Source organism: Hibiscus syriacus, unplaced genomic scaffold (assembly GCF_006381635.1).
Source record: "Hibiscus syriacus cultivar Baekdansim isolate YM2019G1 unplaced genomic scaffold, ASM638163v2 tig00110114_pilon, whole genome shotgun sequence".
Classification (NCBI taxonomy): Eukaryota; Viridiplantae; Streptophyta; class Magnoliopsida; order Malvales; family Malvaceae; genus Hibiscus; species Hibiscus syriacus.
In genome coordinates this window covers 72,636-144,724 of record NW_024062594.1, presented here as the reverse complement: position 1 = coordinate 144,724, position 72,089 = coordinate 72,636, and the positions used below count along the sequence as shown (strand labels likewise).

At 34.8% G+C, this 72,089-nt stretch overlaps 4 protein-coding genes, 1 long non-coding RNA gene, 1 other non-coding gene and 2 pseudogenes across 9 annotated transcripts; 4 read left to right on the top strand and 4 right to left on the bottom strand.

Annotated features, from left to right (window-relative positions):
• The first annotated feature begins 10,989 nt into the window (after positions 1-10,989).
• On the top strand, positions 10,990-12,097 carry LOC120215191 (annotated as a pseudogene).
• Positions 12,098-19,300: 7,203 nt separating this feature from the next.
• LOC120215190 (WD repeat and HMG-box DNA-binding protein 1) lies at positions 19,301-24,157 on the top strand. The gene is made up of 12 exons (XM_039212927.1): positions 19,301-19,616; positions 19,791-20,878; positions 21,047-21,223; positions 21,369-21,482; positions 22,046-22,150; positions 22,435-22,569; positions 22,645-22,700; positions 22,809-22,911; positions 22,991-23,107; positions 23,199-23,325; positions 23,416-23,546; positions 23,635-24,157. Exons 1-12 carry the CDS (start codon positions 19,343-19,345, stop codon positions 24,091-24,093), a joined length of 2,886 nt encoding a protein of 961 aa, XP_039068858.1. The 5' UTR covers positions 19,301-19,342; the 3' UTR covers positions 24,094-24,157.
• Positions 24,158-34,876: 10,719 nt separating this feature from the next.
• On the top strand, positions 34,877-36,447 carry LOC120215189 (E3 ubiquitin-protein ligase CIP8-like). Its single transcript, XM_039212926.1, has one exon. The coding sequence runs from the start codon at positions 35,282-35,284 to the stop codon at positions 36,302-36,304; it is 1,023 nt and encodes a 340-aa protein (XP_039068857.1). The 5' UTR covers positions 34,877-35,281; the 3' UTR covers positions 36,305-36,447.
• Positions 36,448-41,756: 5,309 nt separating this feature from the next.
• LOC120215169 (protein MODIFIER OF SNC1 11-like) lies at positions 41,757-43,139 on the bottom strand. Its single transcript, XM_039212906.1, has 6 exons — positions 43,117-43,139; positions 42,539-42,616; positions 42,323-42,451; positions 42,163-42,196; positions 41,995-42,056; positions 41,757-41,872 (listed from the first exon to the last, which is right to left on the bottom strand). The coding sequence occupies exons 1-5, from the start codon at positions 43,137-43,139 to the stop codon at positions 42,018-42,020; spliced, it is 303 nt and encodes a 100-aa protein (XP_039068837.1). The 3' UTR covers positions 41,757-41,872; positions 41,995-42,017.
• A 2,980-nt stretch (positions 43,140-46,119) lies between these two features.
• Positions 46,120-53,182, bottom strand: LOC120215188 (transmembrane E3 ubiquitin-protein ligase FLY1-like). Of its 4 annotated transcripts, none has more exons than XM_039212923.1 (15): positions 52,543-52,829; positions 51,810-51,882; positions 51,088-51,215; positions 50,618-50,733; positions 50,203-50,263; positions 49,534-49,600; positions 49,378-49,455; positions 48,754-48,911; positions 48,615-48,674; positions 48,385-48,478; positions 47,756-47,923; positions 47,022-47,350; positions 46,805-46,921; positions 46,596-46,722; positions 46,120-46,364 (listed from the first exon to the last, which is right to left on the bottom strand). In XM_039212923.1, the coding sequence occupies exons 1-14, from the start codon at positions 52,723-52,725 to the stop codon at positions 46,621-46,623; spliced, it is 1,734 nt and encodes a 577-aa protein (XP_039068854.1). In that variant the 5' UTR covers positions 52,726-52,829; the 3' UTR covers positions 46,120-46,364; positions 46,596-46,620. The 4 variants fall into 4 exon arrangements, with proteins under 4 accessions (XP_039068854.1, XP_039068856.1, XP_039068853.1 ...); XM_039212925.1 differs by lacking the exon at positions 46,120-46,364 and having other exon boundaries at positions 46,486-46,722; positions 52,543-52,712; positions 52,789-52,849; XM_039212924.1 differs by lacking the exon at positions 46,120-46,364 and adding an exon at positions 52,852-53,182 and having other exon boundaries at positions 46,487-46,722; positions 52,543-52,693.
• A 10,208-nt stretch (positions 53,183-63,390) lies between these two features.
• Positions 63,391-64,050, top strand: LOC120215091 (annotated as a pseudogene).
• Positions 64,051-69,157: 5,107 nt separating this feature from the next.
• On the bottom strand, positions 69,158-69,367 carry LOC120215184. The gene is made up of 2 exons (XR_005524922.1): positions 69,289-69,367; positions 69,158-69,215 (listed from the first exon to the last, which is right to left on the bottom strand). It is a non-coding gene; the product is annotated as an uncharacterized LOC120215184 (long non-coding RNA).
• An 896-nt stretch (positions 69,368-70,263) lies between these two features.
• TRNAF-GAA lies at positions 70,264-70,336 on the bottom strand. The gene has a single exon. It is a non-coding gene; the product is annotated as a tRNA-Phe (tRNA).
• Positions 70,337-72,089: the final 1,753 nt, after the last annotated feature.

Sequence of the window (72,089 nt, the reverse complement as noted above, 5' to 3'; positions counted from 1 at the left end):
CATCCTTAGATTAAGTTGGTAAACCAAATCGGATATAGTAATTAGGATGTCACCTTAGTTTTAATTAGGGAGCAATTCGAGCCAAGTTTATGCATAAGAAGCCCGATTACTCGAGTCGATTGTTCAAACTTTTAATTTGGTAATATTCGACTAATTTTCTAAAACTATTTTAATTTAATCGCTTAATTTCTAATAGGTTAACTTAGATAATTATTAGAATTTTGATTTTTTAATTAGTCCTTAAATTTTAGGAATTATTGATTTAGGCCCTTGAACTTTTAGTTTTTAGAACTGTGTATCTTAGTTCATTAAGCCTTTAGTCCCTAAAATTTCAATTAGACTTTTAGATTAACATAACTAAATAAGTTAAATAGAGCCTCCACTTTTAGATACATTTCAATATAGTCATCTTAATTTAGGCAATAATTCGAGTCGGCCCTTGCATAAATGCTCAAGGGATCATCTCGATTATTCGATTCAATAATTGATTAAAATCAAATAGGGTTAATATTAGAACCTATATTTCTAAGTTTGTGCCTATAGGATCTTTAATTTTCATAACTTGACACTTTAGGATAGAGAAAGTAGGGATGGCAAAAAAACCCGAACCCGACGGGGAAAACCGAAAACCGAATTAAACGGGTCGGGTTCGGGGATGATAAACGGGGACGGGGACGGGGACGGGGAAAACCCATTTATTTTAAACAGGGATGGGGACGGGGACGGGTTTGGTAATCCCCGCCCCGATTACCCGATTACCCGCCCCGATTACCCGCCCCGATACCCAACCCGATAAATATTAAAAATAATTATTTATATATATATATATATATATAATATTAATAAATTTAATTTAAATAAAAAATATATATTTAATTTAAATATATATATATATACCCGGCCCGATTCCCAGCCCAATACCGACCCAATACCCGACCCAATACCTGGCCCAATACCCGTTTAAATAATCGTTTGTGCTAAACGGGGATACCCGTTTCCCCACGGTTTTCCCCGATTACCCGACGGGGATCCCCGTTTAAATCCCCACGGTTTTTTAAACGGGGACGGGTACCGGTTTTTTAAACGGGGACGGGGACGGGGATGGGGGGACCAATACCCGGCCCGAACCCGGCCCGTTGCCATCCCTAAGAGAAAGCCTTAATTTATCCTTAGTCTAATTAGGATTAATAAAAATTTGTTTGATTATATTTTATTTTAAAAATTTAAGGCAATGTTCACTTATTAGGTATTCGATAGTATATATCCCGCAAGTATGCTCATGGGGTGACTATTGGTAATTCCCGAAATAGGTCAACATCCTTTTCAAGACCGCATCATGATTTCTAAAATTAAGGCAACATCCGGTTATTATGCACAATAGTTGATCTCCCGCATTTATGCTAGGGGCGAATGCTATTGGCATTAATAAACAAATACCCTTTTCAACTTTGCACCCGTAATGATTTTAAAATTAGATAAAGTTCGAACTCAAAATTCTTTATTATAAATATAGGGTAATAAACTAGGTACCAAGTTTTGGGCACTTGTGGGGGTGCTAATATTTCCCCACGCATAACTGACTCCCGAACCTGATTTCTGGATTTTCACAGACCCTAAAACTTGGTATTTTGATAAAAAAAATAAATTATTTTATTAAAATCACTCAGTTTTTATAATGTCACAATCGCACATTAAATGATTGGTGGCGACTCCTCATATTTCAATATCTTTTCAAAGAAAAACCCCTAAGTCATACCAAGTTTTTCTCTGCCCATGCGAAAAACGGTGTCTACAGCTTGGCGACTCTGCTGGGGAGATTTTATTTTTAAAACAACTTGAGAGTCAAGCCACGAGTTGGTAACCCTATATTTAGGGTTCAAGAAATTAATAGTTCGATCTTATTTAATTTACAGTTCGTTTTTTTCAAATAAAAAAAAAAAGATTTTCTCTCTGGTTAATGTTTACACTTTTGTGAAATTATTTAGGACTATTGCACATCATAGCTCTAAACCCAACCTAACCTACTAGAGTCATGTAGATAAACTAGGAAAACTATAAAACATGCAGTTAGGATTTTAATTTTATTTGGTGTGTTTTATATTCGATTTCTTTAAATTTTGCTAGCCCGCATTAATTATTCTTTGAATTCTTTGAATTAATCGAATGTTACTGACTCATCTCTTTGTTTCTTGATTGCATGTATCATTTTCATTTTTATTTCATGACATTGCGTAGAAGATATTAATTCTTGAATCATCTGGTTACTGTGAAAATGGCTTAAGGCAACAATGTCTTCCGATAGGATTGAGAATGTAATAAATGTTCAGACGTGATCAGAGTATTAGCAAGCATCGTTTGGGGACAGTAATGTAGCTGATAAAGAATCTGTGTTGCCAAACAATGTTATTTTAGTGTCAAGCAAGCACATTGGTCCTAGTTATAAATAATATGGGATAGTTGGGATGAGACTGAGAATGTGCTATTTAGATAAGCCTACAGGGACATAGTAGAGTTACTGAGGGTACCGATCGATGTAATAGTGGTTCGAGCTTTGGTTGAATGTTGGAATCCTTTTTACTGTTTCTTCACCTTTGGAAAAATAGACATGACCTCTACACATGAAGAATATATTGCTTTACTGAACATATCAAATGTAAAAAGGCATTCACTTTACACTAAGGCGATCCGACCCAAAGGATTCGTAACTAAGATGGTTACTCTGACAGCAAAGACTAAAGAATGGGTCAAAGAATATATTCAGAATGATGAGATCTCATAGGCTTTACTAAAAAGTTTGATTTACGAGCAAGCACCGTCCAAGAGGAGGAGATATCAGTTTACACTCCCATTGTATGGCTTGGTGGTTTTCCCGAGAAAGGAATATCATTTAGACATTACTATAATAGATTTTCTTGAAGTCATTACTAGGAAAACAAATCTTGTGCCGACCATCCTAGCAGAAACATTCATGTCCTTAAACCAGTGTAGGCAATCAGGTAAAGGTCAGTTTACTGGTTGTGTATCGCTATTGCTGGTATGGTGGTGGAGTCATTCCTAGATAGTTAAAAAAGGTTGGGCTCAAAAGTATCAATCAAATTTCTCTTCTCTGGTAGATTTCCTTGACAAGTGCCAAATTCCATAACCTCGCAAAAGAAAAGACTGGGTTGAGGCCTTACGAAATATGAAATACACCGAAGTAGTCTGGAAATCATATTGGTTACTTAAAGAAGATATACTGTAAAGATGTGGTAATGATAACTTTTTTATGTTGCACGGTTATACCCCCTTGATAGTACTTCGATAGTTTAGCGCCTGACAGTTCATACCAGCTACTCATGGATTGAAGGAGACAGAGTTTTCTTTTTCTACCCCAAGTTACCGAGATCGGATATCGAAGATATACACTTCTCGTTAAAAGCCATGTTTTATGAATTTCAAGATGATAGAACCAAATATTCATGCCAGCCTATGAGGTTTGGATGACAAGGGGGATCAACGATAACACCCTTAAACCTAATTTAGAAGATGTGTTGACCATGGAGGAAAGATTAAGAAGACTCACAACTGAAGTCGAGCTATTGAGAGAAAAAATCAGGTTGATGAATCTGGATAGAGAAAATGAGCAAAGAAGATTCTCAGCTGAGAGGATAATATGGGAACTCGATCTAATAAAGCGAGATGGGGTGGTGAAACAGTTAACTAAGGAAAATGAAAAATTCAATAGAATTTTGATGCCCTAGACAGGGATTTCAGAGACTTAGAGAATAACATGAAACACAAAGGTCTGCATCATACTGCTAAGGCTTTGAAGATGAAGCTCAATGGAGTGGAGATAAGCACGAGAAGAAGCCAAGAAGAAAAGAAGCGAGCTACGCAGAATGCCTAGAGATTAATCGAGAGTTAGCGCAGAAGCGAGCACAAATTGAACAACTCAAATCACAACTAATCAGTTTGGAGAAGGCTTTTCAAAACCCTACAATAGTAATGGTATTTTTCTTCAAAGGGAGAATGAGACTTTAAAGAAGATGATAGTTGAGTTGGAAGGAGGTGAGTTGATTTATTCATCCGCTCAAGAAATGGCTAGGCAACAAAATGAAGCTTTGATGATCAAGATTACTGAGCTGGAAGCAACAGTATAAAGATGCCATGAACGAATCCAACAACTCGAAAGAAGCCGACCTTTGACTAATCAAAAGCTGGGAATTGCACTGCATCAAGCTAATGATACCATTCAGATGCAGCATGAAGCGATGGATAAAGTTGTGGATCAAGCCAGCAAGGTTGCTCGACAAGTCTTTTAGTTGTCTGAAGAAGTGGTGACCTTAAGAGTTTTGTGATTCTAGAATCTGAAGAAGAGCGATGCATTATAGAGATGATTATAGAGCTTTAGAAGTTAGGGGATAGGGCTAGATATTATATATAGTTCTCTGTTGATGTACTTTCTTTGCCTAAAGTGCTTAGGCATTGTGTGCTATTGAGAACTTTTTGAATGAACTAGTTTTTTTAGAATCAATATCGTTTGCACTTGCATTCTCATGTTTTTCTAAATGTTTAAGTCTTAATGTATGCATTTTAACATTCATTCATTTAATAAAACGCCTGATAATAAAATATGATTTTCGATCATTTGTAATGATCCTGGCATACGCCTCATACCCCTACGGTACTCGTAAGTCAAATAGGAAAATAGAAGAGAGACCAGCTTGAACCGAGCAATATCACAAGGACACACAAGAAGAAATGAGAGAAAGGCTGAATAAAATTGAAGCATAAATGGCAAGCTCACAGCTCGACTTACTGAAGAAGATTAAGGACATATTTAAAAAGCATTCGATGGCCAGAAAGGCCACCGCTAACCAGCCAACATCGTCTGATCAGGAACCCTCACATCCCCTAGGTTTTGGACATGAATCATCACACATAGTTGGGTATGTATCTGACCCTCAGTGCCTATTGGGTTTTACACCAGATCCCCCGCATCCTCCAGGTTTTACACATGTGCACATTTATGTTTGATCTCCAGCTCAACAAGAGACTTGACCTGGAATCTATGTGACCAACCAACTACACCACATAGAGCCCTCATTCCCAATGTACTACCCACCTGCTGCTAGGTTAAGACGTGTTGAATTAGGAGTAAAAGAGCTGTCGTCTGACTTTAATGAATTAGCAGGAAAAGAGAAAACCAATAGTAAGATAACCCAGCAACTGAAGAGTCTGGAGGAAAAGGTAAGGTCGGTAGAAGTATAGCCATTTTATGGAGTGAATGCAAAGGAGCTAAGCTTAGTCACTGATCTTATACTTCCCTCGAAGTTCAAAGTACCAGACTTCAAAAAGTACGATGGGACAACCTGTCCATATACTCACCTAACTATGTACTGTAGAAAAATGACAGACTACACTGAGAATGAAAAACTATTGATACATTATTTCCAGGATAGTTTGACTAGGTTGACTAGGTTGAGTGTTGATACCGGTTCTCCCAAATCGCAATCCAGTCTCTATGCTTCACCACCCAATTGACCTTTTTTTCCTCGTCTATCTATATTATGCATATTGTCCAAATTCATAGGTGCTCTAGGAATAAATTGTTTGTAGCAAAACTGACAGAGCACATGATCAATCGGATACCACTCAATAATAGCATAACATATAAGAAGCACAACTGACATCCATACATCTAATGGCCCACTCAAGTGAGGTGAGATGAGATGCAAGCCTTTATTTCATCGCTCGTATACGGTATCCATTGAAACTAAAACATAAATATATATTTCTTATCAAAATAATATTATAATTATATAAAGCAAATTAATTATTCAAATTTAAAGACGTACCTCTGACCCAATTTTTTTTATCAATAACTAAACGTGATATCTTCTAGTTCACTAGGGATACCTCTATGATTCTTTCTTGTTACTTACAACCTATTTAATATAATATAAACATTATTTCATTATTTCATTAAAAATATTTAAATCAAAATTTAGTATTGAAATTATCTTAATAATAGTAGGAATACATATGGCTCACTCACGATCGGGCATAAGTAAGGAATGCAGAACCACGCCCATGATTGGAGAAGCATGAGCCAAAACTGTGGAGCCCCAACTGTATGTGCCTACTTTATCAAAATCAATGAGGTGACGCAACCACATACAATGAACTTGGTTGCGAGATTTGTTGGGCATTAATATTCATCCAATTATCCTTAGTATATATGCCCAAGCACATGCCTTTGCTTCATCCTCAAAATCATTTTCATTTAAATATTCAAAATTTCCTTTTAGTCATGATAATGATATCTGACCACCTTTGAACTCTGTCAGAAAAGCTCCAAGATACTCCATGCATAACGAATGCTAATTACCATCGGCTAGACCACACATAATATTTCCATCAACTGGGAGCACCAAATGCATTGACACATCCTCTAGTGTAATGGTGCACTCTCCGAATAGGAGATAGAATGTGTGTGTCTCCGATCTCCACCTCTCAATGAATACGGAAATTAGGGTGTGTTCGAGTTTCCAACCTCCAGCTACTTTCACAATATAACCAAATCCGACAGCATACAGATACCACCAAATACGTCTTGGTATAACCAACTTCGTTTTTTGAATAAATGGTTCCAATATACGATCATTTTCCTAATTAATAAACATTTAACAAATTAACATTTAAAATAATATAAAATAAATTTCAATTAATAAAATATTAACATTTACATAAATATGAATAAAAAATTACCATATCGACAAAATTTCTTGAGATATGATTAATATCCAATCGTAGCAATATTTTTTTCATTATAAATGTAGAAAAAATAATTATCACAAATAATTAATAAAATTAAATATATTATAATTATATAAATAAAATAAATTAAAAATATATTATAATCATATTAAAATAAAATAAAGTATAATAATTAATAAAATATTTTTAATAAAATATAATATTAACTAAAATATAATAAAAAAATTATTAAACACAGTTAATAAAATATAATATTATTTACAATAAAATATTTAATAAAAAAACACTTAAAAATACTTTTTACAATAAAATATACTAATTAATAAAAAATAAATTATCAACTAATAAGAGAGAATTATCTCAAATAAGATATATATTTGAGTTATATTAGAGAGAAATAAGAAATTTTGGTGTGAGGGTGAAGGGGGTGAAAGGGGTTTATATAGGGGGAGGGTGCTTGGGCCGGAAATCAGACAAGAGATCCGGGCGGGAGCGTTGGGCGAGAAGGAAAAGCGCGCCCCGAAAATGCACCTTCCGTCGTGGCATCCTTTCCCCACGAAGGCATGCCCCTGGAACACGCCTTCCCCACCATGGCGCCCAGTCAACAAAAACCCTGCGAAGGCACCCCGAAAACGCGCCTTCGCTCTATCATATCAGAATAAGTGTTAGTTTGGGAAATAATGGTGAATGGGTGTTAGATTGGAGATATTTGTTTTTTTTAAGTAAAATTGTCCTTACAAATTACTAATAAAATATGTTTTTTATTAGTTTAAGATAAGTAAAATGTAGTATCTGTTTAAAGATAACTCTTAACTATTTGACATTGAACGCTCATATCCCTAGCATTCATAGTGCTCAAACCCAAAACTTTAAAGAATAACAACAATTTATTTACCACCAAAGTCGTTTGATTCGTGTAACAAAATATGTTTAAATGCTAATCAAATCGATATCAACAAATTACCAATAAACCCTTACACCCCGTGACCTCTTTGTGAGGTCCAAAACAATCTCTTTCTAACGGTTCCACGAACTTATCAACTTTCTCATCACGAAAAAAACTCAGCAACCACATCTTCCTAAAGACATACTAAACGATATAAGATCTGTAATCAAAGCTGCTAGGTTGAGATGCATATAAAAATAGTCTCATATGTCTAACTCTTATGTGGCTTTATTTACAAGTAGAGACAGACGAATAATTTTATGTTAATAGGACGAATTTTTAAAATTTATAAAGGGGACAAACTTGTATAAACTAAGTTATTTAAGTTGTTAAAGGAATGATTGTTATTCCAAAAGGTATTAGGTTCGAGCATCAAAGATTGCAAGATATTTAAACATTTATTGTCAAATGATTGAGAATTTTTAGAATATATACTACTATTTGTAAGCACCCTAGATTAATCACACAAAAAGTGACGAACTTATAAAATTTCAGGAAAACGAAAACATTTTAAATTTTCAAAAGGCGACTGCCCTACCAACTCCTTCGATCTATCCATATTTACAAGGATGTTGATATCAAGAGTAAATAAGGGGTGCTATGCAAATCCATATTATGGCACCCTTTCGGCATCGTTGTCACATTCAATGTTTAAGTTGAGATGTAACAGCATTACGACTATAAAGATTGTGACCCAAAGTGGGGTGGAAGCAATAAATCATCAACACACTATTATATACCATTTCAATCAAACCTAACTCCATGGTGTCTTGTGATAGTTTGTTTTAAATTAAATTGGTTGTCAATAAGAAAAACAATTAATAAATGTTTATAAATATATAGAAAACTTAATATATATTGTTTGTGTATATATAATTTAATTTTATAGTAATTAATGGGAAAAATTACAAAAAAAAAAGGAAATGAAATATCCATGGTAAACTACAAGAATGATTACTTACCTTTCAATTTTCTACATTTTTACTCGCCAAATTCAAAAATATTAAGTTTTGATCACTTTCGTTATCGTTTTATTAAGATTTGTTCACTGAGGTGTTGTATGTCGTTAAGTTAATGACGTGACACGCTAATAAAAATATTAAAAAAAATTAAATCCCTAAACTTCAAAATAAAATATTAATTATAGGTCTTTATTGTAAATCCAAAATAGTTTAGGGATAAAAATTTAATTTATCCATTTTTAAATATGTTTCCTTTCCAAATCTTAACTTCCCTCCGCACACCCCATTATTGAACATCTTTTCCGTCGCCGGTCACCTGACGGACAAGAAGCTCCTGTGAAAAATTGGTCACCTAAAAAACTAGATCCATACCACGCATGTAAAATCCATTCTTAATGTCATATATACATTAGTTTTCATCTATTTCCCACTCTTCAATACTATGTTAGATTAGCCCAACAATTTCAGTTGATGAAAAAAACCCTAAAACTAAATTCTCATGTTTCTATTGCAATGTAGTTTTGGTATTGAACCCTTAATCATATGTCCAAAGAATAACCAAACTGAAAGGCATTACGATTTTTTGTATGATGACTTTAAGCTTTCTCTCCTCATCGTCATCTACAACTTTCTATCATAATGAACAGATTTTTGTTGGCAACGACGATAGTAAAGTCTACAATGAAAGTCACGTGAAATGACAAGAGTCAATGATGATGGAGAAAAGAGAACTTCGTCCGTCACTATTGTTGCTTGCTCGCACCCATAATAGACCACCCCAAATACCTTGGGTCTTCAAAATGCTTCAACTGCTTCCTTTTGTACCGGTGACCAATTTGTTACTTTTAAAATTTCAGTGAAAAAATGAAAACTTACTCAAAATTAATGACTATTTATGTAATTTACAGTTGTTAATTATATATATATATATTGTGTCACGTCAATAATCTGTTAAAAATCTAACAACAATTAATCTTTAGTAACTACGTCTTAATTAATAAAAATAAAAGTACCTAAATATTATATTTTTTAAATTTAATGAAAAAAATAAACAAAACTTAATTAAAAATGATTTATATTGTAATTTATCTAAATATCTATGGGTGTCAATTTACAAGTAATCTTGTTTTACAATTCATTTCGCAATCTCAGGGAACCTGGAGACTGACGGGAATAGTGGCGAGGATACAGAAAACGTGGTCGCATAATGGTTTTCTTCATGAACAAATGAAACTACGTAACGTGGCTTCGTCTAGACCAGTTGTATAAGCACTAGGATAGTCCCAAGCAGATACTGGGGAGGTGGCCGACAACTCGATACCTTGTTTTGTGGACATCAATGCCCCTCCCTCTTTCTACCCTTCATGCGTCCTCTACCAACGCTCCCGATTTCTTTATCCGTATTCTTGCTCCATTTCCTATTCTCTCCCCTTAGATCCTAAAATCATTTTTGTGTAAACTACACAAATAGTCTCTAGATTATAGGTTGTTATTTTTTTAAGTCCCCTTATTATTAAAAATTATGAAATAATCTCATAATTATAAAGTATTACTTTGTTGAATCTCTCAACTATTAACAGTTATAAAAATAGTCATCATTTATTTATATGTTCTAAATTCATCATTTTTCTATTAAAAAAATTGACGGTCTTCTAAGCTAGACGATAATTTGCTCACTAGGATAAAATTTGATGTCAAAACTGATTGAGTTGTATTTTATGGATCGAATATCTGTTTATATTATGTCATCAAGTCAATGTTTGAAACATTATATAGTCGAGTCAGTATTTGAAATATTATATTGTTGAGCTAGTGTTTGAAAGTAATAAATGTTCCATTTGACATATCACTAGGATAAATTTTGATACCAAAACTGTTTGAATTGTATTTTTATAGATCAAATTTTTGTTTACATTATATCATCGATTTAGTGTTTGAAACATTATATCGTTGAGTCGGTGTTTGAAAGTAATAACAATTCCAGTGGACATAATTAAAATATGATTTTATCATATCATAATAAGTAGGTTAACGTCTAACTTAGAATATTATCAAATTTTTAATAGAAAATAACGAATTTATTATATATAAATAATTGAGTGATAATTTTATAACTTTTAATAGCAAAAGACTTAACAAAATATCACTTTATAATTGAAATATTATTTTATAATTTTTAATAATAAAAAACTTACCAAAATAGTACTCGGTAATTTAGAGATCATCTGTGTACTTCATCCCAATCATTTTCTCAACTCCGTTTTCGTACTTTCACGATCTATACCATAATTTACGTTAAGTCGTTTCCGCATAGGCTAAAATTGATTTGCAAAGGGATATTTGTTACAAATTCAAAACACTCTTCTTTGTTATTCACCGGCTTTTTCTTTTCTTTTCTTCTCCAAAATTGCATTTTTATTTTTGGATTCTTATTCTTGATTTCGGAGCAAATACTGTTGTGAGTAATGCAAGACATCCACTCAATCGGAGGTGGACGAACATTAACCTCCGGCGGTGGAAGAGGAGTAGACAGAAGGTTACGACCGCAGCACCAACAAAACAACCAGGAACTCAACTGCCCGCGTTGCGACTCACCCAACACTAAGTTCTGTTACTACAACAACTACAACCCCTCTCTCAACCACGTCATTTCTGCAAGAGCTGCCGTCGTTACTGGACGAAAGGCGGTGTCCTCCGTAACGTCCCCGTCGGCGGTGGTTGCCGCAAAGTCAAGCGCTCGAAAAACAAACTTTTAGCCGAATCTCCTACAGTTGCCGCGGCGGCCTCTGCACCGTCACAGCAGCAACACCTTGATCAACGTGAAGCGAATTGTCATTCTAGCAGCGAGAGTTCGTATCTCATCCCTGCTAATTCTAACGTTGCAGTGACGAACAACGACAAAAGTTGTACCCGTGGCACCGCCAAGGCGGCATCGGTTGTAACATCTCACCCAAATAAGGTAAATGTAAGCGAGTCGGATCTGTACGGAAACCCTAATAATTTAGTCTACGAACAAGTATCGCAGTCGGAGATTTTCCCGGGGATTGGGAATTTTTCGAGCTTGGTTACTCCGTCTAAAAATGAAACGATGTCGTTTGGACTCAGTACGGTATTTAATGGACAAGGACAGTGGCAGCAGCAAAAGATTGAGGAAATCACGGGAGGATTGCTTGATCGTACAGTGCAGGTTGAGCTTTCAAATATGCATAGATCGGAGAGTGGATTTGGACTGCTGGATTGGCAAGAGAGTAGAGATCAACAGTCGTTTGATCTTCCTTACGATGTTGACCAAACCTATTGGAGTCAAAGTCAATGGATTGATCAAGATCATCCCACCCACTATCTACCGTAAATTATCTATTGCCTTTTTTTCTCCTTAAATTATTTATTAACTAAAGATGAAAATAAAAACAAAGTTTAAAGTAAAAAAAAAAAACCTGGAGTGAAGCGAGTTAAATTGATATATGAGTGCGACTGTTTCTTCTTGTGTAAAATTTTCAAATATTCTCTTTATATTTTTCCTTATATTTTTAAGTTATAGCTTGGTGATTTTTCAAGGTATTTCCAGTTCGATACTTCATGTCAGTTATTTTTTCCTATTTTTTAATACATTTAATTTTAGAGAGATCATAGATTCAAACGTCAATGATGATAAAGTGATTAAACGTTCATTATTAAATAATTAAGAGTACTTAAAATAGATATTCTTTTGTAATCATCTTTTAACTTAATAAAAAATTTTGGGGAGAAAGATTTTGTTTATGATGTATCTAGAATTAAATTTATGTAGTTAGTACTCTCTCCATTCCATTGTGTCACGTATTGATTATATATATAATTTTAAGAGACATATTTGATTAAGATAAATGATAAATTATCTTTAAAATGTAATTCATAGATTTGATTTGAGATGACATGAGTCGGATTGGGTCGAGTTCTCGATTAATTCGATCCCATCCGAAAATTATATTCTCCGTTCGACTTGAATCCGACCTGAATCTTTTTGAGATAAAATTCAAACATGACTCGATCCGACACAAAATAATATATTTATAAAAAAATATTTTTATTTAATAAAAATAGAGATTTACTTGGAAAAAATAATATATATAGATTTATTATTTCAATTATCCTTAAATATATAGGGTAAAATTATATTTTTTTCAATCGGGTCGGATCGGATATTTTTTTACTATAAACCCGAATTCAATCCGACCCGAACATAATATCTAAAATAGCCCGATTCGAACCAAACCTGAATTTTAAAAAATCTGACTTGATAGGGTTGTATCGGAACCCGTCAGATTTGGGTCTCGTGCCTATCGCTAGATTTGATAAATTTATTTTGATAAGTATAAAAGAGTGAGACATGCAAGAGTAAAAAAAAGTATAAATGTTGTTGTTTGTTGATTTCTTAAATATGATATTTTAGATGTAATAATTTAAAAAAAGAATTACATTTACTGAGACGAAGGGAGTAGTATTACTTAGATCGATAGTTTTATATGTAGCACAATGAATGGTAAATGAAATAGTTTCACTTATTTTGAATATGTATTAATATGATATTATAAGATTTTTGAAAAAAATAATATTTTAAATGAAAATATGATTATGAATTATGTAATTTGCGTTCATTAAAATTATTGGTTAAAGATATTTTAAGGATTTCTTTTATTAATTATTATTATATCTTCATAGAAGTAATTTTACCTCTGAAAATACTTCTATCGCTAATCTATTAAGATCATTTCCGGAAAGATAAATTGGAGGCTAAGAATTTTCGAAAATAATGTTTGATAAATTCGAAAGATTTATTAGAATTACGACGGTTTTATGTAACTTGTTGGCTTATATGATATTAAAACAATAATAATGCTAAACTTAACATAAACATGCAAAGAGTCATTATATAAACGTTTAATGAAAAAATAAGTGTTAAAATTACACATTTCGCTTATTTTAGGTGTTAAATTTTTTTTTGCTCAATGTAGATGTCTAACGTTTTTTTAGTTATTGTTTAAGTGTCTACATTATAACGAATGTTAAAAAAATATTATCTAACACATGTTCCATTTATATTTCTTTAAAATTTTAATTTTTAAAAATTATTTAAAACTATTGTTATTTTTTTAGAATTTTTTTTAAATCATGAAAAAATCTCAAACTCTAAGATCTTTAATTTCAAATATCATTATCATTTGTCGATGATCATCTCCGGTCATCACTTACGTTATCAAACGGCCACCCATATATCATCATCCACCCACTAATCAATTATCGCTGTTATCATCACCTCAAATCTTTAAATCCCTAAACATTTCAAAACTCATAACATTGGAGCTTCATCCACTTTCTATCATTCAAACAACCTCGTAATGATATTTAGCGAGATTTATGACTAATTAGTACCAGGGGAAACATTTGCGGGGAGGAATAGTTCCCAATGGAGGGAGTGTTAGCGGGGTATCTGCAATTTTATTCCCTTTTCTCAAACGCTCGAATTTTTAGATCCTCATCGCACAGTACCAAAGGAATTATGTTATGATGTGTGCGCTCCAATCTTGACGGGCGATACTTCGATGTATGAGGCATGTTACGAGTTTTGAAATTTTAAAGATTTAAGGTTTAAAATTTAGAGATTTATAGACTTGTAATGGTAATAACAATGACCGGTCAATGGGTACGATGAAGACGGTGACTGAAGATGACCAAAGTCAGGTCGGGTCAACTCACGGTTCAACCGAAACACATCGTTTTGGCTTCAGCTGCCCCCTCCCAAAACTATGTCATTTTGGAGGGGGTATATAAGCCCACTTTTTGACTAAATTCCCCATTTATCTTTTATCCTCTAAATCTCTTTCTAGAATTCTGCATTTCCAGGAGCATTTGTTGCCTAGCGCAATTTCAAGGTCATTTTCCTCGAAAAACCTCACCGTTGTCGTAGATCTACATGGGACTCCTTAGCTCCAACAAAAAAAAACTCTAATCTACGTAGTCAATCGTCCGGTGACACCGATTTTGAGATATATACTTCCAGGTGACCTGAGGAGCATATCCACCGTTGGGAACCCCAAACGATGCCTCCGTCGCTGGGAATGAAACCTCTTTCCTTTCATTGACCATTCTTTTTTCCTTTGGATTTGATTTAGTCTACCTTTGTTGTTTGGTTTTAAGTAAGGCTTTTGAGGACACAGTCATCGTTCGTTGTTGCTTCTAAAGAGGACACGATTTCTTCTGTTACTGCTCCAGTCGAAGGTGGCTTCTTAAGAGTAGAGATCACTCGAGGGCTCAATTATTGTTGGGTTCTATTTGGCTATGTTGTTGGGATAGAATGACTGACTGTTGATTGGGTGGAGGGGTTGGTTGAGATGAACTGATTGAATCAACACTCGTTGATTAACTATTCCGGTGAACCAAAATAATTGGTGAAAATGGGCACCAATTGGTTTAGGGAATTCAGAATTAGGATTTTCAAAAATCTAAAATTTAAAATGATTGAAGTTTTATACCCAAACCCCAAAAATATATTATATAAGAGGACATCAATTTTCTGAATATATTTTATTATTTTAAAACCAGCTAGTTGGATTGAATAATATTCGTTATACAAACTTATATATATCTATAATACATTGAAATTCTAATTTGTTTTTGGGTAATGAAACCATATAATTATATAATTAAAATCACGTTAATTTGAAATTGAATATAGGGTTGATAATAGGTCGGATTTGAGTGGGTTAGAGTTTAACTCACCCAACAATAGGCATATAAAATTGTCATACAACCCACCCATCACCCGCTTGATCATCGACTCAAATCCATTCCACCCATCAATTGCGGATGAGGTGGGTGGATCGGGTTTTAAATAGATTCTATTACTAGAAAATCATAATTGAAGATACATGTAACATCTTACTAAAAATATTTAATACATTAAGTCACCTACTATTAAAGTTTTAAATTTCCAATACTCTTAACATATAACAGAATTACATAAACAAAGTTCTCACTTCCCAATAGTAAACAAAAGCCTAAAAAATTACATAAAGTGAGCAAGCATCAACCTTTGCCTCGTTATTTCATCTTACAATAAAGCTATTGCCATTAGTTCTTCACATAATCACCTTCAAAGGTCCTCACCATCCTGTCATAGATGGGAAAATAAAATATAGTGACATAACTTTTGAAGCAAAAATAAATAAATTTAAGAGAATAATATGAATAAATTATCAAGTTAACGTTAAGAATTTCACTTGATGAACATTCATCGTCTTCCACATCATTATCCTCTAAGATAGTAGCACATACTTGTGCATTACCAAAACAAGAGTCTAAAATAATAATATAATGAACACGTTATAAAATTATAAGATAAAAGAAGAAGAAGAAAAAAAGTCAAATGCATATAAAATATGATAAATTTATCTGAATACTCTCCAAATATCCAATTTTGCATACACATGAGAGCCTCCACCGTTTCAGCACGAAGGCTTGAACGTTTAGGACTGAACGTCCTCCCACCATGCTAAAAACACTCTTTGAAGCTACAATAGATACACGAATTGCTAAAATATCCTTAGTAATTTTTCTCAAGATTGGAAATTTTAAATCAATTCTTCAATAGTGAAGCACATCAAATTCATTACTCTCGAGTAATGCATCATCCTCAAGATAGTGATACAACTCACACCTCACATTAGCTTTTCTTTTTTTAGTCCTCTTAATATGGATCCTCTTAATCTTAGTCCATTTATCAACTTCCTCTTCGCTATTTTCATTAGGATTATTAACTGCATTTGTCTTACCCAACAATCTATCACAATTAGAAGAAGTAGAAGAGACATAATTCTCATTGTTAGGTTTATCTTGATACTCAAGAAGCAGTTCATACAACAATCCTCGAACCCTTTCTATCTTAGCATCAGCATCATCACCATATATTTTATTGAAGTAATAGTCCACGCACTCTAGCTTATTTCGAGGGTCCAAAATGGCTGCAACTACTAAAATTTCATTTATATTTGAACAATATTTGTTAAACTTCTCCATCATTTTTTAGCCATATATCTAATAACTTGCTCATCATCACTATATTTTTAAGCATTTAGTGCTATTTTGATCTCACATACTTTTCGAAAAAATAAGTTTGCAGTAGGATATTTTCTACTAGAGAACAACTCAGTCATTTTGTGAAACTTGTTCAATTTATGTCAAATAATTTCAGCCAACTCTCAATCACGTTGAGGAACCACAAACTTAAAGTTAGAATTTTTGAGTCTTCAAATTAGCAAAGATATTTTTAAATGGCAAAGCACTTATAAGCATAAAATAAGTGGAGTTCCATCTTGTTTTACAATCAAGTGACAATATTTTAAAATAATCAATTTTCGAAGCTCTAGCCTTATCCTCAAACTTTTGAACTCTATTAAGAGTTGCAGTCCAAAATGCAACACAATTAAGAATCCTTTTAATCCTAAAAATTACTTCCAAACCATCCTGAACAATTAAATTCAAAATATGTGCACTACAACACACATGCAAAAAATTGCCACCCGATAAAAGAATATCATGATCAAATTTCTCTTGTAACACATCAATCATAGCATCATTTGTTGAATAATTATCTAGTACCACAGATGAGATTTTTTTAGCAATATTTATACACATTCAAAGAGTTTATCAAAATTTGGGCATGCACGTTGGCAGCATGTGGACAAGGAACATAAACAAACCAATTATAAGATGAAATAATTAAAACACGTTAGTTTTTGAACAAATAAAAAATCACTAGAAGAACACAACAACAAAACAAGTAGGAAGCCCTTTAAAAGTTTGCAAAAAAATAAATTAACATAATATATACCTCAAGGTTTTATATAACCTTTCTTTTGATTCGAAGCTGTCCACATGTCAGTAGTAATTGTCACTCTCCCCCTATAATCATCAAATAATTTCTTCAAATTTTATCTCTTGCTTGCAAATAGTTTCAAGATGTCATTTTTCAAAGTATTGCGTGAGGTTATATTGAAACTTGGATTTAAGTTGTTGATGAATTTTTGAAACCCAATGTGCTCAACAATATATAATGAATACTCATGAAGAATGACCATATTGGCTAACTACTTTCATGATATCTCTTGATAAAACACATGGTTTTCTAACTTTATTTTTATTTCGTTTTAGTATTTAAATTTCATTTTTTTAAAATTATGTCTGACATTTAGTATCTAAATTATTATTTTTATTTCGTTTTAGTGTCTAAATTTCATTTTTTTAAATCATATCTGACATTTAGTTTAAGTTTCATTTTGGCATACCGCCGTTAAAAACTTAGCGTTATCATTGAAAAAAAAGTAAGAGTAAAATATATGTTTAATACATAAACTATCAGTTTTGTTTCATTTTAGTACCTAAACTTTCATTTCTTTCAAAATCATACCTAGCGTTTACTTTTTATTTCATTTTAGTACATGTAGTTAAAAAATTAACTGAGCTGCTGCATGCATGTGGCATTTTTTTATGGGTAAATTACATCATTTATTGCTTAACTATTTTCTCATTCATATTTTGGTCCCTAAAGTTAAAAAAAAATCAATTTAACAACTCAACTTTCAAATTACTCATGTTTTAATCACTCTAATTTATTTTATTAATAATTTTTGTGACATATCATTCATTATTATTTTATTAATATATAATTAAATTAAAAATAAATAAATTTGAAACTTAAGTGATTAAATTAAAAAAATTATTGAACAAAATAAGAGTAAGAAGACAGTTGAGTGATGAATGATTTAATTTACCCATAAAAAGTATCATGTTGTAACAATTCTGCTAAGTTTTTAATGATAGGTACCAAAACGAAACAAAAAGTAAATGCTAGGTATGATATTGAAACAAATGAAAGTTTAGGTACTAAAATGAATGAAAATTAATAATTTAGGTACTAAATATGTAGTTTACTCAAAAAAAAGTCATCAATCCTGTTGAGGCATAATACCAAAATTAGCCCCCAATGTTTTCCAAAAATTGTCATTTTGCTCCATATTATATTTTTTGGAGCATTTTGGCCCCAACATTTCATTTTATGGCAAAAATGTCCTAACATTTGACAGAATAATAAAGTTGTCCCTTATTATTTTTTATGGGTAATTTTAGCCTTCAACTTTTCATTTTAGGTTAAATATGCTCATATTTTTTAGTGTTAACCATGTGTTATCTAATAGTTTTCATATATAGAGAAGTTTTTTGCCCAAAAGTGAAACGTTGTAGGCCAAAATGCTCTCAAAAAAAATATGGGCTAAATTGCCATTTTAGTAAACGTTGGGGGGCTATTTTTGGCATTAGGCATTCTTTTAATTTTTAACGGCGAATATTAAAATGAAGTCTAAACTAAACATTAAGCATCATTTTGGAAAAAATTAGAGTTTTATTAAGACGGAACAAACATAATAGTTGGGTACTGAACGTTTAGTTTGCCCTAAATTAAATCAGTTCCTTCAGTGAATTATTTCCCTCCAAGTTTAAAGTTCCACCCGCGAAATCCAAAATCCATGGCTTCAGTTTCCCGCCAAAACCATACTGCAATGTATAACACCCACCGAAGAGAGCGAAAGAATTAAAAACACACCAAAACTCCTCCGTTCCCCCCCCCCCAAAAGTCTACGCCATGAAAATCAAATCAGTGAAGCTAAGAGACGCACACGAGGGAAGTTCCAATGCTTCCTTCTGCTCCATCTTGTGGGATCTCCAATCTCACCACTTGGTCACTGCTTCATCATCTCAACCGTCCGTCTCCATTCACGATCCCCTTCTTCCTTCGCATCCGCCACGGGTTCTTCGCCACCACCGAGATGGTGTCACGGCGTTGGCGATTAGCCCCAATTCTACTTGTCTTGCTTCTGGATCTATTGATCATTCGGTTAAGCTCTATAAATTTCCAGGTATTCCCCTCTTTTTAAAAAAAAAAAATTGTGATAGGTAGCTTTTTGGTCTCTTTTTATCTGGGTACTTGTTGGAATCAAGAATTATTCGATTTGATCATATATAGAATCTGGTTGATAATATGTTACATCATGGAGAGCAAGGTTTAATGGTTCTCTTATTTATTTTCTTAGGCGGCGAATTTGAGACTAATATTACCAGATTCACATTGCCAATACGTGCACTTGCTTTTAACAAATCGGGAAGTATGCTGGCAGCTGCTGGTGATGATGAGGGCATTAAACTTATTAATACAATTGATGGTTCAATTTCTAGGGTTCTTAAAGGGCATAGAGGGCCTGTCACAGGTTTAGCTTTTGATCCTAATGGAGAATACTTGGCATCAATTGATTCAACTGGAACTGTTATATATTGGGAACTTCAATCCGGAAGAACATTATATACCCTCAAAGGTGTAGCTCCTGATACCGGTATGGATACTTCAGTTTTAAATGTACTTAGCTGGAGTCCTGATGGGGAGACTTTAGCTGTCCCTGGTTTGAAAAATGACATAGTGATGTATGATAGGGACACGGCTGAAAAGCTTTTTACTTTGAGAGGCGATCATATGCAGCCAATTTGTTTCATGTCATGGTCGCCTAATGGGAGATACATGGCTACTTCCAGTTTGGATAAGCAAGTTTTGATCTGGGATGTTAAGAGGAAGCAAGATATTGACAGGCAGAAATTTGATGACAGAATATGTTGTATGGCATGGAAGCCAATTGGAAATGCACTAGCTGTCATTGATGTCATGGGAAAGTATGGAGTGTGGGAATCGGTTGTTCCGTCTTCAATGAAGTCCCCTACGGAAGACATACCGAATTCTCAGTCGAGGAACAATGGTCTCCTATTTTATGACGAGGAAGATCAGGAGGTCAGCATGTCAGGCAGTTTAAGTGATCTTGGTGAGTCTGAGTTTCCTAGCAGAAAACGATTGCGAAAACAGTTGGTAGACGATTATGATCAGCATGAAGATGTTTATGATGAGTTAAGCTTGGTTCCTAAAGCTAAACCCCAGAGAAAAGTGCACCGAGTTAACAAGGAAATTTTGGATAAAGAAAAAGATGCATTGAAAACCGTAATGTCATTTAGGCCAAAATTGCAAGAGGCTTTTCAGCCAGGTTCGACCCCCCTGGCACCTGGAAAAAGGCATTTCTTGTGCTACAATATGCTTGGAAGTATAACTACAATGGAACAGGATGAATATTCCCATATAGAGGTATTTATGCCCTTTGTTTAGTTAAATCCTTTTTATTTTGTGTGATAAATTGTTTGGGCTGGGTGATTAGCATATTTTGTGATCTATGAAAAATTGGGTTTGCAGAAAGGGAAAAAAACATGTCTTTATCTCCATTGCATTCTGATAGCAAATGCTTGTCTGATGCAGATAGATTTTCATGACACTAGCATCGGTCCACGAGTTCCACCAATGACTGATCATTATGGTTTCACAATGGCTTCACTAAATGAAAATGGAAGTGTTTTTGCAAATCCATGCAAGAGCGAGAAGAACATGAGTACACTCATGTACCGTCCTTTTTGCAGTTGGGCTAATAACAGTGAGGTTAGAGTAGTTTCCTTGAAAAAATTCCGTACTTTACTTTTATGCTTCAGTTTGGATACATGCCGATCTTGTAAATGTTCACATTGGTGCTTATGATTAGTTTCAGAATGTGATAATTTTTTGGTACATTTTATTGTGAATTCAGTGGTATATGCGATTCGAAGGCGAAGAAGTAAGAGCAGTGGCACTTGGTTCAACATGGGTAGCTGCAATTACAAGCCTTAATTTTCTTCGAATCTTCACTAATGGTGGTTTGCAGGTTTATCTCTTAATACTGTTTCTTGCATGCTTCATGATATGATTGCAGTGTTAAACATAATTCAGTTTGGTATGGTCTATTCATTATCCATTCTTCTGAATGATGATTTCTTGGAAAATTATCATTGCATGTTTGGTTTTTATATTCATATCGAAGATAGCTGGAATCAAGTAATGTCACATCTATGATTTAAGTTTTAACAGATATGAAGGATCTGTCTGATATCGTCTTAAAAGGACTCTCCAAATACAAGAAAATCTTGGTAAAACATGAATACAGATGTGTTAGACATATACATGTCTGACCTTCATGCTTGAGTCAGTAATTTAGAATGTAAGTTTTTCACGTTAATATCAAACCATAAGAATGTATGACAACACTTGAGGAAAAATGTGTTGGTTTGCAATTGATAGAACCAGCTAGTAGATGAATAAGTAATTATGACAGAATGGGAGTGTTGGTGGCAACCTATATATGCTGCTTATGTTTGTAATCATCTTAATTACAAAGGAATTTGGGTTTGTTCTTGTGCTCATTTGTTTCTCTTATGATATTTATTGCAGAAACATATTCTTTCACTTAATGGACCAGTGGTGACTGCAGCAGGCTTCAATGATGAGCTAGCAATTGTCAACCATGTTTCTGATTGTCTTCCATCTAATGAGCAGGTATGTTATTATTACTATGACTTCTTCCTTGCATGCCTCAAATGATTCACCTAACATCAACATGTTAGTATCCAGTGTTACTCAGACTTGGATTTGAGTATTGGTATGCATTTGACGCATGTTTGTTTAGTTTTTCCCTAAGTTATTCCATGTATTTGGAGGGCATATCTCATATGTAATATCTAAGTTGCTACAGGGGCCTTGGTGAGCAGCAATAGTTGGTGAATCTCAGTCTTGGAGCCTGACCTTAAATTATATGATTCCTTTTTATCTACAATATGCAGATGCTAGAGTTTACATTATTCAACATATCTAAAGGAACCCAAGTCTTCAGAGGTCGTCTTCCATTAACTCCCGGTTCATATTTAACGTGGTTTGGGTTTAGTGAAGAAGGCCAGATAAGCTCTTATGATTCAAAGGTATTCAAGAACTCTGTTTTCAGGTTATCATAATAACTACATTTATTTTTTAAATTGAACCTTAAAAAAATGCAGGGTTTTCTAAGGGTTTTCACAAGCCAATATGGTGGCAACTGGCTTCCTCTTTTCAGGTTTGATATTCTTCTTTCAAGGATACAGAAGTTATATTTTGATTAATATTGCATATTACTTCAAAACTTTGCCGTATTTATGCAATCATTGTGCGTTGTTCTTTGCAGTGCCAACAAAGAAAGGAAATCTGGTGAGAATTATTGGGTGATCGGGTTGAATGCGAGCAAGTTGTTTTGTGTTGTTTGTAAGAATCCAAATACATTCCCACAGGTATTATAACCGATCATCTCCACTCCCTTATATTTTGAACTTTAAATCAGGGAGTTATGGCCGTTCTCTCTTTTTTCAGGTGCTCCCTAAACCTGTTCTTACTCTGATAAGCCTGTCATTTCCTCTTGCATCCTCTGATCTTGGAGAAGAAGCCCTTGAAAATGAGTTTATGCTAAACAATCTGCATCTCTCAAAGGTGCCATCCCTTTATTTATTTCTGCATTTTGGCTTTTGATGCAGTTTTTGAGTTGCTTAAGATTTTTCTTGTGTTAACTATAAACCTGCAGATTCAGAAACAAATAGAAGCTACAGCTGGTGAAGGCTTGGACACTACTTCTCTTGACGATGAGGCTTTCGACATAGAGGCAGCACAAGATCGATGCATCTTCCGGCTAATTGCATCCTGCTGCAACAGTGAGTCTTTGAAATTATGTTTAAATCTTTCATGGCGTTATCCCTGGCTGATCTTAACTCCGTTAACCCCGTTTCTGGCTGCTCTTGCAGGTGACAAACTTGTGAGAGCCATCGAACTTGTGAAGCTTTTATCTGTCGAAAAATCAGTTAGAGGTGCAATACAACTTGCCACTGCATTGAAGCTTCCTATTTTGGCTGAACGATTCAATGAAATACTGGAGGTTAGCCTGTAACATCTAAACAAATCCAACTTCTAAAACTGCTACATTTGGATTCTGATATTTTTGTTAATACCCCTTTTATAAACAGGAAAGGTTGAGAAATAAAACAATGGATTCAAACACTGGTCTTTCAAGTTCAAAACATGATCTTGCAGTCAACAAGCCCTATACTGCAACTGAAAGATTGGAACCATTTGCTCCATCTTCAGCTAAACTCTCAGCTCCTGTGTTTACAAAGAAAGTAAAACCTTTGGAACGAGTTAAATTCGGAAAGCAAAAGACAGGCATTGATCAAAGTGCAAATCTAGAGGACAGCAAGGAGGTAAAGGATGCAGAGAAGAATGATGGGTCTAGCCATGTGAATGGTGTGAAGGAAGTGAAGAACTCAGATAGTCAAGGCCCTTCAAACTCGTTTCCGAAGTTGCCAAATATTCGGGACGGAAAGAAGGATCCATCTAATCCTGTGTCGAAGTCCTCAAATGAGGAATCAAAGAAGGTTGTAGGAGAACGACCTAGTAATCCATTTTTGAAGTCGACGGTTAAGTGACAGTTAAGTGAAAGTTTAAAGCCATTGTTTCACTCAACATGTAAGGAGTTCTTTTGTTGATAAATCTTTAGGAATATTATTTTATAAGTTGGTGTGGATGGTGATATTTAGTATTAAAGTTGGTTTTGAGTATTAGCAATGATAAGACCCTCATTTATTTCCGGTAGACCTAATGTATTTTTATTTATAAACACAATAACAATACTTACCCATGAATATAACTGAGCTCATAGCTTTAATATGAATATATATAATCATATAGGTTCGATCTTGTCTAAAATGCATGTCTGACATCAATGCATTATGTATATGTCAATGATTTTTCATAACATTTCAATATACAATATCATGTCAGTAAAAATAAAGCTTATCAATACGTGTAATATCAATGTTGCCATCCTTGTTACTCTAATTGGATCAATATCATATATGTAACATTACTTGTCTAGTAATGATCAAAACAAACATGTGATTGACAATCAAAATACAATAAAAGTAATTACACTGTCATCAACTGAAGTTGCTCAGTTTTGATTAGGTTCAAGAATTTACGAGAATTTTAGCCTTTTCTCGGTGTTGAATTACTCCCATTGAATCCTATTGCAGTAGGAAGGTAGAAGAACACATAATCAATGACAATTCATCATCTCAACTGATCAATTTAAAAACTCTTAATTTTGTCATAAACTTTAATTTGGATTCAATTTAGGGGTTGATTCAACTTATCCAATACTTGAAATCGACACTAGCGATAGAAAACTTATAGAATGAGGATTCCAAATGTGTCCTTATCTTTTAATTTGGGTGATAGAAAGAGTTTGAATTTACAAATTAAATAAATTAGGACTGAATTGTATAAAATGGCATCTGAGTAGTTTATTCACCATTTTGGAAAACGGAAAATAACTAGGTGTCGTAACCGTCTTTCGGTTGGGCTCCGGAGTTGGGCTTTGACTTGAAAAATATAGATTGGAGTCGCCACCGATCATTTATTTTACGAAAAGTGGGTTGATCGGATACTTTATTTCTTATCTGATCTGCGTCTTACCAGAGATATGTCGGATTCGGGAGTCAGTTATAGTCAAGGAAGGATTAGCACCCTTGAACCGCCCTTTCGGTACCAATTAATTTGTTTGTTGTCTTTATTTGCGAAAATTGAAAATTTAAATTAAAATTCAAATTATCCGATTCAAATTACTCACCCTTGATTGGTTGAAAAAATATCCCTAAAGTCAAAATATTATTAGATTGTAAAATAAAAATAAATATAAAAAGAGAAAAATATTAATATAATAATAAAATAAAATAGATACCAAAGAAAATAAAGTTAGTAAAAGAGTAAAATAATAAAAAAAATAAAAGGACCAAAATGAATTATATTGAAAGATGACATGGCTAAATCATGGATTAATCCTTAGAAAATCCAAAACAGGGTGATGGGTATGCAAATTCCAATTCTGTTTTTTCTTAGTATGGGTTTGGTACGAATATCCAAGTAAAATCCTTCCATTGGAACAAAAATAGTATAAGCATCATTCAGAGGTAATATTGAACTAAACCATAAATATTTAAAATAGATAGAGTTATAAAATCAATCAAGGAACTTGCATCGGGCGCTTATTTTCATTGCTCACTGCTGAGCTAAACTGGGTCAACACAAAAGAAGACCAACTCTTCTTATGTTTTTTTTCAAATACCCCTATATTAGCTCGTGGGTCTTACATGAAATGCAATTTAAAGGGTTTTTACCTAGAAACATTATTTTCTGCAGTAGCCACATTTCGAACTTCAACACGAGAAAGAAGAAAGAAAATCTTGGTCATTTTACCTTGAGTATGTGAGTTTGAACTGTTGGATCGAGCTATGGACGGAGTATGTCATTCCTCGTGTTGGGCGTGCTTCGAATCTTCAGATTTTCAAGAATAGTTTTCGATCATTGTGAATCCAAACGATAAGTTTTCGGGTTACCCTTTGTTTCTTCTTCGCCTCTTCGCTTTCCTGTGTATTTTCGTATGTATTTTTTTGCCTTACTTCAAATCCCACGTCGTATATTCCGTATGTAACCTCTCTGCTCGTATGATTTCTCTAATTTTTTCTTAGTGATTTTCTAATCGAATTTTTACAGAGAAAAAAAGGATTTCGAATGCTCTGAATATTTTTGGGATTTTGCTCATATATTTCTTGTATTTCCACTGCAAATCGTGTACAACCCTCTTGCAGTGTGTTTGATTACCTGTATTTATAGTCTAAGAATACTAGCCTTAGTCCCGACTTCTTAGCATTTTACTTGGACTAAATCATTGCTTGGTTGGTTGTGAATGAATCCCTCTGAGTCACGTCGTTGATGGTTGTTTGATGTTGAGGAGTTCACGGCGCCGAGAAAACCGGCATGAAGATTGGAGGCGTGGGTGAGGAAGAGTCATTGAGGGAAACAGCTTCGTGGAGACTTGCTTGCTTGGAAACGGCGCTGATGAAGCTCTAGGGTTTTGTTGCCGTGTGTGTTACTGTTGGATATGGGCCACGTGGTGTGCTGCACATGTGTCTGTTGGGATTTATAACATTTAGGCCTGTAGACATAAATAATAAAATGTAAATAACAATGTGTATTATAAATTATTATATAATATTATATACATATCATAATTTTATAATTTATGCGGTCGAAATTGAGTGTCTTCAGCTGCCCCTCTTTGCTCATTGTCGTGTAACGACAATAGAGCAAAGATTAAAAGACATAAATTTCGTCCATATCGAATATCCTCTATCGTAGAGTTGAAATTCGATGTTGAAACTGGTTTTTAAATCACGAAATGACTCCCTCGTCGTGAGGTTGAGTCAAAACTGGAAAATTCTGAGTACGAAATCCTTCATCGTGAAGTTGAAATCAAACTCAGAGTATTGAGAAGTAGCTCATGGATCGTCTTCTAGCCAAAGATACTTTGTCGTGAAGCTGAAACTCGACTTGAAGACTTTGGTGTTGATGTGTTGCAGATGACTCATTCGTCGTGAATTTGGGTCAACCTGTTTGTGAATTTGGAATCGTATAGGGCCCCTTCGTCGTGAAGTTGAGCCTGAGAATTGGATATCCTTCGTCATGAAGTTGAAATCCAAGTATTGTTCCGAGTCCAATATCCTCCGTTGTGAAGTTGAAATTGGTTCTGGAACTGGGAAATTGTTTGTTGACAGTCAGTCGCCCCTTCGCTGTGAAGTTGAGCTTGTGCTATCTCGAGTCTAATATCCTTCGCTGTGAAGTTGAAATTGACTCTGAATGAAATTTTGTTGACAATCAGCCGCCCATTCGTCGTGAAGTTGAGCTTGTGTTGTCTTGGGTCCAAGATCCTTCGCTGGGAAGTTGAAATTGGCTATGAAATTGGGAAGTTGTTTGTTGACAGTCAGCCGCCCCTTCGCTGTGAAGTTGAGCTTGTGCTGTCTTGAGTCCAATATCCTTCGCTGTGAAGTTGAAATTGGCTCTGAAACTGGGAAATTTTTGTTGACAACCAGCCGTCCCTTCGTTGTGAAGTTGAACTTGTGTTGTCTTGAGTCCAATATCCTTCGCTGTGAAGTTGAAATTGACTCTGAAATTGGGAAATTGTTTGTTGACAACCAGTCGTCCCTTCGTTGTGAAGTTGAACTTGTGTTGTCTTGAATAGCACGATATCCTCCGTCGTGGAGTTGAAATCGCGGATGGCCCATTTGTCGTGAAGTTGTGCCTTGACTTGAATATCCTTCGTCGTGAAGTTGAAATCCAAGTATTGTATGTTGCGGGTGGACACGATTCCCTTCGCCGTGAAGTTGAAACCGTGGAGACCCCTTTATTGTGAAGTTTGGTTTCGAGTTAGATATCCTCCGTCGTGAAGTTAAAATCTACTCTTGAGCAAATTGTGTTGTTTCGAGAGAAACTGTCTCAAGGGAGACAAAATTTGTTTGAAGGAAAACATATTCAAAGATTTTGTTTCAAGGGAAATTGTTTTCAAAGTTTATGTTTCAAGAGAAACTGTCTCAAGGGAGACAAAAATTTTTTCAAGGGAAACTATCTCAAGCGAGACAAAATCTTCTTTTAAGAAAAGAAATCTTGAGGGAAATAAATCTCCTTTCGAGTAAAACAGTCTCAAGTGAGACAAAGTCTGTTTTAAAAAAGGAATCTCAAGTGAGATAATCATCTGCATTAAATGAGAATGTCTCAAGTGAGACAAAATTTATATTGGAAATGTTGAATCTGAAGATGAATGTCGATCTTTTAATCTGTCGAGTTGGTTGAAGTGTAGCTTCCTGCTGCTGAGTTAAGCAATCAAAAGGTGTTTTTGAATCGAGTATCCTTCATCTTGAAGTCGAAACTTGACTCTAAAAGCTGCAAAAATTATGTATGTGAAAAAAATGATAAATATGATGCTCTAAAATGTATGCATAAGATGCATGTAACATGAATTGGTTATATTTTATCTCCTGAAAAAGGTATGATAATCTGCATTAGGATGTTGAATCCCCAAAGATGCCCCAATATCTAAAAATGGCCCAATATTTGATGTTGAATCTTCAAAGATGCCCCAAATGTTCCTCGTTTCTCGCTTCAGCATTGATTATGAGCATGAGTTTTGTGTCTAAGAGTCACATGTCATTTACCAAGATCCACTCTAGAGAGGTTGTCTTGTTTGAAAAAAATGTTTTTCTTTCTCTTTTATTTTCAAAGTTATGAAAATATCAATTAAAAGAGTTTTGAAAAATGTTTGATCCAAAGTTTTGAAAATATTGTCACTTTCACTGTTCTACAATTGAGACGAACCATAAAATTAGAGTTCATCGGATATCAAAGAATTAATTACAATGTTAATCCTTCAATAAATTATAGTTATTTGACAAGTGCCAAGGTCAAAGCTATCTTTGGGAGATGGTCAAGTAAGGAAAAAAAAGTCTCAGGTTATCGTGTTTGGTCAAAGGTTTGACATTTTTGTTTATTTGATGCTCAAAGGTTTGATGGGATAGCTTGTATGCTTCTTTACTGGAAGTGTTCTCTGACTCCCAGCTTCATTGTCACACTTGGATTGTGCGATGCCTTATCAAGGAATTTGTGTGATCCCTCAACTGCACAATTTTTATATTCGAGCTGCATTTCAGGTTTTCAACTTGAACCCTTCTTTGGTTTCAAGACGTTATTCAGGATTTACGTCTTGACCCCCCCTTTGTTATTTTTCTCTACCATGCATTAATTACATTGTTTTTTGCAAACAAAGATTAATCCTGATGGGCGGGATGAAATCTGAAGATAGTCTATTCCGTTTAGAAATCCATGTATGATTAGAAGGGACTTTTAAGGCACGTAATATAGGCCATGGTTCATGGTTATGAAAGAAAAGGATAAATAGGCCCAAACAGTGTTTCAGGGTGTTGAACCAATGATCAATTCTTCTGATGCCTTCAATCCTGTCTTGCTCAATTTGGATCTGCTCATATGTGTTTCTCTGTCTTGATGCTCTATGATCTTCGAGTGAAGTGATTCAGTGATTCAGGAATGATTGTGCTTGATCAATCTCATAGTTTGAAGCTTGATGTGCTATTTATCTTTAGGGAATCTTTGCATGTGCTTTTTGTCCCTTTTTCTTTTTGATTTCTTTTTCCTTTTGTTCTTGTTTCTCTTTTTTCTCTTTTTTTTGCTTCTTTTCTTTTTGTTCTGATTGGATCTTCACACTTGCCATTCAGTCCACCTTTTGGTATCTCTTTTGGATTGTTTTCACTCATGTGAGCAGATTTCTTCCACATTGCCCCCTAGTGTGGAGGGTGATCCTTGGTTAGGGTTGAATCAGAAGAAAATACTATAGGCTCAAAAGGGGATACAGGGATATATTTCTCCTGTTGTGAAGGGATAAAGAAGGAAGCCGTTCATCATTCATACATGTAAGTCTTCACAGAAGAGGTATCCCCAGGGGGATAGATTTTCAGGATTAATTCTTATTCACATAGAAACAGTGTGGTTAATATGTGATAAAATTATTTCGAATGATTTTTTTTTGTTCCCCAGATGTCTCAATGTTCAGGCTATCTGTGAAATGCCCCAATTTAAAAGAATGCTCCTGTTCAAATGAACAACTCAATGCCTTGGATTTTAATGGTGTAAAAATGTCAATTTTGAGTCTAAAAAGACAATGGTGTGATCTTATTGACTCAAAGAAAGGTGTGGGTGTATCAAAAAGATAAAGGTAATGTTCAAGAATTTCAATGGGAGGTATGTCAAAATTTGGTCTTTTTGGTAATGACCATGAGTTATTTTGGGTAAAGAATCAATGTATTTTGTTTTAGGTTTGAGATAGGATAAGAAAGGTCTAACATTGCCATATGTCAAAAATCTATAATTCTTGAAGAATTAAAAGAATCCTTAATTCATTTAATATTCGAAGAACTAAAGATTAGAATTTGTTCAATTGCTCCACCTTAGAAAGTAGCATAAATTCAATCATTTAAAAGATTAAGCAAACGATGAAAGATTAGAGACGTGTTTAAACAAAACAATCCTCTAAGTGCAAATGGTATATGTCATGCCCCCTTCTTCGGCCGTTTATGCCCCTGAATCCATCAGGTTTTGGATCTTGCGCTTCAGCGCCTTATAGTTCTCAGAGGAATGTTTGGAGCATCCTATGTGGCAACTGCAAACAGCTTTAACATCGTAGCCCTTAGGATATATGGACTCTTTTCTCATATCATCCTGGCAGACTTAGTCATACAACAAGCTGATCGGGCTCTCATTGTACTGATTTTAGTTTTTTGTTGTTGTTTCACTTGCTTCTATGTGGTGTCATGTGGTTAAGACCACTTCATAGAATCCTCCATGAAGAAATTTCATGTTTATGAAAATGCTTAAACATAAAATGAAGATGCAAAATGCAAAATGAAAAAAATGCATGAATTGTTCGAGGCATTGATCCAAAAATGTGTCTGTTATTAGAAATAATCCTTATTGGGGACAAAAGTGTTTTATCTTTTAAGAGATAAAAAATATCCTGACAGCTTCTGACATGTTGACTAGTCTTCCGCCTTCATCCGTCACCGGTTGAATAACCTGTCGAACCACTATGGCTTCTCTGGATGAACCGTGCAAATGATGAGTTGTTTGCCCAAAAAAAAGTCTCGAAGGACTGCACCTCCAGCATTTATCTCTTGTTGAGCATGTTCCGAACGAATATGTCATTGGAGCCCTTAATTGATAGGAACTATGTGAAGTCCATTTGTCTATTTCTTGAATTCGTCGGCAATGGTCTCCAATTTCAGTTATCATTTTTCCATTGTCGTCTTTGAAGTGAGTGGTCTTCATCTTGCCCCTGCAACTTCTGCCAGTCAGTTCTTCAAAGATAGACTTTCATTATGCTTAATGTAGACCCGGTTCATTGAGTCCTTTATAATGCGGTATAATGATGTACTCTTCAATTGCGGGCACCACATCTTCTGGATTAAATATGACACATAGTCTCCTTGTAAACTGTCCTCTGCATTTTCATCTCTTGTATTACAACCCCTTTGTCCATTAATGCAGATATTCATGTTTAGCAACACACTTTTGGTGGATCAACACCTCTTTTAAATGATGCAAGTGATGAAAATAAAATGAAAGAGAAAAAAAAAGAAATAGTGAGGTAAAAATAATAAAAAATAATCATGAAAAATAAAAGTCCTACCCCACATGATATCTACCCGAACATTCTTAATATTCCTACTCGGACATGATTTCTATCCCGCATGCTAATTTCAAACAAATCCTAACCGCATATTTGTCTAGTCCGCGTGCTTTGAATAGAAAATAAAGCAGGAAACAAAACAACCTAGGGTTTGGAATGAGGTTTTGGGGTGGGCTCTAATTCCCTGTACTCTCCCGGTTTAGGTTCTAAAAAGGTACTCGAGTTCTCCTTGCTGGTGCCTCCTTGGGTTTGCCAGACCCTTAGTCCTAAGCACATTACAAGTTTATGTGGACTAAGTTAAACTCGAGAGGAAACATTCCCTTATGCCCATACGGAGAATAAATTCACATGAAGACATAAGGTATATGAATCCCGAAGGCTACTTGCTAGGCCCGCACGGTGAATAAATTCACACGAAGGCGTCACTTTCACCCCCACTTAAAAGGGTTTGAAACTCGGGTATAGAGCCTAATTTTTTTTCTTCCAAAAATCTGAAATCATTGAAAAAACATTAGTACAACTATTTTATTTGAAAAAAAAAATAATCAAAGATAAATAATTGGAATCGAATAAATAAATTTAAATTTAATTTTTGCTAAAAAAAAGACAACCAAAAATTAATTTCGGCCTGACTCACTTACATGTCCCCAGCGGAGTCTCCAAGCTGTCGTAACCGTCTTTCGGTTGGGCCCCGGAGTTGGGCTTCGATTTAAAAAATGTGGATTGGAGTCGCCATCGATCATTTATTTTATGAAAAGTGGGTTGATCGGATACCTTATTTATTATCTGATCTGCGTCTTACCAGAGATATGTCGGATTCAGGAGTCAGTTACAGTCAAGGAAGGATTAGCACCCTTGAACCGCCCTTTCGGTACCAATTAATTTGTTGGTTGTCTTTATTTGAGAAAATTGAAAATTAAAATTAAAATTAAAATTATCCGATTCAAATTACTCACCCTTGATTGGTTGAAAAAATATCCCTAAAGTCAAAAATATTATTAGATTGTATAATAAAAATAAATATAAAAAGAGAAAAAAGAGAAAAATATTAATATAATAATAAAATAAAATAAAATAAAATAGATACCAAAGAAAATAAAAGTTAGTAAAAGAGTAAAATAAAAAAAAGGACCAAAATGAATGATATTGAAAGATGACATGGCTAAATCATGGATTAATCCTTAGAAAATCCAAAACAGGGTGATGGGTATGCAAATTCCAGTTCTGCTTTTTCTTAGTATGGGTTTGGTACGAATATCCAAGTAAAATCCTTCCATTGGAACAAAAATAGTATAAGCATCATTCAGAGGTAATATTGAACTAACCATAAATATTTAAAATAGATAGAGTTATAAAATCAATCAAGGAACTTGCATCGGGCGCTTATTTCCATTGCTCAGTGCTGAGCTAAACTGGGTCAACACAAAAGAAGACCAACTCTTCTTATGTTTTTTTTTCAAATACCCCTATATTAGCTCGTGGGTCCTATATGAAATGCAATTTAAAGGGTTTTTACCTAGAAACATTATTTTCTGCAGTAGCCACATTTCGAACTTCAACACGAGAAAGAAGAAAGAAAAACTTGGTCATTTTACCTTGAGTATGTGAGTTTGAACCGTTGGATCGAGCTATGGACGGAGTATGTCATTCCTCGTGTTGGGCGTGCTTTGAATCTTCGGATTTTCAAGAATAGTTTTCGATCATTGTGAATCCAAACGGTAAGTTTTCGGGTTACCCTTTGTTTCTTCTTCGCCTCTTCGCTTTCCTGTGTATTTTCGTATGTATTTATTTGCCTTACTTCAAATCCCACGTCGTATATCCCGTATGTAACCTCCCTGCTCTTATGATTTCTCTACCGTTTTTCTCAATGATTTTCTAATCGAATTTTTACAGAGAAAAAAAAGGATTTCGAATGCTCTGAATATTTTTGGGATTTTGCTCGTATATTTCTTGTATTTCCACTGCAAAATCGTGTACAACCCTCTTGCAGTGTGTTTGATTACCTGTATTTATAGTCTAAGAATACTAGCCTTAATCCCGACTTCTTAGCATTTTACTTGGACTAAATCATTTCTTGGTTGGTTGTGAATGAATCCCTCTGAGTCACATCGTTGATGGTTGTTTGATGTTGAGGAGTTCACGGCGCCGAGAAAATCGGCGTGAAGATTGGATGCGTGGGTGAGGAAGATTGGATGTGTTCATTATTGTAATATTTTATTATTGTATTCTGGGGTGTGTGAGCTAACATTGAACAAACTATTTGCATTATGAGGATTTTATATTTGTTTGCTAATTATATTTTTCTTTGGGAAGGAGCGAACTTAGGATTTTAGGTATAAATTTTGAGAGATATTGTAAAGCCACATATTATCTTTAAAGGTGGAATTAAATTTGTGAATTTGTGAAATATTTTACTAAAATACTAAATGTAGATTTAGATTTAAAGTCGAACCACTTTAAATTACCTGAGTTAAATTCTCAGCAAAAAAAACTTTCACTAAACTTTCAAGAGTCAATTCATTTCATTTCAATCACATTCAATGATAGATTGATTCAAAAAAAATCTATAATTTAATGATCAAAATAAGGCAAAACTTAAATTCAACTACTCAGCTTTTCTATAATTTTTTTCTTTTCCTTTTAGTTAATATTTCATATTCCACTTTTTCAACCATTTTCACTTTTGGATAAATAAAGGAAAAAACTCCCCCACTATCGACGATGATTAGTTCAAGTGATAAGTAATTTAATATCACTTAAGTAAGTTTCGAGTTCGAGGTCTTGTGTATGAAGAAAATATCCGTTAGGAGACTCACCTATTAAAGCCAGGTATGCAACACGAATCGATACGGATTAATCAAGACGAAACCTTAAAACCACAATATATTATATAAAAACTTTTACTTTACTTTTTTTACTTCTGTAGATAATATTATTTTGATAACTTAATAAAATAATATCTCGATTACAAGAATATTAACTTGTTATAAGGATTATTGATTATATGTTTTATTTTTAACTTAAATTACTAAAATTTACATATTTCTTATACACAATGTGATTCGAACCCAAACCTCATGATATTTATTCTCCTTTTATCATTCGTGTCATTTCAGTTTTTTGTGTTTTATGTTCCTTCACTTGCAAAAAAACTATGGCGTCGGTTACTTTCCTTCACCTTCACGACCCAGAGGATGACGTCGTTTGCGACAACCACCACCGCTACCAGACCCCGATCTTTGATTCCCACCCTTACTGGTCTCCTGATTTCCATTTCGCTGATCTCCCTCACCGGACGGCGACGTTTCACTCCCGGATTCCTTCACTATCAAATTCCCCGATCTCTTCGATCGCCGTGAGAACCAAGTCGACTTCGTCATCGATCTCTTCCACCAACGCGTCGAACAGTCTCAGGTTTGTCCGTTAATGTCCTCGATAACAACAATTGCAGTTCTGGTAATGGTATTAGCAATAATGATGCCGTTGATTTGGTTTATGATGCTTTGAGATATTCGGGTTTTGGTGTTATGGAGGAGAACCATGAGCTGGATTTAGGGTTATCGTTAGGGTTTGATTCGATGGATCGTCATGAGCGTGATGTTGAGATTGATATTGGTGGTGGCGAATATGACGACCTCCAGTTCTTTATGGAAAGGAGGGTTTCTGGGCAGACTGCGAGTGATGCGGCTTCCACTTTTAGTGGTGTTGAAAGGTTTGAGGATAGCATTCGGATTGTTGGGCTTAGGTCCGATTCAGAGGACGATGAGGATAATGAGAATGATAATCGGGCGCTAACAATTGATTTGAATTCTGGGGATGATTATGGAATTGATGATCATGTTAATGATTGTTATAATGTTGATGCTGTTGATGACGTGAGTGTTAGTATTCCGCTTTTCTGGGATTCGCTTCAATTGGAGGATCGTGGGGAGACTGTTGAAGATTTCGAGTGGGAGGAAGTGGATGGTAGGATTGATGAGAGGGATGTTTTAAGCGTGTTTGTTGATGGCGATGATGATGTGAATTCGGTTTCACTTTCCATTTCCCCTATGGTAGCACCTGAAGATGTGGTTAGTTTGGAGAGGGAAGCTGCGTTGGAGACTCTGGAGTGGGAGGTTCTGTTGAATGCTAATAACTTGGAAACGGCCGCAGAAATGGATGAAAATGCTGAGCCATTTTTTGCTGATCTTCATGACTATATTGATTCTGCAGAATATGAAATGCTGTTCGGTCAGTTTGCTGAGAATGAGAATGTGTTTATCAGGAAGCCTCCGGCTTCAAAATCTGTAGTTGAGAATCTTCCTTCTGTTGTTGTGACTCAGGAGGATGTGGTGAATAGTAATGCACTTTGTGCAGTTTGTAAGGATGAAGTTAACCTTGGTGAAAAAATGAAGCAGCTGCCATGCACTCATCGCTATCACAGAGATTGTATTGTACCCTGGCTGGGAATAAGGAATACCTGCCCTGTTTGCCGTCATGAGTTGCCAACAGATGATGCTGACTATGAAAGGAGAAAGTCCGTAAGAGCTGGGCGTGCACTTTCAGGGTAATTTATGATCTTCTGTGTTTTTCATGCTCTGTTTGGCATTAGGTTGCTAAGAATGTAGTTATTGTTTTTGGAAAGTATCAATATCGATATTTAGGATAATGTATTCTTCACAATTTTATGAGTATTTAATATGTTCTTTTTTAATCCTTTTTGTGGTATAAGAATGTATTCAATGACTCAATTCTACTTTGAGGGTTATTTTCGTTGAAATAATTATCCATCTTCAATCCTGTTTATTCAATCGTAAATTTTTTATTGTAGTTTTCTTGTCTGTTTAGCGATATTATTTAGCTTCAGTCTTATATTATCCTATCTCGAATGCTTGATTATTTAAGAATTTGTGATTCTGTTTTATTTCTTAACATTTTAGCTATTATTCCCTATATTTTTGCTAATACCATAGTTTAGAGGAAAAGTTATAATCTGGATAGCTATGTTCATGAATCAGAAATGGATCTTGTTAATTTACTCAAGTTTGCTGGAGTAGGTCCGATTATTTTTGTAGGATTGTAGGAGATCAGCTGAAGAATTGCTTGGCTTGTTCTTAGTTAGTCTGTCTTACATGATTGTTGAACTCATTATAATGCTTAAACTGTTAAATAAGATTTTCTGATGAAGGCAGTAAGTTATTTTCTGATGAAGGCAGTAAGTTCTTTATTCAAAGAAAAAATTCATCTTACAGAAGAGGATACATAGGATTTTTATACACATGAATTAGAGACCTAGATAAGATAGGAGTCATATTTTCTACAAATTAGGAGATAATTTTAGAGATAAGTTAGGACTCAGAGTTTGACTCAAACACTACTTACACACCCCCTCAAGCTGGGGAGTAAATATTGTAAAGACCCAGCTTGGATGTAATTTCGTCAAAAGGTAATCCTTGGAAGTGCCTTGGTCAATACATCAGCTAGTTGGTTTTGTGAATAGACTTAGTTTAGTTTCACAGTTCCGCCATTTACTTTTTATCCAATGAAATGTTTGTCGATCTCCACATGTTTTGATCTGTCGTGGTGCACCGGATTCTTTGCAATGCTTATCACAAATTTGCTATCACTCTGAAGTTCAAAATAGTTGTTGTCGCACATATCTAGTTCAGTTAAGAGTCTTTGTAGCCAAATTTCTTCACACATCCCAAGTGCTATCGCCCTATATTCTGCTTCTGCACTGCTCTTAGAGACTATTGATTGTTTCTTGCTTCTCCATGTCACTAGGTTTCCCCACACAAATGAGTAATATCTCGTGGTTGACCTTCTATCTGTTACCTCTCCAGCCCAGCTTGAATCTGAGAAGATTTTAACTTTTCTGTCTTCATGTTTTCTAAAAATCAACCCATGTCCTGGTGTCATCTTTCGATATCTTAAGATTATATTAACTACCTCCAGATGTTCTTCTCTGGGATCATTCATGTATTGACTAACAATGTCAACAGGAAAAGCAATGTCAGGTCTAGTTAGAGATAGATAAATGAGTTTACCAAATTCATGTATTGACGATGCTAACAGGAAAAGCAATGTCAGGTCTTTGATAATGTTCCTTGTTTATTGGGTTTCCATCTTTACTCAATTTCAAGTTAACTTCCATAGGAGTTTCCGAGGGCTTACAATTAGTCATTCCAGTTTCAGAAAGTAAGTATAGAATATACTTTCTTTGATTTATGACAATTCCTTCTTGTGATCTCGCTACCTCCATGCTTAGGAAATATCTCAGAGTTCCCAAATTTTTGGTTTTAAATCCCTTTGCTAATAATGTCTTCAACTTTTCGATTTCTACTAATCACCCGTGATGATGATATCATCAACGTAGACAATTAAATTTGAAGCGTTACATTAAATAGTATCAAAGCTTAGTCTATGTTACTAACAATCTATTATAACATATTGTTTACATCATAGATTATACACTAACTGTAAACTTTTAGACAATATAACTTAATAATTTTTTTTTGGAAAAAATATTTTTTTAAATAGTTACGATTGGGAAAAAGGGTTTTCAAATACAATGCCACGAAATATTTTCATAAGTATTTTCTGTAAAACTTTAAAATTTTAGTATCGATTAACTTTAGCTTCTTTGTTAATACTTTAACTATAAGACCACAATTATACCAAGTATAAATTGAGTAGACAATCATGAGTATGCGAAACCTTGGTGTAACATGAGTAGATTATAAATTATCCCTAATCTTACTTAAGGGTGTTTAATGAGTTGGGCAACTCGTGAGCAGTTTGAATTTGACTCGGTCAAAACTCGATTAAAGTTCGAATTGGATTGACTTGACTCGAGACCTAAATGAGTTGAGTCGAGCAGAGTCTAATTCGACTTGATAAGTTTGTGAGAAGGTTGTTATTTTTTTTTTATAATTTTTATAACTTTGTAGTTTGGTGATTGTAAGTAAACAATGAATGGAGTGAAGAGATGTTGATTTCTTTATTTTTTGGATTGATTATGTATTGTTAATTTTTTTTTCAAAAATGTTTTTAATATGTTGATTTGATTTATTTGTGTATTGTCACTTTGGAGTTTAGACTTTGAAATTGATTCATACGCTCTTTTAATATTCTTTTGTTAAATTTGTTAATTTATGTTTATATTAAGTTCTGTATAGTACTAGTAGATTTTACCTATAGTTACAAAAATAATTTAAAAATTTTAGTGAACTTAACGAGCAACCAGTCAAGCAACGAATAACGAGCTAAATGAGCAGGGAGTCGAGAAAAATTTTAACGAGCTTAAAAAGTAATAAGTTGAGTCAACCAACAAAATTTTTTAACGAAAATGAATCGAACACTGCCTAACTCACGACTGACTCACTCGATAACCCCTAATCTTACTTATTGGGCTAACGAAAGAATCTACCTCATTTATACAAGACATGGGTTCATATATTGGTTTTTGCATTATTTTTTATCTTGTCTAAATGATGATTACAACGAGAACTGGCAAATCAACAATGAAACAGCTGAAATCACATGTCAGGTGAATACAGTATTTCACTCTACGAAGTTCTTGCTCGTGTTCATGGTGTGAAGATTGTTTCAAAAATTAATAATATAATGTCCACCATTATTATTACATTAGCTTCAAGTGTTGTATCTTTCTTTTAAAAAAATTTAACGGAGAGGGAGGTTTGCGACTAAAGTTCCAAATATTTAACTTTTTGTATTAAAAATAGATTAAAAATATTTATTTTTAAAAAGTATAAATTTTTAACAATGTCATTTCTAAAACTTTTCAAATTAGTCATTCCATTGTAAAAAAAGGGTGAAATTGAAAAATCAATGAAATATTGAGGATTAAATTTTCTATTATACCTCGAGAATATGAATTATAAAAAAGACTTATTTGAAAAAAAAATTAAATATTGAGGTTGAAATTATAAGCAAAAAATTAAGGGCACAATTGAAAAATCAATTAAACATTAAGGATTAGTTATGCTACTATACCCTGAGGATATAGAAAATAAAAGGACTTATTTGAAAATTTTTAAAACAATGAGGTTTTCAATGTAAAAAATGAAGGCGAAATTGAAAATAATGCACTTTTTAGGACTAATCATGCTATTATACCTTAAGTAAAATGTAATTTTAGGAAAAATTGCCACACGTCAATAATTTATTAGAATTAATTTCTTTACTTTTTAAAAATTAAATATTTCATTTTCATGTATTTGTAAATATTAAGAAAGCAATTAAAAACTATTAAGAAATTAATATATATAATTCTCCGACTTTCGAGAATTGAAATTTATTTTCTGTTATTTAATTTTAAGTTGAGAATTATATATATTAAAGTGGAACAGAATTTGAAAATATTGACGAAGAAAGAAATCATGTTTAATTATTATAAATGACTAAATTGTGAACCTTAAAAAAATTAGAAGTTGGAGACCCATTCACTAAGGGATTTAAATCCTAATTTTATATGGTAATTAAAAATGTAAATGGCGAGTCACCTTGATCAGGTATCATTGTACATTTCAATAGTAATTTTCCTTAATTAAGAAAATGAGTATAAATTGATATATTGGGAAGGGTACCCTACGGTTGGGAAAATAGGAAAAAGAAAGTATTTTTGGGGTCTTATTCAACCTTTGTTCTCCATCATTGTCAACACTGAAGTTTCTAAAGAGATGTACATGGTCTTTTTCTTTCAATTTTAGCCACCGTAGATTAATTTCAAGTTTAAATTTGAGTGTTGCTCGCCTAAATCTTCAAATTTATGAGGATTTGGTTAAATATTCAGTGATTGTAGTTGCCTTGGAGTCTGATGCCAAATATATTAATTGGATTTAATTTCTAGTGATATTTTTGTACATAAGGTTAAATTCATGTTTGGCTCAATTACAGCAATATTGGATGGAAAATGTATGCCAATTGCTCGTATGTGTGGTGAAATTATAATTTTGCCCTTGTATGCTTAAATTAATAAATTTGATATTATGAAAGCATTGTTGGTTCTTAATTGCTTACGTATGATGTATGATATGTTATGTTGCATGTAGCAAGCACGATTGTTTGCTTACCTTCTTGCTCAATCGCTTAGAATGCATGTTTAGGAGTCGGTACGTGTTTCGAGTCATTTCAGTGGCTAATGCGACATTTGATATCTAGGTCGGTCGTCGTGGCCGGGTATTGAGTGTTTTATGGATCGGATTAGATTAGGGTGTTATATGAATCAAATATCATGTCAGAATAATTTGTTTTTTGTGCTAACCCTAGTAAGTTGGAAAATTCATTTTCTTTTGTCTTATTATTAGTTATAGAAACACTACAGCAAAACTGTACATTTGCGGTATTTTTTTACCTATAGCGGCGTTTTTAAGCGCCGCAAAAAACACATGCGGCGCTATGACAAATGCCACAAAAAGCGCCGCTGCAAATAGCGTCGCTAAAGTTCGCGGCGTTTGGTAACAAAAAACGCCGCAATAGGTAACGATATACAAACGCCGCAATAGGTGTTGATATTTGACGGTATTTTTCCAACAAACGCCGCAATAGGTGTTGAGATTTAGCGGCGTTTTCCCACAAACGCCGCAATAGGTCTTGAGATTTAGCGGCATTTTTCCCACAAACACCGCAAAAGATCTGGTATATAGTGGCGTTTTTAGAACAAACGCCGCAAAATGTCATATCTATAGCGGCGTTTTAAGATACAAACGCCGCTAATTACCTCTCTATAGCTAAAAGAAATTGATTTTGCAAATTAAAACTAATTTGTCAAATGGTGTTTTCTACTCTTTTATTACCCAAATTTAACCTGTAGCATTTTCCAATAAACTTGACATCCATAACAACAAACTTAAAATCCATAACAAGAAAAATGAAATCCATAATAATAAATCAAAGTTTACATTAACGTAAAATATAATGTAGTTCAACATTATTAACTATAATAAACAATAATATCTAAGATATTTTGTTTCTAATCTTACACATTCTTCAAAACTCTTATTGCCACTGATTCAGAAATTCATATGGAGATGGCATACTGCTCTTAGAATTTTGATGTTAGAAAAAAACACTGTAAAGAAGCTTCAAGAGAATCACATGCTGTTAGGACATTGGACCTGAAAAGGAAAAGAAAACAATAATGCAAAATCTGAGCAACTGATAATAAAATGGATCAGACTATTTAAAGCTTAAACAAGAAATTCTGTCTGCATACGGCAAAGAATATCTCCAAAGATACCTTCTAACTATGGTAACTTCAACTTAGAGCACTGCACCAGCCTTTCCAGCAATAGGAGCCTCCTGGAAAAGAGTATACACCTTTAAATCACAACCTCAGATCCATGAAATTTGATAGGGAAACAACTAATTAAGCCCTAACAGGTTCAATATTTGTCTTGTCATTTACCTGTGCTAAAGAACTTGACGGAGGATTAGAAAACCTGGAATGACCAGGAAAAAAGTCAAATTTCAATCTCAACATACAGAAACCTTTTTCAATAAAGACTTCTTTAGGCATTATATATATCTAACAATGTAGGAAAGGGTGCTTTAGCACTGGAACATACCTGATCGCCCTAGCTTTTCTCTTTTCTCCTTCCACTGTATCAGGTTTGGCATATGGTGCAAATCGGGCTAGTCGAGCTTTTTTCTTCTCTTCCTCATCAACAGCTGTAGAGGGTACAGCAAGCCCAAATCTGGTAACCAATGAAAAGAATATATAAATCAATTAAGTGCAACTCTGAGCAATACCATGACCGGGTAAAGGTGATATGGACAAAAACCTCTCTGCTCTAGCCTTCCTCTTCACCTCCTCAGATTGCTTTGATGTTTCTGATCCCTTTGAGTCGGCTGTGCCAAACCTGTAAAATTTGTCCACAAATCAACAAACATAAAGAAAACTCGTGAAATGGGATTCAACTTCCACAACTACAGTTACTAGACCTTTAACGTATAATGAAATTCCTTCCAATACACATAAAATTGAGCCAAATAGGTAACTATGTGAGATTATAAACGCGGGCTATCAAGGCAACTATGTAATATTATAAAGGAGTTACACTAATTTCTAAAGAACCAACGGAAAAAAATGATTAAGAGACAATAAATTTGAAAATTAAGAGGTTCTAAGAGATTCTATACAATCTAAACAATGAACGATTTCATGAATATTAATCTAGGCTTCTCAACGCACCAACAATCAACAATCGCATCCAAAGAAAATTTATAAGAATATAAATTTTAGAAACAAAATAAAACTTCATCTTCTCTTCTCTTCAGAAATGCTCAACAACAAGGTATAAAAAACCAAAAGGAAAACCCTAAATAACACCTAAAATGAAAAAGGCAAAATAGAATTTACCTCTCGGCCCTAGAATTACACATTCTTTAAAAGAGTGATCCTGGATTAGTGGCAAACAGAAGATATAAAAATTGCTTCTTTCCACAACCCATAAATCAAAGTTTCGAGTAAAATACAGGGAATTATAAGGGGGGGGGGAAGAGAACCTGCATGCAAGATCGACCAAAGACGTGAATGGTGGGTCTGGTCCAAGGAATGTGATTGTCGAGGTAACTGAAGAATTCCCATGAGACATCGTATGCTAAAAACTTGGGAACGTAAACTACACTGCTTCCGTTTCCAAGATCAACAATTTGGGCCTTTTTACCATAGTCGTTAGGGTTAGGGTTAGGGTTCATTTTTAACTTAAAATCCATCAAACTCGTTGAAGCAGGTAGCCTTTAAACAGCAGAAATCTGGTAAAGCAGAAGCAGTGTAGTTTAAAGGGCGTGACACTTAAAATTTGTAAACTTGCGGCGTTTGTAAACACAAACGCCACTATAGTACAAGTGTATAGCGGCGTTTGAATAAAAATGCCACTAAAGTATGAGTCTTTAGCGGCGTTTTTATAAAAACGCCGCTAAAGTATGAGTCTTTAGCGGCGTTTGTATAAAAATGCCACTAAATTATGAGTCTTTAGCGGCGTTTGTAAACACAAACGCCACTATAGTACATGTGTATAACGACGTTTGTATAAAAATGCCACTAAATTACGAGTCTTTAGCGATGTTTGTATAAAAACGCTACTAAAGTACTACTCTTTTGCGGCGTTTGTTGAAAAAACGCCACTATCGATGAACCTATTGCGGCGTTTTTATAAAAACGCTGCTAAAGTTACCATTTTGTGGCGTTTTCTATGTAAACGCCGCTATATGTTTAAAATTAGTGGCGTTTACTCCTAAAACGCCACTAAAAATGCCGCTGTAGAACAATTTTGCTGTAGTGAAACATCAATGTTGACAACATATTCAGAAGCATTTAAGGAGACACCATTCTTACATAAATCTCAAGTGCTATTTGAGTTGTTATTATTGTTATTGTGGTCGTTGTTTATACTGCAAGTGCACTTCTGCGTGATTCATTAGAATCAATTCCTGAAACCTTGTTATCTGAAGGTCTCTAAAGGGGTAAACCACTGGAGCTTAAAAGTTCATTACAAATAACTAGAGTTGACACAATAGATGTACTCTCCAAAACCTTGGTTTATTTCTTCTTTTATTATCCACCATTATTATTTTTTAATATTTTGGGGTAAATACAAGGTAGTATTTTTTCAAAGATGACTCTCAACTACTCGCCATTGAACGCTCATATCTCTGGCATTGCTGGTGCTCAAACCCGAGACCTCGAGGAATAACAAAAGTTCATTTCACATGGGTTCATGCATTATCCACCATTAAAAAATTAATGGTGATGTTGATGTGATATTTTTAAATTATTTTTTCATTTTCCACTTAATTATTCTTGTATTATTTTTTTGACAAGACGAAGAAGGTTAAAATCTAACATGTACCCTTTTAAAAGATGATTGTTCTTATTTTGTACGAGTAGTTGAGTTTTTTATAAAATTTCTTGATGTTTTCTATTTAAAATTTAATGTATTTATTAGATAGTTTATTAAACGTAACAAAAAACTATTTTACAAGCAAATTTATTTAGTTTTGCTTGTTCTTATGATTCAATTTTTTTCCATTACTTATTATTAGAGGCCTAGTTTCTCTGTCCCCATGTCACTAAAACCTTGTAAACGGATCCGCTTAGATCCACTCATTTCATCATACATATACTAATTTCCCCTCTAGAATGGGACATGATGGGTGGTTCTATAGCTGAACTACCCTTGCCACCACCACAATTATCTTTTGTAGGGAAATAATTTGGATGATCAATGCATAAATGTGCACTCTCAACCTCAAGAGCACAAAAAATAGAATCTTTTCATCGAAGCCTTTGATTTCTCAATACATTTATTATATTCTCCCCAACGGAAGGCCTTCACCCTCTTAAACTTATACCATCCCTATAGTAAAAAGATGGAAAAGGTTTAATCAACAAAGTTAAGTGATGAGAACATATTTTAAGCACAATAAACTCTTTCCACTTGATGACGATCGTCGAAACAACATATTTCAATCTTTAAAGATGAAACATTACAAATATTTTTTTTATTTGATGGAAGGGGACTCAATTATTTTGAAATTAGAAGAAGCAAATATAACACTAACAGTACTTTACTCGTTAAATATTCGTTTTAGTGAAACTATAACAATTTTTTTTGTCAAACTCTATAATTAGGTTTGAACGCCTAAATGTATTAGGTTAGATCCCCTTCCTATTTTAGTAACAGAACATATTTTCTTTGAGTTGTATTCAATCAATCAGATGATAACACATACTATTACATGATTATTCGAATATTTATCTAAAAAATATTGAATGACCAAATTAAAAAAAAGTAATAATTTGTGACTATTAATGTAGTTTATCGAAAGTTTTTTTAGTAATGTAGAATGATTTCAAGGTAATTTCACTCATATAATTTAGGACACTTGTTGGGTCATATCTAGGGACGGGGCTGGACTAGTGTCTTATCCTATCGATACCGCCCGAAGAAGAATGATGATGACCTCCGGAGAAGCTGTCAAGTACAAGAGCTCACTGGACGCATTTTTTCAGATCATCAAGAATGAAGGTGCAAAATCACTGTTCAAGGGTGCCGGTGCCAATATTCTGCGAACTGTTGCGGGTGCTGGTGTGCTTGCATGCTACGACAAACTGCAAGTGCTTTTCTTCGGTAAGAAATATGGATCGGGCAGCGGCGTCGGCTAATGTTATATCGCATCATAGAGGAGGCTGATAATGTTTACCAGCATATAGGAAAATGGTTGTTGAATTTTGAGTGTTACATGCCCTTTTTTTGGAATAATGAAAATAATGCTCTGCTTTTCAAATGTCTTCAGAAAAACATAAACTTGGGTTGTTTCAGCAATGGACTTCGTCTTAAAAATAGAAAGAAAAATGAAGCCATGGATGTAATCTAAAATAATTTGCATTTTCTTTCTTTTTCCTTTTTGATAAGGCAATTAGTATTTGGTATGAAATAAGTTTATTGAAATTTATACAATTATACAATGAATACACAAGAATGTTGCCTACGGAGTGTTACAGTGTCAGTAGTGACGGTTTTAAATTTGCTTATGTTGTATCTCAAGTCATCTTCTGAAAATGGAACCAAGCAAAAGGTGGGGACTAGAATCTCTTCTCTTCACCTGAAATAATATGTAGAAAAGTGATTCGGATTAAACATATCAAGGGACAAACCAAAGTAGAACAAGATAGCAAACTCAGAAGAATTTACGAAAACGATATCTCGGAAAGGAAAGAAAGTTTCATGTTCAAAGTTCTGCAAGATTGTGTGTAGGCTTGAAAGAATACAAATCATCTCGAGTAGAAGTAAATACACTTCATCTCACAGGTCAAGGTTGGCATCAAGTCATTACCTCAACGATTAAGTGGGAGATTTTCTTAAGCTGTTGGTAATGAACGGCGGCAAGTTGGGCATTCCATCTTTATATCCATCCACCGTTGCAAACAACCAGAATGAAAGAAATGATCGCATGGCGTTACCTGTTAGAGAAATGTGGTTTAAATCGACTCCACAGTTCAAGAAAATGACCTCAATTAAAGATTAAAAAAGATACAACAGTACCATGCAATCTCTTGAACGTTTTGTAAGATCAATGGAAGTCATACAAATGACACAGTCTGTGGTATGATTTGTTTCTGCATCAAATCTTCTATAGTAGCTATATTTCTCAGGTAGTATCTGCAATCCAAAAATTCGAAGTAAAATCTTAATAACACTTGTGGAAAAACGAAAATAAAAAAAGGTCATACATGAAGAGTACAATAAAACTGCATCAGACCTGACGAGGAATAAACCATCGAGATCCAAGATAGTGCTGAAGAAGAAGAATGGAAGCTTGAAGTCCAATAAATACACCCAAACAGATACACCAGCTCTTGTCGGGCTCAATTCGCATGAAGTTGTGAGGGCATCCAAATATATATAATGGGATTGCTAGCCGAGTAATAGTCATGCCTAAGATGTAATGAGGATGCAAAGGTTTTCTCGAATCACGAATGACATTGGTGATTATTTGAGGTATCCAAAAGGAGTACAAAAGGAGAAGTATAGGCCGCAAAAAATTATGAAACTCGTACATGAACAAAATGCCTCCTAAAAGGATCCCATCTGCAAATATTTGGACTAGTTAGATCAGATTAATCTATCAACTTGACATAAATTTCATAATCTAAGAAAGTATCTGATTCCAGAAGCAATTCATAGGATATAGTATCATTGAAAAAGTAAAGACATTGGGCACTTGCCCTCCATTGATCATTTCTTTCACTATTTCTACAAGAATCACTTGTAAATGATATAATTTCCTTTTAGTATTCGGCACCAAAAATCCACTTTAGACTTTCTAGCAGCCATTTCCTATGTCGACCAATGAATGTGGATCGTAGCCGATTAAGTTTGCAAGAGAAAGAGACAAGAATTACTTTTCTATACTCTATACATCCCTTTCGGCAAATCATATATATGTACAATAAATTTCTATCCAAAAATGTAAAAAGCTTTTCTGGAACTTACAGAAACGGCTATATAGGACTGATAGCTCACGCCTCATTGTCTCCCAACCCTCACCATTATTCATAGGCCTACTTGCTTTCCATATTGCGAGAAGGTACCTCATCTCAAAAATGGAGAAGACTACAAACTTGAAGAATGCCGCAGTTGCAAAAGCATTAAATAAGGATTCTGTATAAAGAAATGCAACATGAACTTAGTAAGACATAGACCTTTGAAAGGAGCAGGGTTTCAATAAAGAAAAAGAAAGGAACATGGTAATAGAAGAGATTCACTGTTCTAGGTTAAGCCATCAGCCTACTATCAGGGTGCAGTGCAGATTCAATCTGCAGTTTCAAATGAAACCATTCACATTTGATACCGGACAAGACTTGCCCACAAGTAAAAAGAATAATCTTTGAAATTCCTAGCAATCATTTTTAAACTGTGAACTATATAGTGCTCATGGTCTCCATCGAGGCCAATGCAAAGATAATTCATAGAGTTCTAGTCTTGGATCCCCATTCTGGTTGCAAATAGAACACCACTTGAGGGAATTCATGTAATTAAAAAGGAAAACTTGACAGAGAACTCGTGTTCTTTATGTATTTATACTATTGCAAAGATAAGGCAGATAGTTAATTAATACTGACCAACCAGTATTCCAGCAGTGAGATGTAAGAGGCAAAGATAAGCATCCATGATGGCTTGTTGACCAATTGTTAAAATTGAAATTTTCGCAGCTCCCTGATAAATAAGAAAAAAATGCTTTTATTAATCATTATGAAGTAAGCTACAGATTAATGCTATGCCAGAATATAGCATCCATACAAAATAAAATTGTTCCGTTGTCCTTTAGAATATATATACTTCAAATTCTTACCGATTGGGTGTTGCTATGTTCCATTTGTCTAATTAACAGAAGGACTTGAAGGAAAGAGACCTGATAATAAACAATTAAGTAATACAGGCAAAACAGGCCAGTGATATAGCATTGACAAGGGACAATATATAAAGGATACACAGGTGACCATTAAGGTGTAGTTAACTGCTTTATTGTAATAGACTTCAATGTTGACAGAAGTCACATTTAATAGTAAAGGTGAGAAACAATCTCCATCATCATCCACTGTAGGACTCTCCATCAATCCTTCGATGTGATAACGATCATGATCTCCATCTATAAAAGGTCAAAAAGCTTTGGAATTTTATTACTTATAATGTCAATGTAGATAGTACTATCTCTTTCCAATAGCTATTTCTGATCAATGCAAGAACTATCTGGTAAGTTGCTACCAGTCCATATACATTCCAATGAGATTTTAAGATTTGTTTTACTTAAAAAGATGAACGGGAGTAGCTAGATAAATAAAAGATCACTTCCCAAAACTAATGGACCTTTCTTAAATTAAATCATTACCAGTCCTTAGACCCAAACTCAATCCAAATAGGAAGGGAACCCAATTTTTTGCAGTGACAAATCTATGAAGAATAAGTCAATATTTCTTCTTCAATTGCTTACTTGAATAGATTTTGGTAAAAAATTCCCATACGTTGGTCAAGAAATAGACCAGAGAAGAATGTAATAGTATAAGAACAGGATGAGGCATGATGAATGATATAAGGAGTTGAGCTGACTCAGGTACCATTTTGGCTTGATGAGATGCGCGATATTTGGGCATCAATTTCTATATCGCAATGTTTCTCCATCTTATAAATTGGTGCTGCCATAAAAGAAAACAACATTCACTTTATTGCAAACATAACTTGAGCTTAACCCAAGCAAAATAATTATAACATACAATTTTTTCTTCTCCACATTTTGTCACGTGGAGAATCTTGGAACACTTGAGATGAGAAAACTCCAAGCTGTTCAAGGAGTAAGGCCATTGCAAGTTAGTAATCACAATCACCATAAATAAACATTCATAAAAAAAGACAACTGTGTCTGAAAAACACAACACTAATTCAAACGTTAACTAAAAACAACATATGGACGTAGACATCCAGAGCCAGCTGCAAATTTGCAAAATACATAGCTACAAATACATACTCAAAATCTTGCAAGACCCCAGAAAACTCAGGAATAAGTGAAAAATGAAAGGAAATTATCTCTTTCAACTAATAGCAACTTTGTTTAAGTTAAAAACCAAAAATCTAATACATAGGCATCGGCCAGACATTCAGATTAAGACCATTACTTTAAAGAAAGACTTTTGCGGACAAAAGCAAGAAACTAGCAGAGCATTATACGTAGCAATTCTGATTCAGAATCCAATTTCAAAGTCCATATGGTGCATAATCAACGTTAAATGCAAGTGCCAACAACCTCAACCTAGTTGCAAGATTCTTGCATTGTGTTCATGAGATCTTGGGTTCTATCCCTAGCATCCCCACCCCATTCCCCCAATTATAAAAAATAAATAAATAAATGCTCGAGAACCACAAATGGGTATGATATGAAGCATTACCAAATGGTACGGGTTAGATAAAATATAGTCTTCTTCCTGACTGAGCTCTCCCTCCTTTCCACTGCAATAGTGTGCCAGTAGAATATGTCAGAGTTGAAATGCAATGAGCATTTACAAAATGTCATCTTAAAAGAGCACATGAATGGAAGTGAGAAAGTTAAAAACTATATTGCAATTGCCTTTTTGCATGGGGGTAATTGGTTTGGTTTGAATTCTGACCCCTCCCCCCCTTCCCACTTCTCCCAAAAGTTTCCCAAGTCAAATAGTATCACTAAAAAGTAGGTAATGATGGTTTGGAATACTTTTATCTGCACCCTTTGTTGCTGTTGGTCAACTAATATGCATTTCTTTGTCAAACAATATCCAATCAAGCTAAAAGAGCTTTTAATGAGCAATCAACATAGTCAAGATTTACCTGTTAGCTACCATTCGAAGCTGTCTAAAAGGCCATATATATAAACCCTCTACCCTTATTTGAGAACCACCAACATTTTGGTTGTTATCAAACACATCATGGAAAATAATTACACCCTGTTATGATCACCACAAACCAGAAACAAAGTCAGACAATAATTAAAAATGGTATGATACAGCCTACAGTAGTTAGAAGAAATAGTCTTTATAAAGAGCTTACTACAAAGAATGAAATATATATGATTAGGCAAAAAACTAAAGAGTATGTAAGAAAACCAAACTCAATAAGATAGCCAGTCTATCATGAGTGTCATGGAATTCCTTATCACCAACAAACAAATCCTGTCTTCAGGCCAACTATGAAAGAACATATGTATATCTTGCATCTAAAACATGGTTCAATTGTTCTAACAAGTTCACTAAACAAGCAAAATAAGTGAATTTTCTTAATATGATCAAGAACCCCCTCACCTGAACATAATGTACACCAGTTATTTTGGTTGGTGTGCTAACTAATTCAATGACTGAATCACCAGCCGATTTCCTGAAATCTGGAAATTCGGAAGAGCTATTCATAGACTCCATAAATTTCCAATTTCCTGCAATTTCCAAGTCATTTCAACAAAAAAACGTCAACACAAATAAACTTGCTTAATGATTCCAATGATTGAATTTGATCCATTCAATTACAGTGATGAACCAAAAATATCAGAAAATTACATTTTAGAAGCTAGACAATTTACTGTTTTCCCTCCTAAATAAGTTGTCTTCTTTTCTTTTTTAATATCAGAACCTGTTCTAGGCTAAAACAACTTCTGATCCACAAGCCAATATACCATCCAAATACAACCGTCTTTACATCCAGAACAAAACAGCATCTATTTTGGTCAAAAAATTTGCATTTCTGTTTTAATTTGAGTGTTCACGGAGTGTGGGTTTTGAGCCTTTGGCAAAAGATATATTTACCAATATTTTCCAGGAAATTCATTGTCCAATCATGAACAACCCAAGTGATAAAATAAAAAAATAAAACACAAAGTGTAGGGAAATATAGAGAAGATGCTGGGAAAACAACACAAGCAATCAACCACAAAACCGCATGCTACATCAGCTATATGCAATATGATCCAGAAAAATACCCCTATGCATCAACTCCAATATGCATATGACAGAATTTGAGAAAATTTACTCACCTCGATAAGTTCCTGTTATGTTCCATGCATGAAATGGACCCAATTCACTTTCATCTTTTCTAACAAATAACCACTGCAGGATACATCAAGAGTATTAGTAAACTTATAGCACCCAAATGAAGAGCGGAAGGGGTGAAAAACACATGGAAAATGCAAACAACAGCAGAAGACCCAATCTACCTTTTTCTTACTAGTTTGCATCAGACAATCAACAAACAAAATCTTTGTCGAACAAATACGTGATATATCTAAACTAAACAAATCTTTGAAAAAAGGGGGGCTTTAGATCAAGGCAATGATGATTTTCAATAACATAAAAAGGATCATACAACCCAAGTACCATTGCTATTTAGCTCTCCATTATGAAAATCTACTTATCAAATATCAACATAGCCTAATTTCCAGTTTCAACCACATATGTTCTCTGAGCAACATTGCTAAATTCCATCATCAAACTTGACATTGCCCAATGCCCATTTCCATTTTGCAGCATTTCATTATACAAGACAATAACTCGTAAAAACCTATGAAACTTCAATGAGTAAAGCACTAACTCGGGAAAAAATGAAATTAAAAAACAAATTTGACAAAAATCAGAAGCACAATAACCAATTATAACTATGAAATTGACATCCAGAAACAAAACCCAAATTTTCATCTTCGCTTAAGGGGAAAAAGAATCAAATTTAACAATGATTAACATCAATAAAGTCTGGAATTAAGAAGCACCAACCTCATCGCCCCATGACATAGCCCTCTCCCTTATTGGTCTCAATCCCGCCACCGGCTTTAATATAATAAAACAAAACCATAATCCAAAAACAACCCTGAACACAAACCCTAATCTTCTCTTCCTCGAAATCCACAAAAAATCCAAATATTCCCTGGTGATCATATCAAAACCCCAACATCCCATTTCAATAAAAAAACAATACTAATTGTGCTTTCTCTTCTAAAAAATAGAAAAGAAACAAAGCACCCAACTTCAATTTCCCAGAAAGAAAGAAAATATGTCCAGAAACTGATTTAGATGATAGATTATCCACTGCACATTAAGGAGGAAGCTAATAAAAGAGATTGCTTAAAGTAGAGTTATGTGAACCAACAAACAACCAAAGATCAAACAGTAGAAAACGAGAGCTCAACAAACTAATCCTCTCTCCCCCCTTCCCCTTCCAGTGTATATAAAATCAAATTCTTTTAAAATTGGTTTAATATAAGCAGACAACATAAATAAACCCCAGAAAAGAACTTTCACCAGAAACAAATTTGGACCCGGTGACACAAACAACAAACCTATACAGAAATATCAGAAAATACGTGAAGATTGCATGAGAACAATTTTAATCTAAAAATGGTTTGGCAAAGTGGAGGGTTGTTGTTGACATGTTTGCTTGAGTTTTGGTAATTAAAAGTCGAGAAAGTGAGTCTCCGCCCTCTAGGTTTTAGTTGCTTCCGTTACGCGCGCTGTAGCGGGTTGGAGATACGTACCAATGAAGGGGAGTCAACTATGTGGTATTCGTCTTCACCTATTTTTGGTGTATTAACTAATACTATTATTTTAATCTTTATTAGATAGAGGATGAGACATGAGAACAACTATCAGATTTTATTCGTTTCTATTAAAATGTTTTATATGTACGAAAATTAGAATATTAGGTAAAATAATATTTAATCCTTAAATTTAATAATTTCTTAATTAATTTCTAGTTTTTTTCATTCACATTAATATTAAAATTTAAATTTTATATATTTTAATGAAATAAAGTATATTTAAGAGGTTAAGTCATCTAAATGACTAAAATTAGAAAAGTTATAAGAACTAACATGGATTAAAAAAGTTAAGAATCGACTTAAAAAGATTTGTTAAAAGGTAAATACTAAATGGTGTTTTATCTCTAAAATATTTTGTGGAATATAAACTAATCGTTAAAATTATTTTTTAATATAAAATCATAAATCATTGAATTATATTAACATGATCAATTTAATCATCAATTTTTAATATTATTTTATGATAATTTAATAAATTTATTTATTATTTTATAATAAATCGATAATTTTAATGTATTTAATAATTGTTTAAAACTTTTATTACATATTTTATAACATTAAAAATTTTGTTGATAAAAAAATATTATTAAATCTTTTCCTTTTGACAATTGGTTCACCCTGAAAAAACGTTATGAAATGGAGATTTGAATTAATATCCCAACCATTAAAGTGGAAAATATCTAAATTTTGTAAACAAATTTAATTCGATATCTATCTTCTATTGTACTTTTAAAAAAGAACTTAATATAAAAATAAGTATCCAAATTATACTCAAAATTAATTTTAGGTATTTAAAGAATTTTTCGTTAAAAATAGGTGTATAACGTTTTTAACGTTACACTTTTAGGTGTATGTAAATTTGGTCGTTTAAGTGACATGTGTCGCTCTCATCTTTATTTTATTTTTTGAAGTTTTTATTTTATAAAAAATAAAAATATATATATATTAATTCTAAACAAATCCAATTTTTTCTAAAATTACAAAATATATCCTAAAACCCCACATTCCAATCCCACACCATTTGTTGTCGGTAATCACTGTTTACTTTCGTCATCGTCCAGCGATCACTCACTCGTCGCATGACCTCCACTGTCAACCATCCTTCTTGTCGTCGTCCTATTCTTCTAAATTCATAAATCCCTAAACTTAAATCCTTAACCCCTAATCCCAACTCTCAATACCATCATCGGCCAAGTCATCGATGTGGATGTCGAACTATCATACACCGATTGTTATCTACCCACTGACCGGTCATCACCCCAATCTTCTAAATCACTAAATCTAATTCCCTTTCGTCACCTCATGCTTGTCATCGCCCGTTACCCTGCATTTTATCCTTTGTAAATTTCAAATCACCTGTGATTTGACGAGGAAAAAAAATCTCCCACTGCAATCTTGTAATTATTATTAATTTTTATCATTTTCTCCGCATTTTGTATATGAAAATTCCCACTGTAATTTTGTAAGTATAATTTAGATGGTAACCAAAGTCCAAACAGTCATTGCACCACAGCACTAGCACCAAACGGCTGTCTTTGACCGCTAAGGTCACTGGATTAACGACAATGGTTGCGACGGGACTGGCCGGCAAGGAAGATCGATAAGTTTCAGGATTTATAAAATTTAAGGGGATATATGATATTTTAGAAATTTTATGGGTTTTAATATTTTTAGAAAATTTTAGGGTATTCTTTTAAAAAGTGATAATATTTTTATTTTTTTTATAATTTTTTTAATTTTATAAACTTGACACTTGTCAAATAAGGACTGAAATTAACTATCGTGACGAATCATACACCTAAAAATATAACAGATAAAACGTTAGGCGCCTAAAAGTATAACGGAGAAAAAAATTAAACATCTATTTTTAATAAAAAATTCTTTAAGCACCTAAAGTTAACGTTAGACATAATTTGGACACTTATTTTTATATTAATCATTTTAAAAAATTAAAATCAAATGTAGCTTGAGACCGTAAAGAAGTTACAATTAGTGTAATTATTGACTAATAATTACGTTATCGTTAAATTAAATCATTTTGATTCTTTTACATATTAACTTAATAGGATTTATTAATTTATATTTTATAAAAAATAAAATATAACGTACAAGTTAAGTGTGTAATCCCTCAAAATTCTCAATACAAAAGAATGTAATTGAGGTGCTTTAAACATTTCCCAACTGGCGCTGGAATCTGTCTAGTACCGGTACGGTCAAATCCGTCTTCAATATTCTTCAAAAAGAAGATTGGGACACGCAAAATAAAGATTAGAATTTGGTTTGGGATTTTGATGGGCCTCAACGAGTTAGACAATTCATTTGCTTGTGCTTTGCCAACGTATAATGACTAATGTGGAACATATGAGGCGGGGGGTTTCATCCGATCAACGTTGTCCGATGTGTGGTACCGGGGATGAAAATATAGTCCGTGTTCTTAGGGACTGTCATCATGATCGACTGATCTGGATGCACTTAATCCCGACACCTTTGCACACGGTATTTTTCTCTTCTCTTTAATGGACTGGTTGCGATCTAATCTTGTCAATAATGCAGGTCTTGATCGTATTGAGTACTCTTGGAGACATCTTTTAGGTGTCCTCGTATGGAAGTTATGGAAACACCGGAACAACTTTGTCTTCAATGGGCAGATATGGTCTTGCATGGAAATCACTCAGGCGGCTAAATCTTGGGCTAGCTTCATAAAAACCAATCAACAAAACTCTTCAACCTGTAGCGGTGCAGGCAGCAATGGAATTCGATGGAAACCACCTTGTGCAGGAACCTTCAAACTTAACACCGATGGTGCTGTTTCTCCCATGACGATGAAGGCTTCCAGTGGAGGAGCTATTCCAGACAATAAAGGAAACTGGGTTACAGGCTATATCAGGAACATTGTTTGCTGTTCAATTATTTATGCCGAGTTATGAAGCGTGCTCGATGGGCTAGAAATTGCTTGGAACCGCGGTATTCATTAAATGGAGTGGAGCTGGATAATATGGAAGCTGTGCGAAGCCTGAACTCCCCCCTCAAGCTAACGAGTCAGCAATTATCAGAAGGATCCGAAGAATGCTTAGTCGGAAGTCTGACATCGATATTGTTGTTATATTTTTCTAGCGTTATGTTGATGATTTTGTTCGCAATATTAAGGGCAGAGCGATGACCTACATATAAATAATCCTTCGAGAGATTAGATTGACGTCGAGAAAACATGGACGATCTGTTGACTAGCACCGAAAGGTGCATAAATTAATGCACCGAAAGGTGCATGGCCCTTTTGTTAAAAATGTAAAATAGGATAATTCAATTTAGTCACTAAATTTTAGGGTATTTATAAATTAGTCCTTAGGCTTCAACTATAAATACCCTAGCTCATTTAGCTTCAAAACAATCACAAATCATTCTAGCTTTCTTCCAATACTAGAGAGAATTTAGAGAGTTTTTTTAGAGTTGTTTTCTCTTTTTTATCAAGAGAGAATTATCATTATTTTCTCCTTGTTAGATCGAGAGAAGTTGTAATTCCTATTTTCTCATAGTGAAATTCTTCTACCGTTGCTCGTGATTTTTACCCTATATAATTTAGGTGTTTTCCACGTAAATTTTGTGTCTCTTTTATCTTCATATTTTATTTTCTCAAATTATCAATTACGATTTTGCTCTATTCGATAGCCGTTTTCCACAACAATTGGTATCCGAGCCAGATTTGAGTGTGTAATATCTGTTTATTGTCTTTGTGGTTGCCACCAAAAGGTGGATCCTCCAACATAAGAAAGTAAGAAGGTATTACACATTCTTTGAAGGTTCCAGAGAACTATTCACGATAGTAAAATAGTGGGAGTTATCTGTAATAGAAGTTATGGCAACGAAATTTGATATTGAAAAATTCAATGGGAGAAATTTCTCATTGTGGAAATTGAAGATGAAGGTCATCCTGAGGAAATACGGTTGTCTAGCAGCTATCAGTGAAAGGCCGGTAGATTTCATAGATGACAACAAATGGATCGAAATGGACGGGAATGTTATGGCAAACTTTCATCTAGCATTAGCAGATGAAGTATTGTCAAGCATCGAGGAGGAGAAGACAGTTAAGGAGATATGTGATCATCTCACCAAATTGTACGAGGCCATATCGTTGCACAATAAAATTTTCCTTAAGAGGAAATTGTACACTCTTCGGATGCCAGAATCTACTTCAGTGATGGAGCACTTAAACACGCTGAACACTTTATTTTCTCAGCTTACATCCTTAAGATATACAATAGGAGAACAAGAACGTGCTGAACTTCTACTTCAAAGTCTACATGATTCATATGATCAACTCATCATCAACTTGACAAACAGTAATGTCACCAGCTTAGTCTTCGATGACGTTGCAGCTGTTGTTCTACGAGAATAAAATTGGCGCAAGAACAAAGAAGACAGACAAGTAAATATGCAACAAGTAGAAGCATTGACAACGATGAGAGAGAGGTCGACAGAACGTGGCCAAAGCAGCAGTCACATACAAGGTAGATCGAAGTTGATGAGCAAGAAGAATTTAAAGTGCTACAATTGTTGAAAAAATGTTCACTTGAAGAAGGATTGTTGGAGTCTAAATAAAAACTCCAATCCACAAGGCAATACCGCAAGCACTTCAGATGATGGAGATGCTCTATGCTGTGAAGCGTCAACCACCGTAGAAGGTAGAAAAAGATTTGCAGATATATGCTCATTGATTCGGGAGCAACATATCACATGACCTCAAGAATTTCCATCATTATGAACCTGTCTCAGGAGGATCCGTGTATAGTTGCAATGATCATGCCTTAGAGATCGTTGGTGTGGGAACCATCAAATTGAAGATTTATGATGGAACAATTAAAGTTGTTCGAGATGTGCGACACGTGAAAGGCCTGAAGAAAAATTTATTATCCTACGGATTGTTGGATAATAATGAAAGCAAGATTGAAACACGAAAAGGAATCATGAAGGTGTTCCGTGGAGCTCTTGTGGTGTTGAAAGGCGAAAAGATAGCAGTAAACTTGTGCATGCTGAAGGGAGAGACTTTACTAGAAGCAGAAGCCTCTGTTGCCTCATGTAGTTCAGATTCTGCAATGTTATAGCATCAGAAACTTGGACACATGTCAGAAGAAGGAATGAAAGTCCTTGTGGAGCAAAAGCTACTTCCAGGCTTAACAAATATATCACTTACTTTGTGTGAGCATTGCATAACAAGTAAGCAGCACCGGTTGAAATTCAACACATCAAATTCTAGAGGCAAAAGTGTTCTAGAATTGGTTCACTCTAACGTATGGCAAGCACCAGTTACATCCCTAGGTGGAGCAAAATACTTTGTCTCATTTATTGATGACTACTCCAGGAGATGTTGGGTGTACCCTATTAAGAAGAAGTCAGATGTGTTTTCAACTTTCAAAAACTTCAAAGCGCGGGTGGAACTTGATTCTGTAAATAAGATCAAGTGTTTCAGAACAGATAATGGATGAGAATACACAAGAGAAGAATTTGATGACTTTTGCAGGAAATAAGGCATCAAATGACAGTTCACAGTAGCAAACACTCCTTAACAAAATGGAGTGGCAAAGCGGATGAACAAAACCTTGTTAGAAAGAACAAGAGCAATGTTGAGGGATGCAGACCTAGAAAAATCATTCTGGGTAGAAGCAGTCAATACTGCCTGTTATTTGGTGAATCGAGCTCCATCAACTGCAATAGAGCTGAAGACACCAATAGAGATATGGACTGGTAAACCAACTGATTATTCAAACCTCCATGTATTTGGAAGTATTGTGTACGTGATGTACAACTCCCAAGAAATTTTGAAGTTGGATCCAAAATCCAGGAAATGCAAATTCTTGAGGTATGCTGATGGTGTAAAGGGGTATCGCTTGTGGGATCCCACTGCCAGCAAAGTGATCATTAGCAGGGATGTTATCTTTGTAGAAGATAAACTACAAAGAAAAGAAGACTGTGATAGCACTAAAAAGTTAGAGACTACTCAGATATATGTGGAAAAGGAGTTTGAACAAGGAGATTCTTCTGAAGTAGAACCAACACATGATGAACAAGAACCAGAGAGTTCTGAAGCTCCAACAACTCGTCAATCAGATCGTGTGAGAAGACGTCCCAATTGCCACTCAGATTATGTTATAGAATGTAATATTGCATACTGTCTTTTAACAGAGGACGGTGAGCCATCAACATACTAGGAGGCAATAAACAGCTCAGATGCTTTACTATGGATGATGGCGATGCAAGAAGAAATCAAAGCCCTTCATAAAAATAATACATGGGATATTGTGCCACTACCATAAGGAATGAAGCCAATTGGTAACAAATGGGTCTTCAAAATCAAGCGAAATGGTGACGATCAAGTGGAGAGGTATCGTACAAGACTGGTGGTCAAAGGATATGCTCAAAAAGAAGGTATTGATTTCAATGAAATCTTTTCTCCTGTGGTTCGACTAACAAAAATTCGAGTAGTTTTGGCAATGTGTGCTACATTGAACTTACATCTAGAGCAGCTAGATGTTAAAACAGCTTTTCTTCATGAAAATCTTGAAGAAAAGATTTACATGCTCCAGCCTGAAGGTTTTGAAGAAAAAGAAAAGAAGAACTTGGTTTGCAGGTTGAACAAATCTCTGTACGGTCTAAAGCAGGCGCCGAGGTGTTGGTATAAGAGATTTGATTCCTTCATTATGTGCCTTGGATACAACAGACTTAATTCAGACCCTTGTGCTTATTTCAAGAGGTCTGGAGATAACGATTTTGTTATATTGTTGTTGTATGTGGATGACATATTGGTTGCATGACCCAACAAAGATCATATTGAAGAATTGAAGGCACAACTAGCTAAGGAATTTGAAATGAAGGACTTGGGATCAACAAACAAGATTCTAGGGATGCAAATTCACTGAGACAGAAGTAATAGGAAGATTTGGCTTTCACAAAAGAATTACTTGAAGAAGATCTTGTCACGATTCAGCATGCAAGATTGTAAGCCAATTTCTACCCCTCTTCCTATTAACTTCAAATTATCCTCCAGTATGAGTCCTAGCAGTGAAGAAGAGAGGATAGAGATATCTCGAGTATCGTATGCATCAGCAGTGAGAAGTTTAATGTTCGCTATGATATGCACAAGACCAGACATTGCACAAGCAGTAGGAGTGGTTAGTCGATACATGGCGAATCCAAGCAAAGAGCATTGGAATACAGTAAAGAGGATTCTGAGATACATCAAAGGGACCTCAAATATTGCATTATGTTATGGAGGATCAAATTTACTAATCAATGGGTATGTAGATTCTGACTATGCAGGGGATTTGGATAAAAGCAAATCTACTACATGATATGTGTTCAAAATTGTTGGTGGAGCTGTAAGCTGGGTTTCAAAATTGTAGTCAGTTGTGGCTATATCAACAATAGAAGCAGAATATGTAGCAGCTACACAAGCCAGTAAAGAAGTAATTTGGTTGAAGATGCTATTGGAGGAGCTTGGGCACAATCAAGAGTATGTCTCTCTGTTTTGTGACAGTCAAAGCGTCTTGCATCTAGCAAGGAATCCAACATTTCATTCAAGGACAAAGCACATACGAGTTCAGTACCATTTCATTTGTGAAAAGGTGGAAGAATGGACAGTAGATATGCAAAAGATCCATACCAAAGACAACATAGCAGATTTCATGATGAAGGCGATCAACACTAATAAATTTACCTGGTGTCGATCCTCCTGTGGCCTATCAGAGACGTAAGCAACATGAAGGTACAAGGTAGAAAGAATAATGTGAAGATATGATTGTTCCAATCAAATCTTCAAGTGGGAGACTGTTGACTAGCACCGAAAGGTGCATAAATTAATGCACCGAAAGGTGCATGGCCCCTTTTGTTGAAAATATAAAATGGGATAATTCAATTTAGTCATTAAACTTTTGGATATTTACAAATTAGTCCTTAGGATTCAACTATAAATACCCTAGCTCATTTTAGCTTCAAAACTATCACAAAGCATTCTAGCTTTCTTCCAATACTAGAGAGAATTTAGAGACTTGAGAGTTATTTTCTCCTTTTTATCAAGAGATAATTATCATTGTTTTCTCCTTGGTAGATCGAGAGAAGTTGTAATTCCTATTTTCTCATAATAAAATTCTTCTACCGTTGCCCATGGTTTTTACCCTATATTATTTAGGGGTTTTCCACGTAAATTTTGTGTCTCTTTTATCTTCATATTTTATTTTCTAAATTATCAGTTGCGATTTTGTTCTATTCGATAGTCGTCTTTCGCAACACGATCATCCCAAAAATTAAATCATTGAGAGAGGAATAGCCCAACAGAGTGTAAATATGATATTTACTTTAATTTTAATGGAATAAACTCAGAACAGTATATTGACGCATCGTATATCTTTAAACGAGTTAGCGGGCGACAGTGAAATGCATTCATCTGGTTCAACCTCAGCCAACTCTTTCAGAATAGGATTTAACTCAACAATATGCTAAGAACCGTGCATCCTCTCCCTAAGATATTAATCATTAATTTAATGTATCACGTCATCCTTTTAACAACAATTAACGATGGATTAATAACATGATGTCTATTATAACAAAATCTAAAGCTAATTTTCAAAGTTTAGTGTTCAAAAGATTTATTTTAATGTAATTTAGTAATATTTTTAAATTTTATCTTTAATAAAAAATAAATTCTATTGTTTTCTTTTAATATTTTAATATATATAATATTTGTTAACCAATTAAGTAACTCTGGAATAATATATGCTCATTGAAATCTGAGGGAGGGCTTGGTATTAAAGATCTTCAGATCTGGAACAAAACTTGTATGCTCCTTCTTATCAAAAAAATCCTTACAGGAGAAGGCTCATTATAGGTCGCCTGGATTAACTGTTATGTGCTTAAGGGAAGTAATTTCTGGAATGCAGAAATTAACTATATGTCCAGCTGGAGCTTAAGGAAAATATTTAAACTTAGGCATGCGGCTAGTACTTTCTTGTCTGCTTCTACTTTCTTGGTGAGAACTATTTGGGATGCAATCCGGGTAAAGAGACCCCTTGTAATTTGGCAGAAAATTATAGGGTTTCCCTTCTATATACCTAAACATAGCTTGATTTCTTGGATGGCTTTACTTGATCGACTCTCTACTAACGATAGACTTCTTTGTATGGGGCTTATTAACGATTGCCAATGCATGTTTTGTGATGATCCACTAGAAACTAGGGATCATTTGTTCCTCCATTGTCCTATGGCTAACTACATGTGGAGTTCTATCTTTTCTATTTCAGGTCTTCGATTTAGTACTCGTTTTTGGGATTCTTTTATTGCTTGGGCTTGCTCTTATTGGAAAGGAAAATCTGTACTTGCTTCCATAATGAAGTTTGCTCTCAATGCTCTTACTTACTTTATTTGGGAAGAAAGGAACAAGAAACTTTTTCAAGGTTGATCCAGAAATGCGCAAGAAATGTTTCGACTCATCAAGGATATTGTTCGATGTCAACTTAGAGATAGAAATTTAAATAGCTTTGACAGTGTAAATTCTAACCTTTGCAAGCATCGGGACATTGTTTGAATTGATTCTTTTTGGTTGTTGTTTGTCCTGATGCTCTCTATCTACTGTTTTATTTTTGTATCTGTTCTTGGTAATAAAAAATTTATTTATCCAAAAAAATATTAAGTAACTCGCTAATTTTGTCTTAACCTGGCTACGGCTAGCTAAGAAAGTTTGTATGACCGTTAAATCAGCTGCATGTTCGCAACGTGGAAGAGCTCAAATAGCCAATAAATAACGACCCCCAATGAAACGCCTCTGCTATTCCATTAACAACCTACTCCATTCATCAAAAACTCCACCTAAAGCACTCGCCATTTCCATGCTTTTACAACGGCAACTTCGTCCCTCCATTCCCCTTATATATATCCCTTACCAAACCCCAATCTTCAATCTACTTCAACAACTCTCACTGTCTCTTATATATATATATATATATAGTTTTTCTTCTCTTAAGGTGTTCTTTTTGCAGTAGCAATGGCTTTCGAAAGATATCTTTTGGTGGTGATGATACTGTGTTTTCTCACTTCAACTCAGGGTTACAAGTTCTACGTTGGTGGTAGAGATGGTTGGGTTGTTAGTCCTTCTGAGAATTACAATCATTGATCTGAGAGGATGAGATTTCAAGTCAATGTCACTCTCTGTAAGCATATATCTATTAATCTCTCATTTTTTTCATATGACTGTGCTAAGAATTGATGATTTGATGTAGTCTTTTTTGGGGGGTTTCTTCTTGTTTTTTGTTGCAGTCTTAAGTACAAGAAAGGGTCAGACTCGGTGCTGTTGGTAACAAAAGAAGATTACTTCTCCTGCAACACCAAGAGCCCGGTTCAGTCCTTAACTGAAGGAGATTCGATCTTCACGTTTGATAGGTCGGGTCCTTTCTTTTTCATCACCGGCAACGCTGATAATTGCAACAAAGGGCAAAAGCTCAGTGTGGTGGTCATGGCAGTACGACACAAGCCACCCCAGCAACAACCTCAGACAGAGTCACCGAAGGCTTCTGACGCTCCGTCTGATTCGGTTGACGGGGTACCAGCTCCATCGTCAGAGCAAAAATCGGGTTCATTCAGAGGAGTGTGTTCAACTTGGTTGGTGTTGGGTTTTAACATTTTGGTCAGCATTGAGGGCTTGTAGAGGGGAATGGGTTGTTATTGTTTTGTTCATTATTGTTTCATGATTTCTTTTGTCATCAATAAAGTATATAGAGGGGTACCACTCTCTATAAATGACTTGTGAGAGAATCTCCCAACAAAAAAACCTGAAAGGATGAATCGAGCAAAGACACCCATCTTTGCCAATTTTAATTAGTAAATGTTTGTGAAAATAATGAACGACGGTGAGAACTCGTTCGCTTCTACTCTATTTGAGAACTAAAACCTCATCTTGACAATTGATACCCGCTTCAAAACTCAATAATACTCGTGTAAATTGACTTTAGAAGAGCCCGGAGGAATCGATGACGATGATACGAAAGTAAAAATAAAATTAAAGATATGCGGTGAGTGTGGATCGAACACACGACTAGGATTGTAAACGAGACGAGACAAATCGCGAGCTACTCGAGATCGACTCGATCAAGGCTCGATAAATACTCAGATCGAATGGACTCGACTTGAGCTCGTGCTCGACTCGAGTTCTTAACGAGCCGAAACGAGCTACTTGATATTTGACTCGAAAAGCTCGTGAGTAGCTCGAAAAAAAATGTTATATTATAATTTTAGATTTTTTAACATTACATTATTAAAAATATATTAAAAATACATTATTGATAATTATAAAATTTTAAAAATATATTAAAAATTCTATAATACAACTAAACCATATTGTAACGCATTTAATATATATATTCTACTTACCTCATAAATCGGTACCAAGTCGATTAATTAATGTATTTATAATTAACCCTAAGTCCTAAAACTTAAATTCTAAACCCTAAACTTTAAACTCTAAATCATAAACCCTAAATCCGATTATGTGATAGAGGTTAAGTTATGCACATGAAGGTAACATACAAATTATGCAAAATGATGTTATGTGACTCCTAAATAAACCATTCACATACTTATACATAAACATATCAACATGCAAAATAAATATACACAACTTGGTGATTGAGACATGATTTTATCCTATCTTAATGATGACTATCGACATCGTCATTGCTTTCAAGCACTGACTCACCAACATAATATTTCAAGAACTGACTCGACGACATAATGTAAACGGAGATTTGATGTACAAATACAACTAAAACGATGGGATCATATTTTATCATACCCTAGTCAACAGGTTAACATCAATATCATACAATCACCAATTTTTTAATAAAAAATGACGAATTTGAATCATATGAATAGTCGAGGTAAATACATGATAGGATTATGATATATATAATTATAAACAATTAAAGTGTTTTAGAATGGAATTAGAATTTGGGATAGTTATAAAGTAATATGTTTAAAATTTTCTTAATCAATTAACAATGCTCACACATCCTACAGATACATTTATTTAAACTCAAAACCTTATAGGGAACAACATTTCCTTTTGTTACAAAATTATTGGTATTTTAAAAAATATACTTGAAATGTGTTATTTTTTTACCATTTAGTATCCAATGAACTTACCATGACTAGCTGAAAAAATATTTCCCAGGTGCTTTTACATACACATGCAAGAAAATTTCCTATATGTCTTCTTTGGCAGTGGTTGCTACTTCCAGGTTGGGAACTCAGTAAAGCTTGGAATGTCAATTCCTGTTGTCTATAAAACAACATTAAGTACTTGGGCATCATGGGTTGAGAACACGATTGACGCCAACAGAACACTTGTCTTCTTCCGAACATTTGAGCCATCGCACTGGAGGTAACCAATAATACTATGACACTTGCACCTATGACTGAGCGGAATGCTCTGATGCACCATAATGCTCTTTCAGAAAACACATCCAATGGTTGCTAAATTAAATAAGTTTTTGTCCTTATTTTGGATTGCCATCCTGTTAATCCTGTTAATCAGTGGCATACACACACATATGTTGCAGCTTTTTCTCTTTTTCAACAAACAATCCTGAATTGATTTCTATGTACAATTTGAGTTGCTTCACAACTTGATATCTGCTTCACAGTTTCCCAAATATTTTTTTCATTCTTCAATCTTCTGATAAAAAGGCTTTGGAGTTGGGTCTATTTCATGGGTTCCTTGCGCGGTCAATAATCTAATACCATTTATCTACATAGTATCTATTACAATATTTACTTATTTGGTTAATTTCCAAATGAACTCTGTTTGTCAATTTACAAATCATTACTATTTTTTGGTTTCTGCATCAGTGAAAAATCCCGCAAGTTTTGCAATGTGACCCAGAATCCATTTTGCAAGTAACTTCAATGTCAGCCTTCCGGAGAGATGCACATGTGAGTGGGTGGAGTGACAATCCGTTGGTACCTGATTGTAGCCATTGGTGTCTTCCTGAGTTACCTGATGTCTGGAACGAAATTTTCCTCTTGTACCTGCTTGCTGATTATGGACTTCCTGCAGGTAACGGAAAGCAAGTTGAGTTCATTTCCTTTCTAGTTTCACTTCTTTCTGTTGTAATTTTTTACACTGCTCAGTTTGATATTTATCTTCTAAGATGAATGCAAACTATTAGAGGCTTGAATGGCTTGCTTGTGTTCCTTTGTTACAGTAGTCTACGTTACTTGGGCTGGAGTATAAATGTTGAATACGGGTATATATTTTACTTGGGTGTTCCATGTATTCGGAGGTCATATCCTCGAATAAATGTTTCAGACACTAGAGCAACATAGACTAGGTTTGCTTGTGTTCATCTTCGATTCTCGACACTATTTTTTTCAACAAAGATAGTGTTGATTCATGGAGTTCCATGCAATCTTGCAATGTTCCTCTTTGTTTCTCGACGATCACGTTTCCATTTCCGCCATTGGAGAATAAACTTGTTAGCTTCGCAGCCTCGGATAATGCAGTGTTGAGGGTTTGAAAGAGGTAGAAAAGCATGTTGGGAATGATGTTTACTGAAATGGAAAGCTTCAGTGAATCGAAACAAGAACTTGGGTATGGAGTTGATTTGCAGAAGCTTCGTATGGAAGTGAGATTTGGGTTCAGAGAATTTGTTGAAGAAACGTTGAGAGAGAAAGTTGAAGAGAAGAAAAAGAAGATGAATATTGGTATAATGATGGAAAAGAAGATGAATATTGGTATAATGATGGAAGCCATTGAAGGCTATTGCAGAAGCTAATAGGATCTTTTTCTGTTTTTATAGACCAATGTTAGATCAGATAAGGCAAATTGTTGAGATTGTCAGACTTACCGTTGAACTTGAGTTGGTTTGATATCCCACATCGTTGGTTCTTGGGGAATAAGGGGGTAAAGTGAGTGTATAAAAGTGGATGGGTTTCAACAACGGAAAATAAAACCCGTCGAGCTCAAAATCGAGCTTGAATCGAGCTTCAATCGAGTTTCGAGCTTCAGTCGAGTTCGAGTTTTGAGCTTCAGTCGAGCTCTTTCAAGTTTGAGTCGAGTTTGAAAATTTTAGGCTCGCGAGTTTTCGAGTCGAGTCGAGCTTAGATTTATAGTTTTCGAGTTCGAGTCGAGCTCAGTAATACTTGAGCTCGACTCGACTCGTTTAGACCCCTACACACGACCTTCAGATCTTCAATCTAACGCTCTCCCAACTGAGCTATCCCGGCATATGAAGTTTCGGTTCCAACAAAATATTTGATTACTAATATAGTGTAGACACTAGTTGATCAAACACTACAGCCAAGGTGCAAACTTGAGCATGCTATAAATATGGATGCTCTGTTTAATCCATCAAATTCGAGCTAGATTATGATGCATATCAATTGAAATTGTGGAGTAAGGAGTACCTACATCTATATTAATATTCATTTTCTAATCCATATAAATCTAAATCCAAACACTAAGGCTGTGAGTGAAATAAATTACAGCCATCAAAGGCACATTCATAGTAGGTAATAGCTATGACCTAACTAATTATCATCTCTCTCGGCATCAAATGTTTAGCTGCTTTTGTCCCACAGCTTCACCACCACCAGAGACGAGAAATAATGAATTTTTCGGTCAAGTCAATTGTAGTTTTTTAATAGAGTTTTTTCTTGCCATGCCTCGTTCTTCTTTGAGCAGCCTCTTGGATCTTACGGTCATGCTCTTTTAGCATTTGATCCATGTGGTTCGACAGAGCAAGTAATGGACCTGATACGTACATTTTGCTTCCCCTGAATCTGGGACCTCCACCATGCTGCACCAGTCATCGGTTAGCATTCATAAGAAAAGTGCATGCTAAAGCCCAAAGGAATCATTGTTTCCACGCTAACTTGGATCGAAATTAAGAATGTGGTTGATAATAAATTTTAGTTATGCATGATTTGATCAATTTGTAACCGTGACCGCTGATTAAAAGTTAAAAACAACTTCCAGAAACAAACCTTAACTGGACTCGATTCCTTAATGCAGGCTCTTTGACCCATCTGCAGCGGTGATTCTGTGCTCTTCGGCATATGTTGTCTGTCATCCTGTTTTCCAGAAGACTCGAATCCGTTAAATGATCTGCGAGGCCTGCCTGCTTGGTTCACTGCTTCTAGATTCAAGGGTCAGTGTTTCTGTTTGTGGTCTTCAGAAGACGAAGTTATATCTGCTACCAAGCCTGATAATGTCGATAATTTGGCTTTGGATGAGACCATAGGAAGATCATCGTGTTCCCGCCCGGACTTCCTAAACACAGTTCCATTGACCTACGGGCCTGAATGTGAAATTATCTTTCTGTTGTGCTCCGGGAAATCTCTACTTTCTTATTATGCAGCAGGTGTCTGTTTAGGGGGTGCAGGATGATCAAAATACCAGAAAAGGCATCTGCTTTGTCGGTATTGTGCATCTGAGATTCTGATTCCTGCTCTTCAAACTAGGATGGTATTATCCTCCCTGTAATTTAACGGCGTGGGGGGAAATTGAATAGATTAGCTATAGAGAAGCACGAGCCATGCGCACCGAGGGAAGAAAATAAGAAACTTGGTCGATCACCTTGTGCATACCTCACTCTTCAGAGAAAAAGCTGCAGTTCTTCGATGAAGAGGATCTATTGAAAGCAAAGTCTCTATGAGACTTAAAGTAGGAGAAAGAAACTCTTTAAATATTTCAGCTATATGTGGTCTATACGGTTGTAGAGGCTTGAACACTGTTGAATGAGGTAATTTTTCTCTTCTCCGGTATTCTTCAGTTGGCGAGCCGCAAAGCTTAAAAATCTTATGTAATTGCTCAACCTACGAGGTGCAGGAAATTCAATTCATACATGCCATCTACTTTAAAATACAAAGGAAAAATTTAAAGCGGTACCTCTGTTTTCCCAGGCGAAACTGGTTTGCCTGAATACTGTTTCCCGAGTATGCAATCAAATCAGCACTCTATAAATCTAGTGCAAGTCTGCAACCCCATAATGAGAAGCCCCTAACAAAAGTTCTGGTAGTCGACCAAAGTGTCACTACGTGACTAGTCATTGGAACAATAAAGTGAGGATCAAAATGATCTTTAAGGTTCCATTTGTCAATGAAAAGATTTGAACCCTTTATGTCACGATGAAGAACACCATTGTTGTGTCAGTGATCAAGTCCACTTAGAAGTTGCTGCATGTAGCATTCTTATGGAGCAACAAGACTTCTACATCACCACCACCATATTTATCCTTTGATCGAACAACCTCCTCTCTTCCCGACGAATTAGCTGGTCGAGTCTAATGAACCTTTTCGCTTCAGCCTCCCTTGGTGGTTCTCACGTCTATCTTCAACAGCCAAAGACTTAGAACTCATGCAACCCACGTTTTTAATTATGTACACAATTACAATCACCTACAACAAATAACCTCCAACAAACTTTAATTCACGGTTTAAACCAATATTGCCATGGAATTCAAAAATCCTTTATATCAAATCCATCAAACAGATGAAAAGAAATCCAAGCTTATCTGAAACTCTTTTGAACAATTCAAGTCACCCCACATGATCAATATCTTGGGTTGAAACGGCTCAAAAGCTTTCAGGGTCAACTCCAAATGATCAGTTGTTGATTCGGGTATCTGACTTTTTTTTTTAGTTTGCTTCTGTTCGTGGTCGGGTTCTTGGTGTTCACGGTAGCCTTTGTGGAGGACAAAGAGTTTGTGCGGAAACTTAACAGCTGTTTTGGCCACCACCATTCTATCTTCAACCAGCCGGAACATTTCAGTCTTCCCCTTCGACTCTCATCTAAATCGACTTTAAAAGAGCCGGGAGGAATCGATGATGATGACCTAACGAAAGGAAAAAAATAAAAGAAACCTGCGGTGAGCGTGGATCGAACACGCGACCTTCAGATCTTCAGTCTGACGCTCTCCCAACTGAGCTATCCCCGCAGATGCGTTTATCAGTTCAACTGAAGTTATAGATATTAAAAACAGAAGATACTAGTTGATCACGCACTATAGCCAAGGTGCCAACTTGAGCATGCTATAGTATATGAATGTTCTATTTATAGTAGCTACAACATAATTAATTATCATCTCTCTGGGCATCAAATGTTTAGCTGCTTTTGTCCCACAGCTTCACCACCAAGGGTCCAAGACACGAGCAATAATGATTTTTACTGTCAAGTCAATTGTAGTTTGCAAGGTTTATTAATAGAGTTTTTTCTTGCTATACCTCGCTCTTCTTGGAGCAAACTCTTGGATCATACGGTCATGCTCTTTTAGCATTTGATCCACGTTGCTCGACAGAGCAAGTAATGGACCCGATACGTACAATTTGCTTCCCCTGGGGCTGGACCTCCACCATGCTGCACCAGTCATTGGTTAGCATTCATAAGAAACAGTTCATGCTAAAAGCCCAAAGGAATCACTGGTTTCACGCTAACTTCGATCGAAAAAAGAATGTGGCTGATGATAAATCTTACTTATGCATGCTTTGATCAATTTGTAACCATGACCTCTGATTAAAAGTTAAAAACACGTCAAGAAACTAACAGCAACCGGACTAGATTCCTTACTGCAGGCTCTTCTAGTTCCACCTACCGGCAATTTGATCAATTAGTTGTTGATTGGGACTCTGACTCTTTCGTTAGTTTGCTTCTGTTAGTGGTCGGGTTCTTGGTGTTCACGGTAGCCTTTGTGGAGGACAAAGTACTTCGTGCTGAAACCAATGCATTGTGTGGTGACTTTTCTCATTCGTTCGTGCTGTTGCTGTTGGCCGTGGTTCTCACATGTGCAGTATCTAATGTAAAACCATTCGCATCCAATTGAATTGTAGAACATACTTCCCATTTAAAATGTCAAACGAAGTATTTATTTTATGTAATTTATATTACAGCCGATGGTAATACAAGAAAATAAGTTAATGGCTGTAAAAGGCATAACTGAAAATTGTTGGTGGGGTTGGATGGTCCAATAATGGAGGACCAAAGCATAGGCTACGTGTCTGTCTAAACTTTATATATTTTTCAAAGGACCAAAGTGTCTGGTTGGATCCCACTTTATTGCTTTCCACAAGGAAGCATAATAGTTATTTTTAAAAAAGAAATTAAAAAAATGCGAGGAAAGTGCTTGGCAACCCCAGCAAGGTATTTGCATTTTTCCAATTTTGCAAGCTTCAGCCTAATCAAAGAATGAAAGAGGTTTTGTATTTATGTTTTGAGAACTGATATAGAAATAAATCAGGCTTAGAAAAGGTGATTTGTTCACAGTTGTTCTAAATAAGAAATATTGTTGTTTTAATTATATTAATTTCAACTCTATGCTTTATGTTAATATCATTTTTTATCGATAAAGATAGTTATTGATTGAATTGATTATTGAAATTAAATTTAAATACCGAAAATATATAAATGTTATTTTCCGTAGTTGTAAATGTTGTCCTTAGTCTCTTACAGGGTACATAGTTTTGCTCAAAGCATTCCAAAACTGTGACACCAATTACTAAGCGCGTATGGACACGACCCAATAAAATGGTGGCATGGTGCGAATGGTAAATCCATTGATACTAACTGCGCTTGGTATTTCCCGTTAACTAGGTCGCTCAAATATGAGAGTATCCACATTTCCATCGTCTCTTCTCAAAGTCTCCCGAGAAAACAATCCCAAAGCTCTAAAATAACTTAAAACCAAAATAGAGAAC

Bases quoted from the DNA above. Each gene is read 5' to 3' on its own strand.
- LOC120215190 (XM_039212927.1), top strand. From the start codon at position 19,343: ATGAAAATCAAATCAGTGAAGCTAAGAGACGCACACGAGGGAAGTTCC. The intron at 22,912-22,990 runs GTATTATAACCG...CTCTTTTTTCAG, and splicing joins ATCCAAATACATTCCCACAG to GTGCTCCCTAAACCTGTTCT. The intron at 23,547-23,634 runs GTTAGCCTGTAA...TTTTATAAACAG, and splicing joins GATTCAATGAAATACTGGAG to GAAAGGTTGAGAAATAAAAC.
- LOC120215189 (XM_039212926.1), top strand. From the start codon at position 35,282: ATGGAGGAGAACCATGAGCTGGATTTAGGGTTATCGTTAGGGTTTGAT.
- LOC120215169 (XM_039212906.1), bottom strand. From the start codon at position 43,139: ATGTGTAATTCTAGGGCCGAGAG. The intron at 42,452-42,538 runs GTTTTTGTCCAT...ATTGGTTACCAG, and splicing joins AGGAAGGCTAGAGCAGAGAG to ATTTGGGCTTGCTGTACCCT. The intron at 42,057-42,162 runs GTAAATGACAAG...ACTCTTTTCCAG, and splicing joins CGTCAAGTTCTTTAGCACAG to GAGGCTCCTATTGCTGGAAA.
- LOC120215188 (XM_039212923.1), bottom strand. From the start codon at position 52,725: ATGGGATGTTGGGGTTTTGATATGATCACCAGGGAATATTTGGATTTT. The intron at 50,734-51,087 runs GTGAGGGGGTTC...TGATCATAACAG, and splicing joins CTGGTGTACATTATGTTCAG to GGTGTAATTATTTTCCATGA. The intron at 49,601-50,202 runs GTAATGCTTCAT...CTCCTTGAACAG, and splicing joins TATCTAACCCGTACCATTTG to CTTGGAGTTTTCTCATCTCA.